Below are 61,805 nucleotides of genomic sequence, written 5' to 3' on the forward strand. Positions count from 1 at the left end.
CTTGGATAAGTTCCACCCCTTTACCTGATCCCCTATTTGGAGAGGATTAAGTGGGATGCATTGCACATGATTTTTGGCTCAATGCCTACACAACTGTTTCTTCCACACACTTGCAGGATCTGATGGACTCATTTCTGGGTTTGGGTCCCTTTAAATCTTCCCCTCCCTCATTTTGCAGATTTGCAGATTACATTGCGGTTTCTTCTCCGCACACATCAGATTTCCTGTCTACTAAACAGCAGAAAATGTCACATCCACTGACTGCACCTTGGCCTGATGCCTACAAGGGCCACACCAGGTCTCATCATGTATTATATCACTATAATGTCCATATGCAAATCAAGTCATGTGACCCACCATAAAGCAGGATCTCTGTATAGAAAGCGTTTTGTGACCCAACATAGGGGAATATTTTGTAGAGGAGTTGTATGAGTTCAGGAGAACATGACTGCTTAGAGTGCCACCCTTGTCCATGGCCATGCCTGGTACTGCAGCTCAGCCTCATTCATGTGAATACCAGACACAGCCCATGACCAGGAAAGATGGAGAGGCTGGACGTACATTGCCATGATTTTCCCATATCATACCGCCCCTTTAAGTGTTGTGGGCCTCTGTTCTCTTGTATAGGCATGGAGAAGTGTGCCAGACCGCCACCCAGCTTCTCCAGAGTCCAGAATGGCAAATCCAGCTAATAATGTGTATGTCCATATTATGTCTCCAAGTCTTCATTCACAATTCCAACCTGTGTTTATCTGTGTGACATCCGTGCGCAATTTTACGTCTGTGCGTTATCTGTTTTTCTCATTTCAAAAATTCCGTGATCGCCGTCCACATGGACGTTCCGTGGTAAACGTAGGGATTGAAAGGCGTGTACTTTAGATTTTCCCTTCACACTCGTGGATATGAATTACGAAAAAAATCACAGCATGCTTTATTTTGCCGCAGAATCCATGCGGATGTTAATGGAGACTATCTGAGCCGCAGCCCATATGCTATTAGCATTACATGTGCGCTGCGGGTACCTGCGTCATTGCGGGAAATGCAAAGAAAAAAACCCACACTACTGCACATGACCGCCTGCAAGCCGCCGCAGACATCCGCAGTGTAACGAGGTATTGCAATCCGTCAAAAAGGTCTGATTCTTTTCATGCGTTTTGACATTTTTCCTGTAAGATTTGCATCTATTTTTGCATCCGCTTTGCCCAAAATTTACAGACTCTCCACTTCCTGGGTCTCTTCGTTTTTTTCATGGTCCCCATGGTTACTTGCATTAAAGACATTGCGCTTGCATCATGGGAGTTCAATACAGTTTTTTTAAAGCACACATTGATTTGAATGGGACAATTTTCATTCGAAAATCAGACCTAAATAGGAACACCACAGATAGCGCCAATGTCAATATCTTCTGTTTCTGGGCGATTTTGGTCCAATTTTTTCTATCTGAATATCGCACGGAAAGATCACCCATGAGAACGCAGCCTTAGGGCTCCTTCAGACGAACGTGGTTTTAGCGCAGAATAGGCGCATGAAAAGATTGCGTCTAATAGAACCAATGGTTTCCTATGGAAACGTTCAGATGAAGGAATTTTAGACATGCAAAATACTCGCACCTAACAAAGATAGGACACGTGTGACTGCAATGTGCGCATCTAAAATCCGTGCTGCGAGAAAAGATCTGACCTGAGCCATCTTTGGCGCGGGCTGCACAGGAGTTTCCATAGACTCCTATGGGAGCTGGATAACACGCACCGCGCACCTCCGATCGTGTCAGCGGGCAGTTTTACTGCTAATTAAGCTCGAGACTTAATAGCTGGAAATTGCCCTTAGGGCTCATTCACATGAGCATGCTTTTCACGCTTTAACCCCTTAATGACATGGCCTATTTTGGCGTTGAGTACCAAGCGATTTTTGGTATTTTTTCATTTCCATTTTTCAAAAGCCATAACTTTTTTATTTTTCCATCGACGCGGCCGTATAAGGGCTCGTTTTTTGCGTGGCAAGCTGTAGTTTTTATCGGTGCCACTTTTGGGTATGTTGACTATATCGTAAAACTTTTATTATTTTTTTTATGATAACAGGGAGAGAAAACGCATCAATTCTGCCATAGATTTTTTTTTTTTTTTTTACAGCGTTAATCATGCAGCATAAATGACACAATACATTTTTTCTGCGGGTCAGTACGGTTACAACGATGCCAAAATTCTTATATTTTTTTAGGTTTTTACACTTTTTTTGCAATAAAACCCTCTTTTTTTTGGAAATCTTTCTTTTTTCTCTATCGCTGCATTCAAAGTCCTGTACCTTTTTTGTTTTTCTACGTACAGAGCTCTATGAGGGCTTATTTTTTGAGAGACGAGCTGTAGTTTTTATTGGTACCATTTTGTGGAATATACGGCTTTTTTATCGCATTTTTTGGGAGGCAAAATGCTAAAAATTAGCATTTTTTTTCCTCTGTTTTTTTTTAGCTTTTTTTTTTTTTTAATGCTTTTTGCCGTACAAAATAAAAAGCATGTTCAACTTTTTGTATACGTCATTACGGACACGTCAATACCAAATATGTGCAATTTTAATTTTTTTTAATGCTAATATCTCCGATTGCCCCCCCCCCCCGCTGTTGCTTCCCGACTCCCGCTGCGGGATAGCGCGAGATCAGTCATGATCTCGCGCTATCCCGATGACGTAAGGGTACGTAATTTTGCGGGAAGTACCACCCTGCCATGACCTACCCTTACGTCATGGGGCGGGAAGGGGTTAATAGCATCGCAAAAATATTGCATCGCGCTCGGGTGCGCAAATACACAGGAAGATAGGACAGAGGATATTCTTTTGCGCATGCACAAAATTGTTAATGAGAACATACCCATTCAATGGGTTCTATTCTCTGCGTATTGCGCAGGCTTATTCCGCACGCACAACGCACAGCACAAATACGATCGTCTGAAGGATGCCTACTGGATAAAGGACTGCTGGAGGTCCAACTACTAGAACCCCCACCCATCCAAAGACCGACGCACCTGAGTGCCCATGTGCATGGAGCAGAGCGCATGAGTGACTGTGACTCTGTTGACTTCTACGGGACAGAGGGAGGGTGCAGAGCACATGGATTACTTCCTCTTCCAAAGAAGTGAATGCAGCAGATGAGCGTGCACACCCCACTCCATTCACATGGGGCATTCAGGTACGCAGGTGAGCGGTCAGACATTTATCCCCCCTCCTGTGACTAGCCCATTCTTAAGGGATTAATGTCTTTAAATCGGAAAACCCCTTTAATATTGATTTTCCCGCATTCAACGTATTATTACCAACAGTTTCACTAAACCCATCAGAGATAATGGCAATAAAGTCGCTTGCAGGTGGGCGGAGCTATTAGTGGCTGATGCGTTGCTAATTGCACTGATTGAAATAGTTTTATCTAGAATGCATTGAGAACAGGAAGTGGCGGAAACATAAGATTCATAAAACATTCAGTATTTTCTGGAGCTTCGCTCGTCGGGATGTATGGCGGTAACAGTATACAAGTTAGGGCTCCATCACATGAGCGCATTCGCTCACGCAATACCCGGAGGAAAGAATCCATTGATATCGATCGGTTGATATATATTTCCTATTTTCGCAAATGCGCGAAAAACTAGGACCTGCTCTATTTACCTGCGCAGCAAAGGTCCCCTTAGAGGTCTGTGGGAGGCGCACAAATGCGCAATACGCTGGTAATAGAACACATCTGGACCTCAGTAGACTAAATAGCCATTTAAATTCGGGTGTGTTCCTCTCTTGCGTGCAGCTAAACAGGCCCTGCATGCGCAAAAAGTACATGAAAATGCCCCGATAAGCGCGCAAATCAGCCTCATTCATAACGCAAATACATTGTGCTGAAGCGTGCGCATTTGTGCAAACACTGCAATACGCAGAGATAGAACCCATTGATGTCACGGGGCTGATTCTCAATAACAAATTTTTCAGTCGTGAAAAATATAAAAAGTACCTGCTTTATCTTTCTGCGTATTTGCGCACCAAAGGGCCCTATTGAAGTCTATGGTAGATGCGCAAATGTGCAATATGCTGACCTCACTAGGCTAAATAGTCTTTTAAATCAGGGTGGGTTGTGTCACACGCACATGTGAACAGCCCTACGTGCGCAAAACAGAACAGTACAATGCGCCAATACGCGCACAAATCACGTTCGCAGCGCAAATATGTTGTGCCTATGCTTGTCTGGAGCCGCCCTGAGCGTTACATTCTGCCATGGATTCGGATTATTGCGGCCACAAATCCGCATGTGGATTAGCCTCATTCAATAGAGATTATCCGCGTGCGGAAAGCCCTGCGCCATTTCATCTGAGACAATGCCGTACGTTTGAGTCAACGGAGTCTTTCCAACGCTTCCGACCTTCACCTTGTTTGGTTCCGATGACAGAGCCGAATAGTGGAGAATGGAAGCACGGATGTGAGAGTGCCGGGTGGAAGGAAACGCTCACAAACACGGGGAGAACACACAAGCTCCATGCAGGTGTTGTCCTTGGTCAGATTTGAACCCAGAACTCCAGTGATGCAAGGTAACAGTGCCACCATGCCCACAGAAGGGTCTGGAGGGGCACCACTCTTCAGGAAGGCAGCGAACGTGCTTTCCAGATTGGAGAGAGGAGGATGCGGTGGCAGAAGCAAGCAGTATAATGTAGGCAATGTATGGCACTGCCGTGTGTTCGCCTTATTGCGATGTGATATCGGCACCGTACGGCGTAGTTGTTGTTTTGGGTGCTTTACAGTACAACTACAGTACTGCACAAAAGTTTAAGGCAGGCGAAAACAAAATGCTGCAAAGTAAGAATGTCTTCAGTAATAGAAGGGTTAACAGTTTATTTTTTGTCAATTAACAAAGTACAAAGTGACTGAACAAAAGAGGGATGTAAATCCCATCGGTATTTGGTGTGACGCCCTTTACCTTCACTGTCAGCATCAGTTCTTCTAGGGACACTTGCACACAGTTTTTGAAGGGACTTGGTATGGAGGTTGTTCAAAACATGTTGGAGCACTAAGCACAGATCTTCTGTGGATGTCGGCTCGCTCCAATCCTTCTGTCTCCTCATGTAATCCCAGACAGACTGGATGATGATGAGATATTTGAGTTGTTGTCGTGCTGCAGAATAAATTTGGAGCCAGTCAGATGCCTCTCTGTTGGTATTACATGATGGTTGAGTATCTGCCTGTATATCTCAGCATTGAGGACACTATTAATCCTGACGAAATCCCCAACTGAAATGCAGCCCCAAACTTGTAAGGAACCTCCACCATGCTTCACTGCAGCCTGCAGACACTCATTATAGTTCAGCTCTCCACCCTGCTTCACTGCTGCCTGCAGACACTCATTATAGTTCAGCTCTCCACCATGCTTCACTGCTGCCCAGGGGCGTACCTAAAGGCTCAGGGGCCCAGGTGCAAAAATTCAGCTCGGGGCCCCCCCTTGGACCTCAACCCTTCACTCCCCCGTACCCATACCTAGATCGTGCTGCATACATGATCTCCCCCTTGGCGTAATCTTTCCAAACATGACACATTTCCTGCACATGAACATTTGTTTGCAGCCCCACAGGCCACTCTCTCACACACACCGCTTTTTACCGCTATTAGCACAGCGCCCCGAGGGCCGTACTAACCGCGGTACAACACCCCCATAGATTTTAATGAGGTTACTCAAATTTGCGCTCGAACATGGTATTTCTAACGCTGTGATTTTCGAGAGCTGTCTGTTCTGTTCCTGCATTTTTGTGGTTTTTAACACACCTCCTCACCCATCACAATGATGGGGTGCATTAAAAAGCGTTGTCAGACGCTGTAACCTGTGTTCGAAAACGCTGCTCGAAATTCCGGTAAAAATGCCATGATTTTGAGCTGCGTTTTCTGAACACGTGTCAGAGCGGCCTCAGGGGGGTCATGTTTATGTTGCACTTTAGAACCACAATTAAGACACATAAAAAACCTGCATGCAGTATTTAAAGATCGTGTACGGTTTTAGGGTGACCGCCCACTACAGTTTTTTTTCACGGCGAAATTCGCAGCATTTTTTTTTTCTGCAGGGGTCTATGGGACTTGTAATGTTAAAATCACGATTTCGCGGTAAATTGCGATTTTACGCGATCGCTATTTTAACATTACAAGTCCCACAGACCCCTGCAGAAAAAAAACCGCTGCGAATTTCGCCGTGAAAAAAAACTGTAGTGGGCGGTCACCCTAAAGGAGCTGCAGACACTATTAATAACCGCACGCGGTTTTGATGCGTTTTTTAATATCGTGTAAAGGGTGCAAATAAATACGGTAAATCCAGGGAGATGTATAACTTATACCAGACAGAGAGAGGGAGATGTGATAGATAGATATGAGATAGATATGAGATAGATATGAGATAGATATGAGATAGATATGAGATAGATATGAGATAGATAGATATGAGATAGATATGAGATAGATAGATATGAGATAGATAGATAGAAGAGGGAGACAGACAGATACACACCCATATATACACTTACCCCAGGGCCCGGTCCACTTCTCCTCCATGTGACAGCAGCAGCAGGAGAGGTAAACTCAGAAGCTTGCCCGTTCAGCAGGGAGCAGGGGGGGCAGCACATGATCACTGTGCCCTGCCGTCCCATGTGACCTCCTCCCCTGCCGTCCCATGTGACCTCCTCCCCTGCCGGCCCATGTGAGTACCTCCCTGCTTTTCCTCTCAGGCTGGCAGTTCTGACTGCCGCATCATGCGGGGGAAAGAATGGCCAGCCACTAATGCACTGAATGTGCATGGGGAGGGCAGCCCCGGGGGCCCCCTGAGCTCACGGTCCGGGTCGCCATGGCGACCCCAGCACCCCCTGACGCTACGCCTATGCTGCTGCCTGCAGACACTCATTATTGTACTGCTCTCCACCATGCTTCACTGCTGCCTGAAGACACTCATTATAGTTCAGCTCTCCACCATGCTTCACTGCTGCCTGCAGACACTCATTATAGTTCAGCAGTCCACCATGCTTCACTGCAGCCTGCAGACACGCATTATTGTCCCGCTCTCCACCATGCTTCACTGCTGCCTGCAGACACTCATTATTGTACCGCTCTCCACCATGCTTCACTGCTGCCTGCAGACACTCATTATTGTACTGCTCTCCACCATGCTTCACTGCTGCCTGAAGACACTCATTATAGTTCAGCTCTCCACCATGCTTCACTGCTGCCTGCAGACACTCATTATAGTTCAGCAGTCCACCATGCTTCACTGCAGCCTGCAGACACGCATTATTGTCCCGCTCTCCACCATGCTTCACTGCTGCCTGCAGACACTCATTATTGTACCGCTCTCCACCATGCTTCACTGCTGCCTGCAGACACTCATTATTATACCACTGTCCACCATGCTTCACTGCTCCCTGATAAAAAAAAAAACTAATGCCCTGTTTTAATTCATATTATGGACTAAAATTGTGTATCAGGCCGTTCTTACAGGGCGACAAAGTGGCGTGATTTTCTCAGAATGCAACAGCGCTACAAATTGCATGTATGTGAAGCCGCTGCTTTCCTATGGGTTCCTTCACAATAGCGATGTTTGAGGGTGCTACATTGCAAGAAAAAAAATCGTGGCATGCTGAAAATTGCCCTGATTTGCGCTGTTTTTTACCTCATGTTTCCCTATGGAGCCTTTCTTTGTGTTGCAACGCATCGGACACAAACGTGATTTTCATGCAGTACAATGCAACTTTTACAGTAGGAAATCCTACTGCGTCCCCCAAAATGAACCTTAGCTACATTTAAAAAAAAACAATACATTACCTGTCTGCTTCGCCGCATGTCTTCTCTGCAGCTCCGACACACTTTTCTGGAGTCTTCAGCCAGTGCTTCCTAGTCAGGAGTTTAAAATCCCCGCCTCCAGGAAGCGCTGGCTCTGATTGGCTGAGCCGTGGCGCTCAAAAACCAATGACTACAGCGCTCGATGAACCAATCACAGCCATTGCAGCGGGCTTCCCTGCATCCCACAGATGAACCTCGTATTCAAAGCTACACTGCAAGTTACTGATAAATACAAGGTATTGGTTAATATTTTGGCCATAATTCACAAGCCAACAGTATTTGCTATTTTTGTGCAGGATTAAGTACTAAGCAGCTGCCCCCTCAGTATAAAGAAGGTGTGTGAGGGGCTGTTCATCAGTTCCTTCCCCTGTGTAGTGGCTCCTCCATATAGCAGCTTGGCTGTCTGCATGTTGATGGATATGGAATCTTCACCTGCCTTATTGTATCAGTAAGTTTATGGATGCTTTTCTGTGACTATTTAGTACTGGGACCACTAACGGAGGTCGCCATTAGCAGTGGTACCTCTAACGAATGTCGCCATTAGCAGTGGTACCGCTAGCGGGGGTCGCCATTAGCAGTGGGACCACTAGCGGGGGTCGCCATTAGCAGTGGGACCGCTAGTGGGGGTCGCCATTTGCAGTGGGACCGCTAGCGGGGGTAGCCATTGGGAGTGGGGCCGCTAGCGGGGGTCGCCATTGGCAGTGGGGCCGCTAGCGGGGGTCGCCATTGGCAGTGGGGCCGCTAGCGGGGGTCGCCATTGGCAGTGGGGCCGCTAGCGGGGGTCGCCATTGGCAGTGGGGCCGCTAGCGGGGGTCGCCATTGGCAGTGGGGCCGCTAGCGGGGGTCGCCATTGGCAGTGCGGCCGCTAGCGGGAGTTACTATTACTCTGTCACTTCAGACAAGTCTCAGTGGTCCAGATACCATGTTTCCCTGAAAATAAGACACTGTCATATAAATTTTTGCCTCAAAAGAGGCATAGTGTCTTATTTTCGGGGAGTGTCTAATGATACTCACCTCTGGCGTTCTGATCCTCTCACTGGACTCGGTCGCTGCTGCTGCAGCCTGCCACATCCTCGTTCAAGCCGACAGCGCAGTTCTTCCTGGAAGCAGGGCTTGACTACCTCGCCTCCAGGAAGCTAATGTTCTGATTGGTTAATCGAGCGCCGCGTCAGCCAATGACATCATTGAATGGCTGTTATCGGTTAAGCCAGCACCTGCTTTTATTGGCTGACGCAGAACTGGATTACCTAATCAGAGTGTCAGTTTGTGGAGGCAGGGTAGTCAAGCCCCGCTTCCAGGAAGAACTGCTCTGTCGGCTTGAAGGAGGATGTGGCAGCCTGCAGCAGAGATGGAGTCCAGCGTGAGGACTGAACACTGGCGATAGGTAAGTGTGTTTTTTTTAACATGCAGTCTAGCTAGGGCTTATTTTCGGGGGAGGGCTTATCTTTCAAGCCTTCCCAAAAAATCGAGTAAGTTCTTACTATCGGGGAAACACGGTATCTGTTGGGTATCTTATGTTTTGGTGCTTTCAGTGCCTGTAGAATGAGTGCGGCTTTTTGCGCAGTGGGGGCATTTCCTACTTCACCGGAGTCAGCGTAAAGGTTTGGGGTCCCCTGTTGCAGATTAATATCACTTTTTATCTTCATTCACTACTTTTCCCATCATCAGTGTTCAGAATACAGTAAGTTCAGTGCAGGCAAAACAGGAATCCCAGTGCCACTAACTGCAAGTTGGAAGGTGCCCAAAACTCAGTGATGGAGGCGTAACTTGAGCTGCTGGCCCCAATACAAAATCCGTAACAGGGCCCCCAACTATAATGTTTCATTCGTAGTACTGGTCTTCCCTCAGGCACTGGGGCCCAGATACAACTTCATCTGCTGCACCCATTCTAGGTATGTCCGTGCTCGGTGATACAACTGATAACGAAGACTTGTACGGACCATTGTGTAATTTAGCATTATTGAGAAATCTCAGCACTACGTGCTCACAGCAACCCTCCAGTTTCAGGACAAAATTCTTTCCAGGGACCGAAAGGGGGGATATATTACCTGCAGATATTCTTCTCTGCCACCCCTCCATACTACTATTACTGCTGGGGACATTAAGGGGTTACTACTACTACTGGGACCACCAACAGGGTCCCTATTACTACTGAGGTCAGTACTACTACTGGGACCACCAACAGAGTCCCTATTACTACTGAGGTCACTACTACTACTGGGACCACCAAAAAGGTCACTATTACTACTGAGGTCACTACTACTACTGGGACCACCAACAGAGTCACTATTACTACTGAGGTCACTACTACTGCTGGGACCACCAACAGGGTCACTACTACTACTGGGACCACCAACAGAGTCCCTATTACTACTGAGGTCACTACTACTACTGGGACCACCAACAGGGTCCCTATTACTACTGATGTCACTACTACTACTTGGACCACCAACAGGGTCCCTATTACTACTGAGGTCACTACTACTACTTGGACCAACCACAGAGTCACTATTACTACTGAGGTCACTACTACTACTGGGACCACCCACAGAGTCACTATTACTACTGAGGTCACTACTACTACTGGGACCACCAACAGGGTCACTATTACTACTGAGGTCACTACTACTACTGGGACCACCAACAGAGTCACTACTACTACTGGTATGGAGGTTGTTCAAACATGTTGGAGCACTAAGCACAGATGTTCTGTGGATGTCGGCTCGCTCCAATCCTTCTGTCTCCTCATGTAATCCCAGACAGACTGGATGATGATGAGATATTTGAGTTGTTGTCCTGCTGCAGAATAAATTTGGAGCCAGTCAGATGCCTCTCTGTTGGTATTACATGATGGTTGAGTATCTGCCTGTATATCTCAGCATTGAGGACACTATTAATCCTGACGAAATCCCCAACTGAAATGCAGCCCCAAACTTGTAAGGAACCTCCACCATGCTTCACTGCTGCCTGCAGACACTCATTATAGTTCAGCTCTCCACCATGCTTCACTGCTGCCTGCAGACACTCATTATAGTTCAGCAGTCCACCATGCTTCACTGCAGCCTGCAGACACTCATTATTGTACCGCCTCCACCATGCATTACTGCAGCCTGGAGACACGCATTATTGTCCCGCTCTCCACCATGCTACACTGCTGCCTGGAGACACTCATTATTGTACCGCTCTCCACCATGCTTCACTGCTGCCTGCAGACACTCATTATTGTACCGCTCTCCACCATGCTTCACTGCTGCCTGCAGACACTCATTATTGTACCGCTCTCCACCATGCTTCACTGCTGCCTGCAGACACTCATTATTGTGCCGCTCTCCACCATGCTTCCCTGCTCCCTGATAAAAAAAACTAATGCCCTGTTTTAATTCATATTATGGACTAAAATTGTGTATCAGGCCGTTCTTACAGGGCGACAAAGTGGCGTGATTTTCTCAGAATGCAACAGCGCTACAAATTGCATGTATGTGAAGCCCCTGCTTTCCTACGGGTTCCTTCACAATAGCGATGTTTGAGGCTGCTACATTGCAAGAAAAAAAATCGTGGCATGCTGAAAATTGCCCTGATTTGCGCTTTTTTTTACCCCATGTTTCCCTATGGAGCCTTTCTTTGTGTTGCAACGCATCGGACACAAACGTGATTTTCATGCAGTGCAATGCAACTTTTACAGTAGGAAATCCTACTGCGTCCCCCAAAATAAACCTCAGCTACATAAAAAAAAAACAATACATTACCTGTCTGCTTCGCCGCTTGTCTTCTCTGCAGCTCCGGCACACTTTTCTGGACTCCTCAGCCAGTGCTTCCTAGTCAGGAGTTTAAAATCCCCGCCTCCAGGAAGCGCTGGCTCTGATTGGCTGAGCCGTGGCGCTCAAAAACCAATGACTACAGCGCTCGATGAACCAATCACAGCCATTGCAGCGGGCTGCCCTGCATCCCACAGATGAACCTTGTATTCAAAGCTACACTGCAAGTTACTGATAAATACAAGGTATTGGTTAATATTTTGGCCATAATTCACAAGCCCACAGTATTTGCTATTTTTGTGCAGGATTAAGTACTAAGCAGCCGCCCCCCTCAGTATAAGGAAGGTGTGTGAGGGGTTGTTCATCAGTACCTTCCCCTGTGTAGTGGCTCCTCCATATAGCAGCTTGGCTGTCTGCATGTTGAGGGATATGGAATCTTCACCTGCCTTATTGTATCAGTAAGTATATGGATGCCTTTCTGTGACTATTTAGTACTGGGACCACTAACGGAGGTCGCCATTAGCAGTGGTACCACTAACGAAGGTCGCCATTAGCACTGGGACCGCTAGCGGGGGTCGCCATTAGCACTGGGACCGCTAGCGGGGGTCGCCATTAGCACTGGGACTGCTAGCAGGGGTCGCCATTAGCACTGGGACCGCTAGCGGGGGTCGCCATTAGCAGTGGGACCGCTAGCGGGGGTCGCCATTGGCAGTGGGACCGCTAGCGGGGGTCGCTATTGACAGTGGGGCCGCTAGCGGGGGTCACTATTGACAGTGGGGCCGCTAGCGGGGGTCGCCATTGGCAGTGGGGCCGCTAGCGGGGGTCGCCATTGGCAGTGGGGCCGCTAGCGGGGGTCGCCATTGGCAGTGGGGCCGCTAGCGGGGGTCGCCATTGGCAGTGGGGCCGCTAGCGGGAGTTACTATTACTCTGTCACTTCAGACAAGTCTCAGTGGTCCAGATACCATGTTTCCCTGAAAATAAGACACTGTCATATAAATTTTTGCCTCAAAAGAGGCATAGTGTCTTATTTTCGGGGAGTGTCTAATGATACTCACCTCAGGCATTCTGATGCTCTCGCTGGAGTCCGTCGCTGCTGCTGCAGGCTGCCACATCCTCGTTCAAGCCGACAGCGCAGTTCTTCCTGGAAGCAGGGCTTGACTACCTCGCCTCCAGGAAGCTAATGTTTTGATTGGTTAATCGAGCGCCGCGTCAGCCAATGACATCATTGAATGGCTGTTATTGGTTAAGCCAGCACTTGCTTTTATTGGCTGACGCAGCACTGGATTACCTAATCAGAGTGTTAGTTTGCTGGAGGCAGGGTAGTCAAGCCCCGCTTCCAGGAAGAACTGCTCTGTCGGCTTGAAGGAGGATGTGGCAGCCTGCAGCAGAGATGGAGTCCAGCGTGAGGACTGAACACTAGCGATAAGTAAGTGTGTTTTTTTTAACATGCAGTCTAGCTAGGGCTTATTTTCGGGGGAGGGCTTATCTTTCAAGCCTTCCCAAAAAATCGAGAAAGTTCTTACTATCGGGGAAACACGGTATCTGTTGGGTATCTTATGTTTTGGTGCTTTCAGTGCCTGTAGAATTAGTGCGGCTTTTTGCGCAGTGGGCGCATTTCCTACTTCACCGGAGTCAGCGTAAAGGTTTGGGGCCCCCTGTTGCAGATTAATATCACTTTTTATCTTCATTCACTACTTTTCCCATCATCAGTGTTCAGAATATAGTAAGTTCAGTGCAGGCAAAACAGGAATCCCAGTGCCACTGTCAGGGAAATTTCTGCGTACAGCACCAATCAGGCCCACCCCAATGCCCCGCTGCCGGCGGTAAAGAAGAGACACCACACACGGAGGTCTGGTATAGTTCCTCACACGGGGACATGACTGCGCACTTTATTACAGATTACATGGGAGCTTATATCCTTTGGTCTCATCACTAGGAATGGGTGATGGGCTCATTGGCTCAAATTCACCGCATAACCATATATGGGAAGTCCGGATTTCCGGCTGAGACAGTGAAAGTTATGTACGTAGTTGAACAGTCGTTACCTAGATATGGCGCTTCTGGGAAAACAGCCAAGTACGCGGCCTTCGTGTTCGGTTCTGTATCATCTCTGAATTTCTGGACACATCTCTCTCAGCCTTGCAAACTTTTGGAATATCTGATGTAAGGCGACATAAGTTTTTCTCATTTTAGCTTTGAGTAGAACTTGCATACAGGTATAAAAGCATAAAAAAACATATGGCAGTATATACATATACCCTCACAACCCCCCTTAAAAACTTATATGGAGATCAAGCACCAGACCTTGCACTCTTCCTCAGTCGCCTCTCCCTTGTGTCAGGGTTTTCCCACTGCCCGTAAGTCCCTATTCCTAGGAGGGGGGATCCCTACCTCACCTCAGAAGGAGGCCATGGATTCCCTGGGCTTATTTCCGGGCATCCATATCCTCTATCTGTACAAGTTAACACCCCGCAAAGTGTGCCCTCGCTCGAACCTAAGGTCTTCTGCACTAACCCTAGGCAAATGGGAATTCCACTGACAGTCCATCTTATGAGACCGGGGCGGCGCAGTATTAGTACATTTCTCCATTCTTCTGGTAACGTACGTAGTTGGCATTATCGGAACTGGCTCTTTATCTTTTTCAAACAAGGGAAACGTTGGTGTCACATTGTCCAGTCCCTTACTCATACTCTTTTTGATCAAAGGGATAATACACATACAGGAAATTACATACCCCACCTCTTTCTGCTAAAACCATATCCACGGCCACTCTATTTTGGAACGCCATGGATGCAGTGGGCCCTAACTGGTCAGCTAACCCTTGTAAAGCATCTCTGGTGTAGTTTACAAACCTCTGCTGATTGTAATAGATATAATTCATCCAATCTACATTATTATTAACAGTGACAATAGCAAATAAGGACTCATAACCTGCTTTAACCTGATCTCTAGAATTAAATTCATCTGGCACCCCCCTTGGCACTCCTATTGCATCTATGTATACATGTGGATCAAAGTTACCACCTGGAGCGTCAACTTCTCTCTTAGCACGATGCGGTGTTGGATTCTCACCCTCAGTGTAGTCTTATTGATTGTATTAATTTGTTCTGATCCCTGAAACACGGGGCTAGTGTACAGTAGTCAAAGGTGTGTGTTAGAGGAATTGTACCACATTATAGCATGTAAAGGATATGCAGGATCATGAGTTTTTTCAGTGCGAAGTGTGGATCCAAGTGGGCTTTCCTTCAAGCTTGACTGCAGTTGGGGTGGTGAGCAACATCTGGTAGGGACATTCAAACAGGGTTTCTCTCTCAAACTTTTTCACATAGACCCTGTCACCTGGTTTCAGATTGTGACACTCATCTGTAGGACCTGGGAGAAAAGCAGAGACTGCAGAATGGATTACTAACAATTCCTTGGAGAGGTCTATGACAAAATTAACAAGAAAATCATTCCCCAAACTCAGCTACTGTGGCATATATCCTCCTGGGAAAGAACTAATGGAAGACACTCAAGACAATTCAAAATTTGCCCATTTTCTTGATTGCCTTTTGTATCTACTTTCCCACTACTCTGTGGATGGTAGTGTGTGTGAAAAGCCTGGAATATACCCAAAGCAGACATGATGTATTGCATTATTTCACCTGTGAAGTGTGTACCTTTGTTTGACTCAATCACTTCCGGTGCCCCGTATCTGCAGATTACCTCATTCATGAGCTTCCGTGCGGTTACCTGCTTATTTACTTTGGTAACAAAGTAGGTCTCTCCAACCTGAAAAGAAATCAACAACAACAAGCACATATTCATGCTTCCCAATAAGTGGGAGCTGAATGTAGCCAATTTGCAATCCCTGAAATGGGTAGAGTGGTCTAGGCAAGTGTTATGTGGCAAATTTTACTTCTGCCCTGTTGCTTACGGCAAAGATCATGCAAAATTGGACAAATAATGCAGCAGCTACAGAAAACCCAGGAGCCACCCGTCCTCTTCAAGCGTCGACATCATTGGTGCTTTGAGAGGTGCATCTTTCCGTGCGTCAGCTGGGCCATCATGGGGCACAGGGACCATGGTAGGCAAGTGCTGTTGACTGTTCGCCTTAAGCCGTCCATTTTTCCTTTTCTTCCTTGCTGGCTTGTAACTGTAAAGTCTTTAGCATATCAAAGTCCAAAGTTTTTAGTCAAAGTCCAAATTTTTTAGTCAAAGTCCAAATTTTTTAGTCAAAGTCCAAAGTTGTTAGTCAAAGTCCAAAGTTGTTAGTCAAAGTCCAAAGTTGTTAGTCAAAGTCCAAAGTTGTTAGTCAAAGTCCAAAGTTATTGTTAAATTCTTCTTTTCTTCTTTTCTTCCACGGCCTGAGGGCCGCTGCCTTTGCTGTGTGGTCTGTGATGGCGTTACCTCTTGTTTCTCCGGTGTAAGAATTGGTGTGAGCTTTCCACTTTGTTAGGTAGAAGTAGAGCCTCCGTGAGACTCTGCACCGCTGCACCATTTTTAATTGGCTGTCCTGCTGAGGTAAAAAACTGTCTGGCCTTCCATGTTGGGCCGTAATCATGAGCTATGCCAAATGCATACCGGGAATCAGTGTAAATGTTTGCCGTCTTACCTTCCTCCACTCTACACGCCTCAGTGAGGGCCTTTTAGTTCCGCTTCTTGTACTGCGACATGCGGAGGCATTCTGCTTTTAGGACATCTTGTTGTGTGACCACTGCATATCCGGTGTGGAGTCGTCAATCACCCTGGGACCATCTATAAAAAACAACTCAAAATATGCATTGTTAACAAGGGCTTTCAGTAACTTTTTAAAACTTAAATTTTCTTGTTGCATCAAAAAAAATTTAAAAATGGCTGATTTGCAATACCTAGATCACCTATGCCTTCTCCTCCCCCCCTTTGAACCAGGGTACTCAATTGTAAGAAGAGTAACCGAGTTCAAGGTAGTATAACATTGTAAAAGGATTTAATGGATGCAGATAAGGCCTGTAAGATGTTAGCACTAGAGATGAGCGAGCACCAAAATGCTCGGGTGCTCGTTACTCGGGACGAAATTATCGCGATGCTCGAGGGTTCGTTTCGAATAACGAACCCCATTGAAGTCAATGGGCGACCTGAGCATTTTTGTATTTCGCCGATGCTCGCTAAGGTTTTCATTTGTGAAAATCTGGGCAATTCAAGAAAGTGATGGTAACGACACAGCAACGGATAGGGCAGGCGAGGGGCTACATGTTGGGCTGCATCTCAAGTTCACAGGTCCCACTATTAAGCCACAATACCGGCAAGAGTGGGCCCCCCCCCTCCCAACAACTTTTACTTCTGAAAAGCCCTCATTAGCAATGGATACCTTAGCTAAGCACCACACTACCTCCAACAAAGCACAATCACTGCCTGCATGACACTCCGCTGCCACTTCTCCTGGGTTACATGCTGCCCAACCCCCCCTGCACGACCCTGTGTCCACAGCGCACACCAAATTGTCCCTGCGCTGCCTTCAGCTGCCCTCATGCCACGCCACACTCATGTCTATTTATAAGTGCGTCTGCCACAGGAAAAGCAGGCACATACTGCAGATGGTTGGCACGGCTAGGCAGCGACCCTCTTTAAAAGGGGCGGGGCGGTTACCCACAATGCTGTACAGAAGCAATGAGAAATATAATCCTGTGCCACCGCCATCAGGAGCTGCACACGTAGGCATAGCAATGGGGAACCTATGTGCCACACACTATTCATTCTGTCAAGGTGTCTGCATGCCCCAGTCAGACCGCGGTTTTTAATTCATAGACACAGGCAGGTACAACTCCCTATTGTGAAGTCCCTGTGGACCGACAGCATGGGTGGCTCCCTGGAACCCAGCGGCGGTACATAAAAATATCCCATTGCATTGCCCAACACAGCTGAGGTAGTAATGTGGTGCTTAATACAGGTGGGCTTCGGCCCACACTGCATGCCCCAGTCAGACTGGGGTTCTTTAGAAGTGGAAACAGATGCATTTATAATTCCCTGTGGACCCACAGCATGGGTGGCTCCCTGGAACCCACCGGCGGTACATAAAAATATCCCATTGCATTGCCCAACACAGCTGAGGTAGTAATGTCGTGCTTAATGCAGGTGGGCTTCAGCCCACACTGCATGCCCCAGTCTGACTGGAGTTCTTTAGAAGTGGAAACAGATGCATTTATAATTCTCTGTGGACCCACAGCATGGGTGGGTGCCAGGAAGCCACCGGCGGTACATAAAAATATCCCATTGCATTGCCCAACACAGCGGATGTAACGTCAGCTGTAATGCAGGTGGGCTAAAAATTCATTTGATTACACTGTAGGCGAGGGCCCACAAAAATTGCTGTATCAACAGTACTAATGTACATCCAAAAAATTGGCCATGGCCAACCAAGAGGGCAGGTGAAACCCATTAATCGCTTTGGTTAATGTGGCTTAAGTGGTAACTAGGCCTGGAGGCAGCCCAGTTGAACAAAAAATTGGTTCAAGTTAAAGTTTCAACGCTTTTAAGAGCATTCAAACGTATAAAAATTGTTTAGAAAAATTATATGACTGAGCCTTGTGGCCCTAAGAAAAATTGCCCGTTCGGCGTGATTACGTGAGGTTTCAGGAGGAGGAGCAGGAGGAGGAATATTATACACAGATTGATGAAGCAGAAATGTCCCCGTTTTGGATGGTGAGAGAGAACGATGCTTCCATCCGCGGGTGCAGCCTACGTATTGCTTACGTATCGCTGCTGTCCGCTGGTGGAGAAGAGAAGTCTGGGGAAATCCAGGCTTTGTTCATCTTGATGAGTGTAAGCCTGTCGGCACTGTCGGTTGACAGGTGGGTACGCTTATCCGTGATGATTCCCCCAGCCACACTAAACACACTCTCTGACAAGACGCTAGCCGCAGGACAAGCAAGCACCTCCAGGGCATACAGCGCGAGTTCAGGCCACGTGTCCAGCTTCGACACCCAGTAGTTGTAGGGGGCAGAGGCGTCACCGGGGACGGTGCTGCAATCGGCTACGTACTCCCTCACCATCCTTTTACAGTGCTCCCGCCAACTCAGCCTTGACTGGGGACCGGTGACACAGTCTTGATGGGGAGCCATAAAGCTGGCAAAGGCCTTGGAGAATGTTCCCCTGCCTGCGCTGTACATGCTGCCTGATCTCTGCGCCTCCCCTGCTACCTGGCCCTCGGAACTGCGCCTTCTGCCACTAGCGCTGTCGGATGGGAAGTTTACCATCAGTTTGTCCACCAGCGCCCTGTGGTATAGCATCATTCTCGAACCCCTTTCCTCTTCGGGAATGAGAGTGCAAAGGCTCTCCTTATACCGTGGATCGAGCAGTGTGTACACCCAGTAATCCGTAGTGGCCAGAATGCGTGTAACGCGAGGGTCACGAGAAAGGCATCCTAACATGAAGTCAGCCATGTGTGCCAGGGTACCTGTACGCAACACATGGCTGTCTTCACTAGGAAGATCACTTTCAGGATCCTCCTCCTCTTCCTCCTCCTCAGGCCATACACGCTGAAAGGATGACAGGCAAGCAGCATGGGTACCGTCAGCAGTGGGCCAAGCTGTCTCTTCCCCCTCCTCCTCATCCTCCTCATGCTCCTCCTCCTCCTCCTGAACGCGCTGAGATATAGACAGGAGGGTGCTCTGACTATCCAGCGACATACTGTCTTCCCCCGGCTCTGTTTCCGAGCGCAAAGCGTCTGCCTTTATGCTTTGCAGGGAACTTCTCAAGATGCATAGCAGAGGAATGGTGACGCTAATGATTGCAGCATCGCCGCTCACCATCTGGGTAGACTCCTCAAACTTTCCAAGGACCTGGCAGATGGCTGCCAACCAGGCCCACTCTTCTGTAAATAATTGAGGAGGCTGACTCCCACTGAGCCGCGCAAGTTGGAGTTGGTATTCCACTATAGCTCTACGCTGCTCATAGAGTCTGGCCAACATGTGGAGCGTAGAGTTCCACGTCGCACAGCAGTCGGTGCACTGGCAGATTAAACCGATGTTGCAGGGTCCGCAGGGTGGCAGCGTGCGTGTGTGATTTGCGGAAATGTGCGCAGAGCTGGCGCACCTTTCCGAGCAGGTATGACAAGTGGGGGTAGCTTTTCAGAAAGCGCTGAACCACCAAATTAAACACATGGGCCAGGCATGGCACGTGCGTGAGGCTGCCGAGCTGCAGAGCCGCCACCAGCTTACGGCCGTTGTCACACATGACCATGCCCGGTTGGAGGCTCAGCGGCGCAAGCCAGCGGTCGGTCTGCTCTGTCAGACCCTGCAGCAGTTCGTGGGCCGTGTGCCTCTTCTCTCCTAAGCTGAGTAGTTTCAGCACGGCTTGCTGACGCTTGCCCACCGCTGTGCTGCCACGCCGCGTGACACTGACTGCTGGCGACGTGCTGCTGCTGACACATCTTGATTGCGAGACAGAGGTTGCGTAGGAGGAGGAGGAGGAGGAGGAGGAGGGTGGTTTAGTGGAGGAAGCATACACCCCCACAGATACCACCACCGAGCTGGGGCACGCAATTCGGGGGGTGGGTAGGATGTGAGCGGTCCCAGGCTCTGACTCTGTCCCAGCCTGCACTAAATTCACCCAATGTGCCGTCAGGGAGATATAGTGGCCCTGCCCGCCTGTGCTTGTCCATGTGTCTGTTGTTAAGTGGACCTTGGCAGTAACCGCTTTGGTGAGGGCGCGTACAATGTTGCGGGAGACGTGGTCGTGCAGGCCTGGGACGGCACATCGGGAAAAGTAGTGGCGACTGGGAACCGAGTAGCGCGGGGCCGCCGCCGCCATCATGCTTTTGAAAGCCTCCGTTTCCACAAGCCTATACGGCAGCATCTCTAGGCTGATCAATTTTGCAATGTGCACGTTTAACGCTTGAGCGTGCGTGGCGTCGTACTTGCGCTTGCGCTCAAACTGTGGCGCTAGCGACGTCTGGACGCTACGCTGAGAGACATTGCTGGATGGGGCTGAGGACAGCGGAGGTGAGGGTGTGGGTGCAGGCCAGGAGACGGTAGTGCCTTTGTCCTCAGAGGGGGTTTGGATCTCAGTGGCAGGTTGGGGCACAGGGGGAGAGGCAGTGGTGCAAACCGGAGGCGGTGAACGGGCATCGTCCCACCTTGTGGGGTGCTTAGCCATCATATGCCTGCGCATGCTGTTGGTGGTGCCTCCCCAGCTGATCTTGGCGCGACAAAGGTTGCACACCACTGTTCGTCGGTCGTCAGGCGTCTCTGTGAAAAACTGCCACACCGTAGAGCACCTTGACCTCTGCAGGGTGGCATGGCGCGAGGGGGCGCTTTGGGAAACAGTTGGTGGATTATTCGGTCTGGCCCTGCCTCTACCCCTGGCTACCGCACTGGCTCGGCCTGTGCCCACACCCTGACTTGGGCCTCCGCGTCCTCGCCCGCGTCCACATCCTATAGGCCTACCCCTACCCCTCAGCATGGTGTATTACCAGTGATTTGATTTCCCAGGCAGGAAAGAAATTGGCGCAAGCCTGCTGTTAAACGTAGCTGGCTGCGTATGTTTTTTGTTAACGTTCTGCACCCACCACACACGTACCCAGAACGCTGAGGACTGTCAGAGGCAGGCCAAATAGAATGTTTCCCTTTTTTTTGGTAAAGAAAAGGCCCACTGCGTATATTCAATCAATAATATATGTCTTCTGGCCTTGCAAATGTGTCACAGAACTGCAGGGTTGCAGAGTTATTAACTACAGCAGAGCGGTGATTTTTCCCAGGCAGGAAAGAAATTGGCGCAAGCCTGCTGTTAAACGTAGCTGGCTGCGTATGATTTGTTTACTATCTCCACCCACCACACACGTACACAGAACGCTGAGGACTGACAGAGGCAGGGCACATAGAATTTTTCCCTTTTTTAAAAAAGAAAAGGCCCACTGACTATATTCAATCAGATAAGAAATCTATTCCACAGAAATGCAGTTATATGAAGTGCAGCAGAGCGGTGATTTTCCCAGGAAGGCAGGAAATAAATTGGCGCAAGCCTGCTGTTAAATGTAGCTGGCTGCGTATGAATTTTTTACTATCTCCACCCACCACACACGTACACAGAACGCTGAGGACTGACAGAGGCAGGGCACATAGAATTTTTCCCTTTTTTTTTAAAAGAAAAGGCCCACTGCGTATATTCAATCAATAATATATGTCTTCTGGCCCTGCCTACACAATTCTGTCCCTGTAGTATTACTGCAGGGCGCAATGCTCTGCAGACAGCCGATTTTGAAAAAAAATAAATTGTGCAACACTGCTAACAGCACCCTCCACAGTACTGCACACGGATAGATGTGGCCCTGAGAAGGACCGTTGGGGTTCTTGAAGCCTACACTCACTCCTAACACTCTCCCTACAGCAGCACCAGCAGCAGCACTTTCCCTCAGCTAACTCAGTCACAAGGCATCTGAGGCGAGCCGCGGTAGGGGCCGACTTTTATACTCGGGTGACATCTGATCTCCCCAGCCACTCACTGCAGGGGGGTGGTATAGGGCTTGAACGTCACAGGGGGAAGTTGTAATGCCTTCCCTGTCTTTCAATTGGCCAGAAAAGCGAGCTAACGTCTCAGAGAGGAAACTGAAAGTAACCCGAACATCGCGTTGTACTCGTTAAGAGTAACGAGCATCCCGAACACCCTAATATTCACCCGAGCATCAAGCTCGGACGAGTACGTTCGCTCATCTCTAGTTAGCACCAATAACAGAGACATGAGTTACATTGGAGCAGAATAATCTACAAACATCTATTAATATTGGAAATGTGATATCCTTTAAGCAAATTCATTATTAATCTGATCCTGCCTGCAATGTCTTATCAAATTTGAGAGAGGAAAAAAAAAACAAAAAAACTTTTACTAGCTGCTCAAGATCCTCACCCCCTCCCTTGTGGACAAGAGGGATGAAACATTACGTCCTTTACATCATCTAGCTCCACCCCCTCGATACTGGCTGCTTGCGTCTTTTTTCACAACTTCATTTACGCTTTACAGTCCGCACGTCCACATCACAACCAAGTAAAGTCTTATGCATTGGGGGGGAACTTTTATCCCCAGTCAATAACTGCATCACACATTTTACATTCACCACAGCCTGAACACTGGGCATTAACTCTCATCCATCCATGCGCTCAAGTCTGCCCCGTCACCCCCCATTGAAGGTGTACGAGTACATACAGATGCACAGACAAAAAGTGTGACAAACATACATACATCAGTTGAAAAACATTGAGGTGAGTGCTATAATGTTATAAAGTATATGATTCTATTGAGATGAGATTGTGAATGAGCGCTATTTTTGACAAATTATGTGAAAAAATTTGCTGAGTGACTGAGACATTCTATCTTATTTACTGAAGCTATTATATGCTATATTAAACGCTGAAGTATTTTAGAATGCGTGGGTATCTTTCAGCCCCCCTTGTGACCCTGAGCTTAGAGTGAAGTCTGGAAGCCCCCACCTTTGCAAAATAACTGTTATCTCTGCCTTGAGAAGCTAGACTAAGACACTGCAGCTTCCAGTAAACAATCCTTCTCTCACTAAAAGCAAGCTCAGTTAACCCTTTGCACACATATATACATATATATATATATATACACACATATACATCTATATCTATTATCTATCTAGTATTATACACCTTTTCCTCTCTCTCTCTGCCAACAAATCACATGCATTGTAACCTTCTTCTCGACTTGCTTGTTTCCCATACTTCTCTCCCTACCTAACTGCCAATGTAACCTTCAATAGACACTCTCCCGACACCCTCTTGATCACTTACTGTACTTTCCAACATTTCACTTACGGATACTTTCTTAAACAAATAATGTGTACATACTTAACTTTCTCTGACAGTCTCTCTGCTTCTCACTTCAGCACTTTCTAGCAACCCTTGGTCTTTCAAGGCGTCCTTCTTGGTCCTAAGGACCTCCTCCCAGTCACCATACTGTAATCTACCGTGCGGGTCCTTGTTACACATTTTCATAAGTTTTCTTACATTTTACAGATTGGAACTCTTGTCTCTCCTCCACCAATTGATCCGCACGGCGGCAGCCCATAATGGGATCCGTCTTCTTTAATAAGGTCTTATGCATATTAGAACAACAACAACAATAATAATAATAATAACACGCTCCATAGAGTGCATCCTTCTGACCCGAATTGTCAGCCCCTTATATATGGCAAAACAACCAAAGGCATCTTCTTCTATGGAACCAGTCCCATAGAGTGCATCCCTCTCCTCAGCTAAACCATCAACAACTAACTAAACTAAAACCGAGGGTCTCTTCTTCTATGGGACCTGTCTCACAAAATGCATCCCTCTTAAATCAAATTGTTAGCCCCTTATATACTGGAAAAACAACCGAGGGTCCCTTCTCTTATGAGACTAAATGAAAAGAAAGAGAAAAAAAATTCTGCAGATACAACAAACAACCTTCACTATCGTTAAAACGCTACGGACTTCAAAGTACAAATAGACTACAGACTAGTTCCTGGGTGAGCGATTGGTGCGCTTATCACGGTCAGTTGTCCGTGACGGCAAACCCGAAGCCCACACGAGCTACCGTGTAGAACTCTTAACCCAACCCGTCCGGTCACAAACCACAGATAGTCCCTCCCGCTGCAAGACTCTCAGCGTAAAACACAACATAAATATATGCCGGTCTTACCTGGAGTTCTGTGAGTTGATCAGGCTTGGTTTGCAGCAGGACGGCTTCTCCGTGGCATGGATCCGGGTGGACTGCGCTGCACGGCTCCGGTTTTACCGCCCCACTTTCGTTGGGCGCCATTGTCAGGGAAATTTCTGCGTACAGCACCAATCAGGCCCACCCCAATGCCCCGCTGCCGGCGGTAAAGAAGAGACACCACACACGGAGGTCTGGTATAGTTCCTCACACGGGGACATGACTGCGCACTTTATTACAGATTACATGGGATCTTATACCCTTTGGTCTCATCACTAGGAATGGGTGATGGGCTCATTGGCTCAAATTCACCGCATAACCATATATGGGAAGTCCAGATTTCCGGCTGAGACAGTGAAAGTTATGTACGTAGTTGAACAGTCGTTATCTAGATATGGCACTTCTGGGAAAACAGCCAAGTACGCGGCCTTCGTGTTCAGTTCTGTATCATCTCTGAATTTCTGGACACATCTCTCTCAGCCTTGCAAACTTTTGGAATATCTGATGTAAGGCTACATATAAGTTTTTCTCATTTTAGCTTTGAATAGAACTTGCATACAGGTATAAAAGCATAAAAAACATATGGCAGTATATACATATACCCTCACACCACTAACTGCAAGTTGGAAGGTGCCCAAAACTCAGTGATGGAGGCGTAACTTGAGCTGCTGGCCCCAATACAAAATTCGTAACAGGGCCCCCAACTATAATGTTTCATTCGTAGTACTGGTCTTCCCTCAGGCACTGGGGCCCAGATACAACTTCATCTGCTGCACCCATTCTAGGTATGTCCGTGCTCGGTGATACAACTGATAACGAAGACTTGTACGGACCATTGCGTAATTTAGCATTATTGAGAAATCTCAGCACTACGTGCTCACAGCAACCCTCCAGTTTCATGACAAAATTCTTTCCAGCGACTGAAAGGGGGGATGTATTACCTGCAGATATTCTTCTCTGCCACCCCTCCATACTACTATTACTGCTGGGGACATTAAGGGGTTACTACTACTACTGGGACCACCAACAGGGTCCCTATTACTACTGAGGTCACTACTACTACTGGGACCACCAAAAGGGTCACTATTACTACTGAGGTCACTACTACTACTGGGACCACCAACAGAGTCACTATTACTACTAAGGTCACTACTACTACTGGGACCACCAACAGTGTCACTACTACTACTGGGACCACCAACAGAGTCCCTATTACTACTGAGGTCACTACTACTACTGGGACCACCAACAGGGTCCCTATTACTACTGATGTCACTACTACTACTGGGACCACCAACAGGGTCCCTATTACTACTGAGGTCACTACTACTACTTGGACCACCCACAGAGTCACTATTACTACTGAGGTCACTACTACTACTTGGACCACCAACAGGGTCCCTATTACTACTGAGGTCACTACTACTACTTGGACCACCAACAGGGTCACTATTACTACTGAGGTCTCTACTACTACTGGGACCACCAACAGAGTCACTACTACTACTGAGGTCACTACTACTACTGGGACCACCAACAGAGTCACTATTACTACTGAGGTCACTACTACTACTGGGACCACCAACAGAGTCACTATTACTACTGAGGTCACTACTACTACTGGGACCACCAACAGAGTCACTATTACTACTGAGGTCACTACTACTACTGGGACCACCAACAGGGTCCCTATTACTACTGTGGTCACTACTACTACTTGGACCACCAACAGAGTCACTATTACTACTGAGGTCACTACTACTACTGGGACCACCAACAGGGTCCCTATTACTACTGAGGTCACTACTACTACTTGGACCACCAACAGAGTCACTATTACACTATTACTACTGAGGTCACTACTACTACTACTGGGACCACCAACAGAGTCACTATTACTACTGAGGTCACTACTACTACTGGGACCACCAACAGGGTCACTATTACTACTGAGGTCACTACTACTACTGGGACCACCAACAGAGTCACTATTACTACTGAGGTCACTACTACTACTGGGACCACCAACAGGGTCCCTATTACTACTGAGGTCACTACTACTATTTGGACCACCAACAGAGTCACTATTACTACTGAGGTCACTACTACTACTGGGACCACCAACAGGATCCCTATTACTACTAAGGTCACTACTACTACTGGGACCACCAACAGGGTCCCTATTACTACTGAGGTCACTACTACTACTTGGACCACCAACAGAGTCCCTATTACTACTGCGGTCACTACTACTACTGACACCACCAACACGGTCCCTATAACTACTGAGGTCACTACTCCTACTACTACTGGGACCACCAACACGGTCCCTATAACTACTGAGGTCACTATTGCTACTGGGACCACCAACAGGGTCACTATTACTACTGGGACCGATTCTGTATCGTATTTTCGTCCATTCAAGAAGCCTGACACAATCTTTAGACTGCCTAATTAAGGCCGCCTGCACACTGCTGAGCCGGATTCCGCATGCAAGAGCCCGCAGCGGAATCTGACCCTGACCTCAGCCGGCGTCCGCGCGTACCTGTAATTTCGCTTCTTTATCTGTACTGCGGATGGACCCGTGGCTCATTGTCGGATATGTGCAGTACAGATTTTTTTCAAATGTTTATTTATTAAAATTCCAGTCAGGTTGCGGATTTCGGATCCTTGTCTAGCAATGGCGCGGAATTCGCAACCTGACCGCCATGTTAATAGCGGACAGGATGCAGATCAGACGGCTTCTATTGACTTCAATAGAAGCTGTACGTGCAGAGCCCGCGCAAAAATGAAGCATGCTGTGATTTTTTTTTTCTTTGCTCGCGGAAACCGCAATTGGTTTCCGCCCGCAGGTGTGCAGGAAAAAGCTATTCGCTGTGGACCCTGGAGGCGGACGCCCACCGCGGATTCCTCAGCAAAAATCTGCCCATGTGCAGGCCGCGTTTCACAGTGCATTTGTAGCGTTGAACTAGCTCATGTGACCAACACCGGCCAATCAAAGAGCAGTGTACATGCTCTGCCATTGTTGCATTCAATCTGATATGACTGCAAATCTTTTTATTATAAAAGTAAGAAACATAATAAAGGATAACAAAATAACAGAAACATTGCCAAAATAAAACATAATTTACCAACCCAAGTCATAAAATATACAATAATCAAAACCAAGAGATGAGAACCGCTGCGGCCGCAGAACCAGTCACACCCATTTATATACAAACAAATGAAAAAAACATAACTCATATCTCCGCAGATTCCGTGTGCTAAAGAGAAAACACAAACACATATTAGTTATCATATTTAAACATGTACCCAATACCATACGCCCCATACTGCTATATCCCATACCCATATACCCCATACAGATATTACCCATATACCCCATACCCACACCCTGGTCCACTGCCAACACCTACCAATATGTGAAATACAATACACACATATATAACTCGCTCCGGATTTCACAATGAGAATCCGCCCGTGTGCTGGAGGCCTTATTTATATAGCGCCAACTTATTCCGCAGCGCTTTCAGGTAATTGATATATTCTTGGATTTGGTGGGGGTCTCAGCGGTGAGCCCCCACCGCTTAGACTTTTATAGCTTATCCCATGGATAGATGATACAAGTGTTTTCTGGTACAACCCTTTTAATCCCACCAGTTGGGATCTGGGATCACTGCAGGGGTACCAGGCCATCACTCAGCAAGGGGTCTCAGGGAATGTTCATTTGTGGCAAACAGAGACACAACTATTGAAATGTTGAATTAGTCTAATGAGTTCTAGATGTCTTCTTTTTCCAGCAGAGTGACGCAGCGTATTACGCATCTCCTAGCATATTGCGCATCTCCTAGCGTATTATGCATCACCTAGCGTATTATGCATACATTTGTGCACACCCTCCCGTCCCGTTGACTTCCATGTGAACTTTTGGTTCGCCAATGCCCAGGAAGGTTAAACCTGCCGCGGTTTATTATGTGTAACTGAAATGCGCAGGAAAAATACAGACATGTGAAGGAACCCATTTTATTCTCTGCGTATTGCGCCCGCAAATTTTGAAAGCGCAAATAAACCTGTGTGATGCCGGTCTTATAAAGAAAAGAGAAGTTTTGAGCTTTCTATTCGTGCACATTTGCACCGTGCGCCTTTTTTTTTTTCTTCCCTCGTTCCCTTTAAAAATAGTGAGCTGCTCTCACACCTGCGTTACGGTCAGTTCAGGGTTTCCGTCTCTTTGCTCCCTTTTTAGAGGAGAGAAACTGAAATAAAATGGGGAAAAAGAGGATCCGTTTTTTACCCGTTGATGTCAATGGGGTTTAAAAAAACAGAAAGGAAATGGAAATCCTTCCACTCCGTGCGGTGTCCGGGGGCAGGAAAATAACGCTGCAGACTGCGCTATTGTCCTATGTAAAAAAAAATGGAAACCTAATGCAGGAGAAGAGGCGGAGCTGACACATCTCTCTCTTCAGTCTTACATACGATGTTATTATGTTAGAAGCAAACTTAAGTCTGTCTGTTTTTTGGTTTGTTTTTTTTAAACCCCATTGAAATCAATGAGAAAAAAACCCGGATCCGTTTCATTTCAGTTGCTTTCCTCCAAAAACAGAGCAGAGATATGGAAAACCATAACTGACTCCAACGCAGGCGTGAAAGCAGCCGAAGGGTGGACACCCACTGGCGTTTTTTTCTCCACTGCGCTGCGAGAATAAAGGTAAAGTCTCGCAGCGCAGTGTGGGAAAAAAACGGCATCACGCCGGGATATCGCCAGTCTATTCAATGGGGCCAGCGGCAGCAGCGCCAACCCCATTGAAAACATAGAGAGAATGCTGCGGACTTCTGCTACAGCTGTGGAAGGAGTTTCCTTCATCCCCGCGGGAGAGGCGGGATAAGGCGGAGCAAATTCCCGGAACTTAGCCCTACCCCCGTTCCGCCTCCTCTCATTGCAAATAGTGCAGATGGGCGGAGAGGGGGCGGGAGTTCAGAGCACTGATCCCGACTCTTCCAGCCTCCTCCCCCTGCAGAGAGAGACGCCGTATATTGGCTGGGCGTGAAAACCCGGTGAAAATACGGTCGTCTGAATGCACCCTTAGGGTAGTTGCACAGGGGCGATTGCGATATCACTGCAAAAAAAAAAAAAAACGCCGCAAAATCGCGTCTTTGTTTTTTTTAGTGTCAGCACTGCTTTTTCCCGTAAAGACGTCGCTGCCGCTTGCAATTTTATTGCGAGAAAGACAATAGGTCTTTTCAATGTTAAAAACGCATCGCATGAAAATCACAAGTTCGTGCGCTGTAATGCGATAAAACGAAGGCTCCATAGGGAGACATGGGCGATTTACAAAAAAAAAGGAGCAAAATGCAAAACGATAGGACATGCCATGATTTTTTTTCACGCAATTCTGAGTGAAAACATTGCAAATCTGAAGGAAACCGTTGAAAAGCATGGGCTTCCTAATTCTGCGTCATCACGTGCGCTCGCATCTCGCAAAAATCGCACGATTTTATCGTCCGTGTGGTATTAGCCTTTTTTTGTTAATTTGAACGATTTTTTTAAAAAGATAATCGTTGGGTGTGAAAGGGGCTTTCGACTATCCCAGTGTTTCCATTATTTGCGTGCCCCCTCCCACCTATAGCTACTTTATGTCACACTGTTTCCTGCCATTGTCACACACTACAGGTGATCACGTGCAGCTGAGTCACACTATAACCCAGGAGGAATTGTTCTAGTAAGGACCCAGCTCAGGGCAGGTCAGCACCAAGATAACAGGACTGGCAGCACCCAGGCAATGACAGCTCACAGCCTTGTGTAAAGGAGTGGTTTTCTTAAGGACGTACAAGATCAGAGTCTCCTTTTTCTTTTTGCAGGTGCCCAGAACCCAAAATCCTACATCTATCCCCTACAACCTTAATTAACAATTATTTTTATACCCCAAAATCTGCTCTTCACATCTTAGGGAATCTTGTAGTCCTTCCCAAGTTCCAGGCCACCTTAACAGCAACGTTCTGAGGGCATAGCTTGTGGGCGAGTCCATTGTGTCCAGGAGGGGGGTGAGCCTGCTGCAGTTTCATATTTTATAGTGTAAATCTGTTCTCCAAGTTGGTAAAAATCTTGAAAAACGATAAAAACGGAACTTTGTGATGTTTCAGAGCAGATAGAGGACAGGTGAAGGCCGACATTTATGGTGAGGTGGAAGGGGTGTCAGTGACTCCCCCCGGCGGATACTATTTATAGCATCAGCTGGTGCAATATAAAGAATGGTTGGAGTGGAGAATGTGAGCAGTGCCCGCAGGAGCTGCTGCCGGAGGAGGGTGGTCGTGGGGGGCACTGAGCCCTGGCACAGTATGAAGTGAGGGCTGCCAGTCTGGGGCACACGCGGGTGAGTACACTAACATTCCAGGCTTGTACCCACTGGGGGTGGCACATACATGATGGGGGGGAGAAAGGAATCTGCAGTGATCTCATCAGGGTTTAACCCCCTCACTGCCATCCTCCCTACTTCAGGGGGCTGCGACCACCAGCAGGCCATACGTGCAGTGGAAGAAGATCTGAGATTGCCCTGTGTGATGCTGATTTGCAGGCATGCAAGGGTTAACAACTCCTGCTACTTACAGGAGCCTCTAGAATCTTCCTAGAACCTGGGGGGTGATGAAGGGGTTATTGGTGATTTTTATAATTCTTTGTACTCAATTCTGGTCTGAGAATTAGACTTTTTTTTTATTTTTATTTTTTTCTTTACCCCGTACGTTTTTGCCTTTAGAGTGCTGGCGACAACTTGTTAGAGGAATCTGCCGCAAGAAACGGACGGGAACGCGGCTTACAAGGAGGAATTTACATAGGACTGCTGTGTTTTGTAAGACTTGCATACGTGCTTTGGGCTCGTTCTTGTGCCGGAGGATTGTTCTAGTTGCAGGCAGGCTGGGACTTGTAGTGCGCTGACAGGTTCTAGCATGCGGCTGGTGCCGGTTGATGCCAAGTCCAGTGCCAGGTCCAGGCTGTCATGTGCTCGCTCACTGCCGGGTACAGGAATGACGTGACAATTACCGTAACTCTCAGGTCTCGCTTACGTGTTGACATGGCGCGATAATAGAATATCCGCATTTCTGGTGTAATGAAAACTAACTTTTGTGGAGTGTTTGTTAGGTGGTTCTGCTGCAGCCGTTCTTGTGCCGCTACAGGGCGGGCGCTTCTGCCTTCACTTTCAGTTTGGCCACACTTGCAGAGTCCTGGAGTATTAGGGCTCATTCACATGGCGCTTTACCTCCGTTCAGGGCTGCCACGCAATTGTTTGATTTATTTATTTTTTGTCAATGGGGCTTTCTAATGTTAAAAACGTATCGCACAAAAAATCGCAAAGCACAAGCTTGCGATGTGTTTTTAACATTAGAAAGTCCCCAAAATGCAAGTATGCGGGAGCCCTCCGGCTTTCCGTCACTGGAGGAATGGATAACCCCCAGTCCGGGAACAGAAGGGTCACTTTAATTAAAAGGGTTTTCCAGGAATATACATTGATGGCTGATCCTTTAGTATCAGCCATCGCTGCAAATCCAGCAAGCAGTGAAGCCCCTCCAGTATTAACCCCCACACAGCGGCTAATCCACTCCGGTGCCCCAAGGAGCTGATGCTCTAAGGAGCGATCATCAACGTGCACTCATTGTCCAAACCAAACATGGATTCATCACTGAACACAACCCAGTTCCCCTCCGCAGCGTCCTGAGCCCGGTCGCCTAGTGTGCCCTCACACATCCACTGGTCCCATCACCTCCCAACAGCCTGGTCAGACACTCCTCTCTACTGGTGGTCTGCAGGGGGCGTCCTGAGCCCGGTCGCCTAGTGTGCCCTCACACATCCACTGGTCCCAACACCTCCTAACAGTCTGGTCAGACGCTCCTCTCTACTGGTGGTCTGTAGGGGGCGTCCTGAGCCCGGTCGCCTAGTGTGCCCTCACACATCCACTGGTCCCAACACCTCCTAACAGTCTGGTCAGACGCCCCTCTCTACTGGTGGTCTGTAGGGGGCGTCCTGAGCCCGGTCACCTTGTGTGCTCTCACACATTCAGTGGTCCCAACACCCCCTAACAGTCTGGTCAGAATGGCCGGTGGGGGACAATTCATCGATATGACCCTCCAGCTTCTCACATCCCAATAATGCGCCCCTCTCAGACTCTGGTAACGGGGTGAAATCTCTTCTCTGCGTCGTAGAGGCGTCTAGTGGTCAACAAGCTCTACACAAGGGAAAGAAGAGGTTACTGCACACAAGGAGCCTCCGAGAGCTTTTTATAGGGTCACGTTGACTTCAATGAGAGCCGTGCCAGCCACTACACAGAGGTCGGCACGGAGACTTCTGCTGTTTCTGCTCTGACCTCCTGTATTTGTGGCATTGACAGCATGCGCCCGCTCAGCTGACTGGTTGGGGTCCCAATTGGGCTGATGGGAGGAAAGACTGCTGGGCAGAATGCTGGGCTTCACATCCCCAGAACTCAAAATCAGAACTTGCAGATCTGAAACGCGGCGCAAACAGCAGTAAATGAGGGGAATGATGTAGTTTAGAAAACTTGTTCATAAACTGCTGTACGGGATCACCTGTCCGCCACCTAGCTGTGGGGCTGCAGAGTCTGTACGTATTCTACACCAAATCCTCAATGAAATCTGCTTTGTGGACATGGCGGTCGACTGGCTTCACACAATGGTTTTGTGAAAAATATCACTCTTTACATCGTGCCTTCACTGTGTTGTGTTTTTGTTTTTTTTCTGGCTGCGCATTGCTGTAAAGGCTTCAGCGACCTGTAAAGCGCTACATGCGACGCGTCCTGGTTTGTTTTGCTTTTGTGACATGTTTGGCGTTGGTGACGTCCCGTTCTAAACACGGCGCGCTCCGGTACGGCTTCCCCTCCTTATTGGCTTTATAGGAGTTCCAAAAAAGATGTAATGAAATCCTTAAATACCAGTAAAGCTGCATATTACGTAGAAGAAACGCCGGACTGTAAGACTGTGGGGGTCATTAAAACGAAAACGTGGCGACAGAAACTAGGAATACAGGACAACTCTGAAGGAAGAGCCGGACTTGTGTTAATATCCATCATGGAACAACTATAAAGTGTAAAAGCAGTTCCTGCTTAATTTTGGTGTCTGTCCCTTTAAGGCAATAATCCGTGAAAAATCTCTTCCAGAATCTAGAACTTCACTTGTCTGAAGTGTATAAACAGAAATCCTGTAACGAGGCTCTCGGATTACAGAACGCGGTACAAGAAAATATTTATCATGTGACCTTGAAGGTGCTGGATGTGGGGCCACAGAGCTGTAGGGGGGCGTCCGGACCCTCCTATACATTGACTCTCTTCGCATGCCCTGCTTGTTCAGTGTCTGCATGGTGCTCATATCTCTTTAAATTCGATCTCTGCTTCTAGCTGCCGTCTGACACTTGTACTTTCTGGGCAATTACATTGGGGAGCGCGATGGGTGCAAATGTTGGAGATGGCGCTCGCAGCATATTCGCATTATGAGGAATATTAAAGTGTCGTTCTAGTTCATAACTCTGTCCCGGTGGAGTATATTATCTGCCATCCCTCCGACCCACCGGTTCTGGGTGTTTTTCAGCGGTCAGAGATGGCCTCTGCAAACTACCTAATCCCCTGGGAACCGGGTCCAGAAACTGGTATGTCCCTTTAAGGCCCTTGCACACACTGCATCGGTAAGACGCCGTAATTGTGATGTTGCATTGTTCCCCCCCCCACCCACCCCATCCTGTTCCCCATAATCCCAGTTTGTCATAGTACGTCTTGATTTCACAGAACATTCAGGAGCGTCGCTCAGCGTCTCCATGGCGATACCACACAAGAGGGGATTCCTGGTCTTCTCCTTCCTCAGAGAGGATGTAATTGTGAAGTGGACGATTGTCCCGCGGACATCCATCACCAGAGGCGGGGGACCAGGAATAATCCATATATTGTAGAAGTTACCCTGGGAAACTCACTGGGCAGCAATACAGCATTAAAGGGCCAGTCGTGGCGTAATAAGAGGCTGATATCTATCACACACGACGTAGAAGCCTGAGGATATATTGCTACTAGCGCGTTATGTGACTGATATCAGCCGCTCCTCCGTATAATGCTCCAGTACTGATATAACCTCCAGACACTTACCTCATATCTGTACTGGAGCCGCAGATATCGGTCACATATTTGATGTAAATGTTTCTGGACTTCATGTGATGGATATCAGCCGCTGCGCTTAAAATGCTGCAGTACTGATATGATGTAAATGTCTAGGGGTAATATATCCATACTGGCGTGTTATGTGACAGATATCAGCCGCTCCTCCATGTAACGCTCCAGTACTGATATAACATCCAGACATTTTACTTCAAAATATCCATACTAGAGCGGCTGATATCCGTCACATGAAGTCCAGAAACCTTTACATCAAATATGTGACTGATATCAGATGCTCTTATAACACTCCAGTACTAGTATAACCTCCAGACATTTACTTCATATCTGTATTGGAGTGTTATAAGAGGGCAAGCAGATATCAGTCATATAACGCACAAGTATTGATATTCCTGACCCCTTCCTCGCAGTACATGCATTGTTTTACCTCTCACTATTCTTCACGTTCCCCCGGAACGCATGGACAATTGATTTTAATGGGACACTCAAACACATTGCATGCCGCAAGTGCGATGTGATGTTTCCCATTGAAATCAATGAGTAACACTTGCCGATCCTCCAGCGTGCGTGAAACAAGTGCTGGAGGATCGCACTTTCATTTTTGCATGAAATGGGGGTCAGTGTCCCTTTAAGACCACTGCACTTGTTTTCACCTTCTAGAACTGTCCCATGACATCACTACACCAATTGCTAAAGCCAATATACATGATGACATCACTGCACACTGTGGGAAGGATACAGCGCTTGTCTTGTGCTTAAGGAGTAACTTTTATTGCGCCCCCCCACCGGCGCCATATGTTCATAGTTTTCTTTCAGCCACTTGTTGCTATGCCAGTCTGTCCCGTGTGAGGACTGCAGTGGCGGCGGTGATCTGAGGGTGGCCGCTTGCGATTCCAACACTTGTGGTCGGTGTCGGATAACCTGTATCTAACACCCCTCCCCCGCTGCATCCCAACTACAGTCGGTCCTTGTGTTCCGCAGATACCATTATTATTTTAGTGTCTTCCACCTTTGTATCCCTTCTAATGGCGAGGAGCGGCTGCGGTTAGTTGGCTATAATTAGTCCCTTTAAGGCCTGAGACAAGTGTTGGGTGCGGACCTTGCAGTTGGCGCTGCCAGGCGGTCTCCTCATTCCTTCAGTGCACACTCCTACAGCTGTGTGGCATAAAGCTGGCGGCGCCGGCATCCACGTTACTGTGTAGATAGATCTTATTCCATAGTTCCTGGCTCTGCAGCGCTCCTATCTGCGAGGGAGCTATAGCATTGTTCATCTGCAGGTTCCTGAATAGAATGCTAGGACAGCAGTAAAGACTGACGCACAGGCAGGTAACTATAGGAAAGGAGAGATGTAACAGCGTGGGTTTAGGATGTATAGAAAGCTGGGTGTCAACCCCTACGGATAATGGGAATGGTGACCTTTTGTGGTGGTCATCCTCTGATGACCTAGTAACTCTATGATTGAACAGGTGATCAGAAGTGTCCAGATTATACACCTTATTCAGGAGGTTGGAGCATGCTGGGAGTTGTAGTTGGATATTAACAAATGCTCTAAGTTGGCAGAAGTATTGGGACACATAGAAGGCGACTAAATTTTGGTTTTATTCCCATTTCTCAGTCCAATGTTCAGCCTCCGTGACTGCAGTCCCCCTCCGCGGCCGCTTTCCACCAAGTTCCCCTAGCTGTGTGGAGGGATTTGCCTCCGTTCCTCGAGAAGCTTTAGATAGTGATGGGGGAAGATGACGGGCGTGTTGGGCGCACGGATACAACATTCAAGTTCACCCCAAAGACTCTCGATGGGATTGAGATCCAGACTTTGGGCGGCAATGAAGTTTGCTCCCCACAAGCCTGAACCCTGCGTTCCGTATGACACGGCGCTCGGTCATGTTGTAGAGACATGGTGCTGTACCCAAGTATTGCCTCAGGGTAAGGGATGCCATATTGTCCAGACGCCTCTGTACGTGGTGCTGAGGGTGGTCTTCACTATAACCAATGGTCCTTCCCAGCAGAACCCCCCCCCCCCCCCCCCCCCCCCCCCCCCCCAACACCATAACAGAACCTTCTCCAAACCTCACTATTGGGATGATGCAGCCGTGTAGAAACCGCTCTCCAGGTAACCACCACACCCAAGTGCCGCCATCCGATCGGAAGACGGTGTACCGTGATTCAGCTTCCACTCACTTACAGTCCGACGCTCCGAGCCCCATCGCAGGCGCCGCTGTGCAGTCACTGCTGTGATGTATGCTGCCGCTGGTCCATGCCATTCCCTACGGAGTGTTCTGGTGCTAATGCATGCCCCAATGGCCTGTGAGACCTGAGCGAGGGCAGCCGATCTGTGTGATGTCTTCACAACTCCTACAAGGCTTCGTTATCCACGTTCTGTCAGTTTATGAGGTCTCCCTGAACGTGGCGGAACCGCACACACCGGATGGTCTCCATCCCCCAATAACATGGCCAACAGCCATGGAAGATCCAGAAGCTGCAGTGTCCTCTAGTGATTGGTTGGTGACATCCCTCCCGCCAGACCCTGTTGTCGGCTTTGCACCTGGTGACATTCGCACACACGCTCTGCACCTGGTGACATTCCCCTGCCAGACCCCGTTGTCGGCTCTACACCTGGTGACATCTGATGGCTTCTGAGATATAATGTGTGATCCTCTCTTTTATGCGTAGTACTCACACATCACCTGAAGGCCCCAGGACTGGGGGGAGAGCAAATACTGTTGTCTGCTTAGTGTATTAACACTTCGCTGTCCACAGCTCTCTTCGGTGGTCCACTCATGAAACTTACAACAAAGCCTGTGTTATTGCCGGTCACTTCGTTGAAAGCACAACTTTTGGACTACTTTAACGATAAGCTCTGCCCCCTCGCCTGCCGTGCCATCCACTTAAACAATTGCAGATGTGATGTGGCTCAGGCTGACTTGGATAAATCCGCTGGGTTGCGCTTGGAGGGCATGGCTCTGGACGTGTCTTCTACTGAGCGACTTCTCTTCTCTGCGCTTGTGATTCATTACTGGAGACGCGGCGCCTTCAGACGGCAGATTTTCTTAATTATCAGCTGCTGTGGTGAGTGGCGCTGCTCGTCACCCTGGTAGTATGAGGCTGGCATCTGCCACTTAGTGTCTGTGCGTGGTGTGAGCTGAGATCAGATAAGCTCTAGTTGTGGCATTGGGCTTCTAAAATCCACTGACTTCTCATCAGTACTTTACAGGTTAAATCAATGCATTTGCCAGATCTAGTACAATTGTAGCAATCTGCCATATTCTGGACCATCAGAAGGATTTGTATCGGAGTAGATATTCCACCACTGAAACTCCTGTTCTCCAGTTGGTCTGATAATCCGGCACAGGATATGGAGAACCAGTTAAGAGACTTTCAGACTCTCGCATAGGAGTTCAGTGAACTTTTCTACAACCAGCCAACCCCCTTGATGCCGAGGCCACCGTGAGACTGCGAAAAATCCTGAGGCCCGATTCACATGGCGGATGGAACTGCAGAATGGACATGGAATCCATGGTGATTGCTCGTTATTTCTGTGACATCTGCGTGTCTGCCGTAGTTTACACTGACGAGCCATAGCCTGCGGTATGTCAATGGGTTATGAAGTGGCGGTAGCATCGGGGACACTTGGGAAGCTCGCACCGGTATAGGTTATGACTGCAGTTAGACACGGGGCAGCACGCTCATGGCAAGGCAACTTGAGTTATCGGAGTTGGAACGAGGCAAGATGGTGGGTGCCCGACAGATGGGGGCGTTCGATTTTCAAAGTTGTGTGGACATTTAACATTTCTTGCTCTGCAGTGTCGGGTTTGTACTGGGAATACATCGTAGAAGGCATTGCCACTCACAGTAGCCACCTGGGTGCTTAATGATTGCGAACGATGGCGCTTGGCTAGACTTGTCACTGCGAACAGACAAGCGACTCTGGCAGAAATCACATCCACACATCTATATCCCGCAGGTCCGTGCAGCGTTCTTTACCCTCCATGGGATATGGGCGTATCAGACCCACCAAAGCACCGCTATGATCACCACGATTCCAGACACAGCGCCAAACCTGGTCTCATGAGGACTGGCAACATGTAGCGTGGTTCGATGACTTTCGGTACCAATTGTGTCATGCAGCTGATAGGGTTTGCGTGTGGTGCAGACCTCATGAAGCCATGGACCCCTGTTGTCTACAAGGCACTGTGCAGGCTGGAGGTTCCATACTGGTGTGGGGTGTTATGTCATGGGTTGGCTCCAGTAGTCCTTAATGTCATTGACCAGTGCCCGCTATGGATCACTGCTTGGTGACCATTTGCAGTCCTTTATGGACTTTGTCCCCCACAATGATGGATATTCCAGCAGGATAACTCATCGTGCCATCAGGCTCAAGTTGACCAGAATTGGTTGGAGGAACATTCTGGAGAGTTCCTATGAATGGTGCGGCCAACACGTTCACCCGACATGATCCCAATCCAGCATTCATGGGATGTGGAGGAGGGGTCGCTTCACTGGAGATCCTTCTCCCTACAAATACCCCGGAGCTGTGGGGGGCTATCCAGACGACTCTACATCTCCCCCAGATGCCTTCTGTCCACTTGCGGAATTGATACCCTGTTGAATTGCTTCACTTCAGGCTAGAGGGGCCTGCACGATATTAGTTCCTGTCCCATGACTTCTGGCATGGCGCAGATTGTACACCAAGCTTGGCAGTGAAGTATATACCTATATCCCAATCGTGTGGTTTTTCACAAGTGACAGCTTACACAAATATTCCCCAAAGTGGATGGTTTTGTGGATGTTCGTGACGGGGTTGATTTAAAACTCCTTCTAAATGGAGGTTCGTATGTTGAGAGGCAAGTATACAATTCCATGTGACCGTAGTATATAAGACCGTCTATATTATACTCTACTCCCCCGGTTACACTGAAGCTCCATGCAGAAGATCATTGGGGAAGTTGCTCTTCCTCTGTCCAGGTACTGAAGCAGCAGGAGCTGCAGCTGTGCAATATGAAGCCAGAGTGCAAATTTTTGATGCAGCTCTGAGTGTGACTGGAGTAGAAAACCTGATATAGCCCCAGAGAAGTATAAGCAATGTATAAAACGTTTTACCTAAGATGTAAAGTGATCTTCTGCGCTGGCGTTCAGTCAGTTATACCGTGCGGGAGTACATGGCGGCACACCGCTATAATGGATCACATGGAGACTATTGTGGGGGTAATGTGTGTGTCACCAGCTGGCAGCGAGGCGGCACCGCCATGTGGCCGCCTCTACATCTCCATACGTGGAGTGCAGGAGAGGGTTAACGTTCTGCATCTCGGCTAACAGACAGCAATTAGCGCCATTCTCTTCCATCATCCATCAGAACATCCAGCGCTCGGAGAGCTAATTAACATTCGTGCCAGTAGATTGTTGAAAAGATCTGAGAAGGCTTGAAGGAAACGTTCAGATCTCTGCCACGTTGCTGAGAACTAGAATATCTGGATGCAGAGCGTATTGGGGCCTCGTGCAAAGCAGCCAGGATTTATGGGAGGGGGAGAAGGCTTAAAGGGGACCTCCAGAAACTGGCGCTATTAACCCCTTAGTGACCAGACAGCTTTTTCAAGCAGTCGTTAAGGGGTTAATATCATGACACCCAATGGATTCCCATGACAGCCAAAGGCCTCCGGATCTACCAGGCATGCCAGCGATTGCTGAAAAGCACACTATACCTCGCTACATCAGTAGACCATAAGGTGTAACCGTGATCCATCGAACGATCACCTCTTCAAGTCCCTGGGAGGGACAAAAAAATTAGTTATGAAGTCATCCAACACAGTATAGTGCGAATTATTACAAGTGTAGCGATATGTAATAAAATGCAGAAAATTGATTAATTTATCCGCCCCCAAAGAGGGGGGAGAAGTCGTCAGAAGTACCCCAAAATGGTACGAAAGTAATCTACAGCCCATGTCACAATGTAGGCTCGGCTCAGCTTGTTTGGGGGAAGAAAAGGCTATGGGTCGTGGAAGATGGCAATTAAAATCCATATTATATATAATTACTAGATACACTTCTATGTGCTTGTGGCATAAAAAATATCTATATGGTAGTTCCATAATTGTATTGGCCCAAAGCATAAAGTTGACATTCCCCACAATTAAAAAAAAAAAAAAGCTATTGTCTGTCTTCAAAATGTCCATTGCCCTAAAATGGTATAAAAGTGTCCGCACAATCCTGAAGCCCACCTCCGATCCATTGATGAAAAGGACGTCCTTATCTGTAGACCTGGATCGGTGCGGCCGCCCAACCATTGGCTCTACAATGGGTAAATGCATTTCTCACATTGAATAACTTGAGCAGTATAAATGGGGAAACGCGTCCTGACTTGTATGGGCCACCAAGATATTGGAAGTATTAATAGGGCATCGTTAGACAGACTTCAAGATTGCAGGGCACTCTTCAAGGCGACCACTGATGGAGGAATATAGGGCAGCACTACCTCTATGCCCATTTTAGCCAGTCTTCGGAAGAGGTGTGTGGTGTTTTTTTTTTTTTTTGGGGGGGGGGGGGGGGTGTTGCTCCGTCTTGAACATGAGTTGTGAAGTCCATTGGATACTTACCTGGTGAACTTGTGCCAGAGATCTGTCCTCTGAAGCTTGGTGTTGGCGAGCACCGCTGGTGTACTGTAGTGTTCATCGCCTCTTGTTTGCTTTCCCTTCACTGCTACATTACTTAGGGGAGTTATTCTGGTGGTCTGCTTTGATATAAGCTAACCTTATGGGTTGAAGGTAGGTGAGCTGCTGAGTCTGGAGATGTTTTATACTCTTACTCTAGTATCGGCGCTGAAAGCTACTGCTGCAGTGCATTGAGCTAAGTAGTCCGCCCATTATAAAATTAGAACGGGCGGACTACTTGGCAGCGCTGCTCAATGCACTAAGTGGCGGCTTTCACCGCTCCCACCGGGCAAACTATGGGGGAGGCAAGTATAACACTTACATCCCTGGACTCGGTGGATCAGCTGGTTGCCTTAGACTTGGGATGTTATGAGTCGTATGCCAGATTCTGCACCTAGCAAATGAGTGGTTGCTCCTCATTGCACTCAGTGATGGTACAGCTTCACTGCTGTCACTCACTGATCCCTTGAAGCTATAGCAGGTCCCACCAACAGCACAAAATACACCCTTTTCTGAGGTCAGGCAACTAAGATGCACAAGCCAGTTTAGAACCAAAAAACCAGTCAATGGGCCATTTTATTACAGAATACCTGGGACACAAAGCTACCTAGGAAAATGCATTAATTTATATTATACTACTTAAAATTGAACGTTCCTTCTACCAGACACTGTATTTCTGAGACTTTCTATGCTACTGCCCCTATGATATAACTACTATAATACTGCTCCTATGTACAAGAATATAACTACTATAATACTGCCCCCTAAACAAGAATATAACTACTATAATACTGCCTCCGATGTACAAGGACATAACTACTATAATACTGCTCCTATGTACAACAATATAACTACTGTAATACTGCCCCCTATGTACAAGAATATAACTACTATACTACTGTCCCCTATATACAAGAATATAACTACTATAATACTGCCTCCTATGTACAACAATGTAACTACTATAATACTGCCCCCTATGTACAAGAATATAACTACTATAATACTGCCCCCTATGTACAAGAATATAACTACTATAATACTGCCCCCCATGTACAAGAATATAACTACTATAATACTGCCCCCCATGTACAAGAATATAACTACTATAATACTGCCCCCCATGTACAAGAATATAACTACTATAATACTGCCCCCCATGTACAAGAATATAACTACTATAATACTGCCCCCCCATGTACAAGAATATAACTACTATAATACTGCCCCCCCATGTACAAGAATATAACTACTATAATACTGCCCCCCATGTACAAGAATATAACTACTATAATACTGCCCCCCATGTACAAGAATATAACTACTATAATACTGCCCCCCATGTACAAGAATATAACTACTATAATACTGCCCCCCATGTACAAGAATATAACTACTATAATACTGCCCCCCCATGTACAAGAATATAACTACTATAATACTGCCCCCCCATGTACAAGAATATAACTACTATAATACTGCCCCCCCATGTACAAGAATATAACTACTATAATACTGCCCCCCCATGTACAAGAATATAACTACTATAATACTGCCCCCCCATGTACAAGAATATAACTACTATAATACTGCCCCCCCATGTACAAGAATATAACTACTATAATACTGCCCCCCATGTACAAGAATATAACTACTATAATACTGCCCCCCCATGTACAAGAATATAACTACTATAATACTGCCCCCTATGTACAAGAATATAACTACTATAATACTGCCTCCTCTGTAAAAGAATATAACTACTATAATGCTGCCCCCTATGAACAAGAATATAACTACTATAATACTGCTCTGATGTTCTATATTGGTGTATAATTGGGTAATAAGGTTCGGTGGACACCATTGTTCCATTCAGAGTTTCACTCAAGTACAGGATGAAGGCTCTGTGGAGTAATTGTCACCATACAAATACTTATTAAATGGCGATGTATGCAGTGCTATTTTGTCCTGTAAAATGACATATGGAAACCAAATGCACCATTATAGTCAGTGGGGTTAATTCAGATCGGTTCGCATGGGAGCGCAAGAAAACTGCCCCCACTCATCCTAATGGAGCAGGAAAACTGAATCCCCTAGAGCTGATGGCAACGAGCTGTAAGTAATGTAGTTAGTTGGTCTCCATATACAGGTTTGGGACCCAAGAGCCGTGCACTGATATGGCCACCCACCTCTGCGGGGTGTTGCCCTCCTTACTCATTGGTCAGACTGGTGCAGTAAGGCACCCAGACGCAGGGATGAGACCTGGTTGGGGTCCTGTGACATAAATATGGATTACTTCACCATTGGCCGTGTCAGTAGCTGATGGGTGGGCAAGGAGGTTCCAGCGGTCCATTAACAATTCATAGCTTTTACTTTCCTCCCTGAGCTGCTCAATCTTTGGGCTTTTCAGCCTATTACAATCTTAAGTCATGAATCGGAAATGAATTAATCCGTTTCACACAGGCAGCTGCAGAGAATGGAACCTGGTACCATAGAAAGTGATGGGAAGGAGAAGTGGGACTGTAATCTAAGAAACTGCAGGACTGTTCCAAACACTTCCTGGATGGGACCGCCCAGGGTGGGGAGAATTCCTCGTTTCACCCCAGAGCAGATGCTGCGGACTGGAGCACATGTAGAAACTGAAAATACTTGATCATGGGTGGATAAGACTATAGCTACCATAATACTGCCCCCTATGTACAGGAATGTGCTGTCCTACCAAAAGTAATTGGAAAGCTGAGCAAGAATCAAAGTAGCATGTATTTCCATATGTTATTACTTAGTGGGGCTCCTTATCACCCTAATGACATCGGATACTTTCTAACATCTGTTACTTTGGCTGGTATTCCCCTCCATTCACCCTTCAAAGGTCTGGCAAGTTCTCTCAAGATGCATTGGCCCATCTACAACAGTGCACAGTGTCATTGGACCATTGAGCAATGGAAGAATGTTCTATGGAGTGACTAATTGTGCTACTCCATCTTCACATCAGATGGACATAACAGGGGAAGCCTTCTGCTTGCGTTGTGCTAACCTTCATGTACGGCAGAGGTTCCATCATGGTCTGGGAATGCTTTGTGGCATGGTCTCAGTCCGTTGGTTGTAGTGACAAGAACCATAAACACTGAGGTGTACCTGAACATTTAGACAATATGCTGCTGACAATGCAGTAATAATACTCTGGGAATGGTCAGCCATACTTCCAACAAGACAACGCGCCTTGTCGCAGATACATTGTGCAGGCCAATTGTGGAACATCCATGTACTCGCACCAGAGTCTGACCTGAACCCTACTGAACATCTTTGGGACGAACTGGAATGTCGGGTCAGGAAATATGAAGAGCGTACATCTTTGAGAGAACTCTTCAGGCATTTGCAGGATGAATGAAGGGAAATATCAGCTGAAGTGTAACTGAGACACCCTTTCTACTAATGAGTATTTGGTGTCTTTAGTCTTTAAAGGGGTTGTCCCGAGGCAGCAAGTGGGTCTATACACTTCTGCATGGCCATAATAATGCACTTTGTAATGTACATTGTGCATTAATTATGAGCCATACAGAAGTTATAAAAAGTTTTATACTTACCTGCTCCGTTGCTGGCGTCCTCGTCTCCATGGTGCCGACTAATTTTCGCCCTCCGATGGCCAAATTAGCCGCGCTTGCGCAGTCCGGGTCTTCTCCTCTTCTCTATGGGGCTCCGTGTAGCTCCGCCCCGTCACGTGCCGATTCCAGCCAATCAGGAGGCTGGAATCGGCAATGGACCGCACAGAAGCCCTGCGGTCCATGGAGACAGAGGATCCCGGCGGCCATCTTCAGCAGGTGAGTATGAAGACGCCGGACCGCCGGGATTCAGGTAAGCGCTGTGGGGGTTGTTTTTTTAACCCCTGCATCGGGGTTGTCTCGCGCCGAACGGGGGGGGGGGGTTTAAAAAAAAAAAAAAACCCGTTTCGGCGCGGGACAACCCCTTTAAGTATTAACATATAGAAATAAAACTTATGATTCTTGCTCGGGCGTCCAATTACTTTGGTATGGCTGTAACTTTTATACTGCTGCTCTGATGAAGTTGGAGTCCTGTGTACATCCATGTTGTACTGTAATAACCCGTCTGGTGGTGCTTGAGGGATTCTGGTTGTGTGTGTATAACCTCTCCCCAAGGACGCGAGTACTAATGTGGAGATGCTCTCTGGGTGACTTGGAGATGCCGCCGCTTCCTTTTGAAGGATCGGGTGTTATTTAGTTATTTTTTTTTATGTCGTGTTTAATTTTGTAGCAATAAGCGCAAATTTCTGTAACCTTTTAAGATATTTTTTGCTATCGGTGTTTCACCCACAGAGGAGGTGGCATCTGCGCCCTTCACGCGATTCCTTCTGACGGCTTCTACCGTTCTCAGCATATCAGGAAGACGTTCAGATGTTTGAGTGGAGAAGGGTTAAAAATTCCGCAGCTGCAATTCTTGGGGGGGCGATAATGGGATTAGGCAATTTAGACATCACACGTTGCCACAGATACAAGAATTGCTTCTCAGGAAATGTGCATATGAAGAATTTCTGATGGTCTCTGTGGGATTCTGCTCCTTGATGTGCATTAACCCTTCTGGTTGCTCAGCAGATGGTTGGCTGTGCTGTCCCGGACTGCACAACTATGTCCCACGGATTTCATGGCCAGTCTCATCGGACTTCACTTATTATATGCCGGTGATATAACGCTTAGCAGCCGGGGGTCAAACCTCTCTGTGGCTGCATATCCACTACGGATGACTATATGGACCACCCTCGTGGCGTCACTCGTGGTTAGAACTCTCGGTATCGGCGCTTCAGTGTGACTTTGGCTTTAGGAATATAAAGATATCCGTAGATGGGGATGCGAATTCATCTCTGCATGACTGTTCGTAATGGCTGGGGGCCAGGGGGCTCTGCTGCAAGTGACGATTGAAGCCATATTTTCAAACTATTATTTTTTTAATTTATTTTTAAAGGGTTTGCCATTTGATTTAACCCTCTCCAATCCACTGTCAGACCTCTGAAGACATTATGATTTAAGGCTGTGCCGCTCCGATGTTGGAAGACGTCCGTCGGGGTTCTCTTACTGTATATTGTCGGCCTCTCTGCTGTCGGAGCCTATCCAACGTGTCACCTCATGCAGTACTGGCTTTAGCCAGCAGACAGTGCCATTGTATAATGGCAGAAAAAGAGTAAGCCCCCTAGGAAAACCAAGATCCAAATTGGATTGGAAAGGGTTAAGGCCAGATTCACACAAGTGTATGTGTCTTTGCGCCACAGTTTTGTACATCGGTTGCTGCATATTTGCACGCACAACTACATTCTTGCTGTACCTTCTGCATGCGTAAATCATGCATGCACACGCAAAAATGAAAAGCGCAACGATGCTCTCAGCTGTTGAAATGGCCAATTAGTTAATGAGTTGAAGACGCGTTCTCTTCCTGCGTGGGAGCATTTTGCGCAACAGGATTGTGCATGCGAGTACGGTTTGTGAATCCGACCTAAGGCCGTACACGAGGGTATTGAAGCAAAACTGCGCAAAATGCGCTGCAGTCGTCCTGCAGATTGATCTGAGTTTTTAGTTCGCGTAAATGCTGCGTATGTGTTCTGCGTATCTTGTGCACGCAGGAAATTCACGTTTACATGTGGCGTTTTTTTTTACACCTCTCCTAGTCTTGAATGGGCAGCTTGGGGTCCCTTTTTTTTGACCAGCCGAATCTTGAGCGAGCCTGTTTACACCGAACAACGACTGAACGAGCCGACGATGGGGTTTATGCCTGCAGAAAATGAACAACAAATGAAGTCATTCTCACTTGTCGCTCATTTGAATTTCTTTTTTTTTTTTTTTTAATTCCCACCCCCATCCCTCACGGTGATGCTGATATTGCGCTCGCCCGTATGAATGGAGCCTAAGGCTAGGTCGGTGCGCCGACGACACGGATCAGTGCAGCCCTACAATGGCCTCATCTAATGGAAGTCAACGCCGGTTGCATTGTGACTCGCACGTTACCACGACTTGCTGCACCACGTGAATATGTTACAACTCCATAAGCCTGGGTCCACACGGGGCAGATTCGCCATGGAATTCCTGTTCGGACACCCTGCGTGGAAATTCCGCAGCGTTTACAGAAGCCGCACAGTAGATAAGATTTTGCAGACCTCGTCCTCCACGAACTGCGGATTCACCTCTACACTGAAGGGATACATGTTGCACAGGAATTTGCGATAAAACCTGAACCAAATGGTGCCAGTTTGGGGGCAGGCTTTCTGCCCGCTGCGACTGTTACGGCCCCCGTGTGGACGCCGCCTTAAGGGTCTGTTTACATATCGTGATGTCAGAGCGCGACCGGTTTATACAGCAGATGCATTGTTTGGCTAGCTCGTACAAGAATCGTTAAGTTGTTCTCATTCGCTGTATGAGGGCTGCTTCACACGGGCGCTGTGTTTTGGTTTTGTTATGTTTTTTTGTTTGTTTTTGGCCGAAAATCGCAGAAACAAGAGGCAGCCACGACTAAGTCGCGGCTGCATCTCCCCTCTTAATGCCCATTCAGATGAGCGGGCTACAGTGAGTCTATGCCGCAGCCCAGAACACCACGGGACGGGGGGAGGGTTTACTCTGCTACACTCCCTCCCCCTTGCCGGCCGACGGCAAAGGAAGGGGGTGGGACAGGAGCTTGGGCTCCTATGGGATCAGCCGGCGTATTCTGGATGGAAGATGGGTCTAGACCTATCTCTTCCAGTCAGGGGAGATGTTCTGTATGCGAGTGTCTGCAGTCCGCGGGGTCTGACTCTCATTGATGCGTTAACACTGAAAGGATTCCTGTCCGCAGTGACTGATCAGAATGGCGCTGGTTGTGTAGCCTGATTGGCTATTATGGGTCCGGCTGAAGTTCTTTAGACGCACAGATGGCACAAGGCCATGAATGGCGCCCATCTGACTAAACCTTAATAAAGGTCTTTTTTTACGTGCAACGCTTACTATTCAAACAAGTGAAAATGAGCAGTAAACACCGAAAACGAACGGGCGATAAATCATCTTCTCAATTCATTCTCTGCAGCATAAAAATCCCCGTTGGCTCGCTGACTTATACGGCAAATAGAAAAGACGGAACGATTTCTCGTTTGAATGAGATGTATCTGTCTGTATAAACGGCTGACCGCGCAAACAAGCCATCTGACATCGATCGCCCAATCACCTGATGTATAAGTTGGTGTAAACGGACTCTGAGATGAGGGGGGCTGCCTAATCCGATTCCCGTAATGTAAAGGGGCTACGCAATCGCTCAGCATAGATGACGGCGCAATCTGAACGACCAGCGATAATTCATTCACTTATCGTTTGGATCACTGAAGCATAAAAACGGTTTGTCCCGTGTGAACAGCAGGCCTCTATCTATGAACAACCGCCTGTTTCCTGCGAATGGCGTCCGTACCGCTCGCTGTCCCGCTCCGCCGCCATACTCACTGGTGTTCGAAAGCCCAGGAACGACCATCGGGCGCTTCTGCACCTGACTATTGTGCCATGTAAGAGCCCAGCCTTCCAGTCTTGTAACTTTGTGATATTCCGGATTATTAGATGCCAGACTAGAGGAGGCTCAGTCTGTTGTAGGCCCCCCTGGGTCATGGCTTACATCACGAGCTCCTGAGGATGACTGTTCTGTTCGCTGTCGCTGACTTCTCGTTGCGCAGCCGAGTTGTGCAACGCTCCTTAACCCTTTCCGCCGCCTGCATCCGGCTTGTCACGCTGTAACTAATTTATTCTTTCTCTGCAGGAACTGCATTGAAGACAAGATGGCTACCAGCGCCGTCCTGAGCGATAACCTGCCCACGTACAAGCTGGTGGTGGTGGGCGACGGTGGCGTGGGGAAGAGCGCACTCACCATCCAGTTCTTCCAGAAGATATTTGTACCGGATTATGACCCAACCATTGAGGACTCCTACCTGAAGCACACAGAGATCGACGGCCAGTGGGCCATTCTGGACGGTGAGCTGACCAGGGCGCTCCCGCGGGGCGGTCACCCAGCTTTCTCAAGGTCCTGAGTGGTAAATCTCCTATGGAATGCACTGATGTGGGGGAGGACTTGGGGCAGATTTGCCATTAAGATGAAGTGGATGGGCCTGGAGGAGTTGTCATAGGGATTCTCTGCCAGCTACAGAGGGGATGCGGGGACATAGCCTGCGGCAACCGGATCTGATCCACCTTGAGCTATATTAACCGCAGCACAAAAGCTGATATATCCGATGGAAACGCATGGATTTGTTATGAAATCTGTCAGTAAATCCGTACACTAATGCGCCCGCTGAAGTGGATCAAATTGACGTCCGGATCTGCTTAAACGCAAATCTACGGCAGAAATCTGGATTTCACCCAGGGGTTGCATTTAAACTCGCGACACATTTTTCTGACCTAGATGTCCACCTTGTAAACGTGGCGCACGGAACGTGTGGATGTAGATGCAGATTTCGCCTCTTCATGTGTAGGTCTGGTCCGCACTCCCTGGAGCAGATCCTCTCCTCCTCTCCAGCGTGGCGCTGCTGTAAGATTATCGCGAGTCATGCCTCTTGTGATTAATCTGCCCCACAGCGTATATGATTACCGCGGAGTCTTGGGTGCGTTGTGGCAGGCGCAGTGATCGACAAACTGTCAGTGAGGCCGACCCGTCCTGTTATTGCGCTGCCGCTGGTCACCACAGTATAACGCAGCCTGACGACACCACTCACTTGTTGCCACTTACACTACTGTACTTCAGTGATGGTATTAGGAGAATGGGGGGGAAAAGCTACAGATATTAAGATTCCCCCTAGAGGGGGGTGGGGGGGGGGCAAAAAAAGTTGTGGTCCTTTCATACATGAACACGGCACTTTGCTGCGATTTTTATTTTCGGATGCAGCTCCCTGCGACAGTCAGCATGCTTTAGTGCACCCCCATCATTGTGATGGGTGAAAAAGTGTGCTAAACAGTCAAATATAAAGCAGGCAGCGCTGGAACGCCGCGATTGAATGTATGTCTGAAAGGCCCTATAGATTTCAATGGGAGCGTTATACCGTGATTAACACGGCGTTAAAAGCGCTGCATTTACTGCAGGGAAAAGCGCCTGTGTGAGCGAGGCCTTAAAATATAGATTTGTTTTTTTTGTTTGTTTTATCGACCTCTATACATATTTTACTATGTAAAGAAAAAAGGTGGTGCATTATTCAACCCGCGCAGCGCACGCCATTAAGGAAAAAAAAATACTGAAGACATGGCGAAAATGGTTAATTTTGCCTATCTTGCCTTACAATAAGCAGAATAGACAAAGCTCAAAATGTCGCCTGGATCAATAAATGTTACCATTAAAGATTGTTACTGCGGAATCTGTAATCGTCACCCATGCGGATGATCCGCGGTATTCCGGGCACATTGAAGGAATGGAATATTAACGTATCCGCTCAGATTGCGATTTCTGCGAGCCTGTTCTATTTTTCTTCGGGATCTGCACAGACTGCTTCCATTGAAGTCAATGGAAGCCATTCGACCCGCGGCCCATTCGTAACTGACATTGCGGATAGGCTGTGGGTAACCCGTGTCATTGCCTTGCGATGGTGCAAGAAAAGCAAATATTGGAAAAAAAACTTGTACTGTGCATGACTGATGGCGAGCGTCCACAGTACAAGAAATCCAAGGTACGCGGGGCCGCCGGCCGCGGTCAGAGACCCATTCCGCTTGCAGTCTCCCGCATGCGGAATCCGACCTGCTTGTGAGACCGGCCTATGTCGACAAAAAACTAAAGTTTTTGGCAAAAAGACGTGTTAAAAAGCATTTTCCGGCAAAAACCTACGGATGACCTAAACTTGGGATACATCGATAGTTAATTACTAGAACCCCGCACAACAGATTCCCGGATCGCTGGCCAGATCTGCGTCACAGGAGACGGGAGCGGAAGTGTCCTCACTGGCTTCACGCCCAATGGAATCAATGGCAGCTGAATCTGGCTATTCTGAAGTGTAATGGCCGCCTCGGCTCTTGTCTCCTGTAACGCTCATCCAGCCCGCTTCACTGATGGAGCAGTTGATTGATGGGGACCCCTTGCAGCGGGTCTCTGGTGACGATCTGTCCTGATAGGGTTTGCCTGGGAAACCCCCTTACAGGGTCGGAGCTCTCTCTCATGTGAAGTATAATGGTTGTAGAGGTGGGTCTGCAAATTTGTAGCAAACTTTTGTGCTTCAACTTCATTCTCTTCAAGACATCTGCTTGCTGTCAGTGAATGGGAACATTTTTGTTTACATCTAGAGGCTGATAAATCTGTCCTGATGCTACTTCCAGCTGAGCTTGTTACTATTGTATCCAGTGTAGTCCATAGAAGCTCAACTCTCTGATGTCCTGATAGATTGTTACAATGTATGCCAGTACGCATGCGCTCACACTGGATGCAAGAATTGTAACAAACCCTCAGCTCTGATTGAAAACGGTTTCAAATGCACATAATATATGTAGTTGAAACTTCCGGTAAAGTCAACGGGGTCCGTTCGGTTCTATCATAAAACGAACCCATTTGGCAAGAAGATTCCCCTTTCCATGAGGTGATTTTTGCCCCTGATTTCATTCAATGCAGCGCTCTAAGTGAAATCCGTAAGGAAATCCTCCACTTATTTTGCTGCCATTCCCAATAATAATTGATCGCCCCCTAAACAAGATGTTCCCATTCGCTGCCATCAATCAGAGATGCTGAAACACAAGTGGGTTAGAAACTTGCAAAACTTTTTATCGGCCCCCGCCTTTTCTTGTGGGTTCCAGAATGTTGGCGTACGATGTAATCTCTCCCGTCAGTCCTGTGGGTTTTAAAAAAAATGCACCAAAACCGCCACCACGCTGCGTCCTCCGGCGCAGGAGGAACCGGAGAGGGTTCTCTGCGATTGACCCGCCTGCAGCTTATTGCGGCCTCGGGATCCTCGTCTGACTCTGGGTGAGATACGGGTTCCCTAAGCTGCAATGTGATGCCGTCTCCTGCAGTGAAGGGGTTAGCTCAGCTGTTCATTATAAGCTGGCCGTGCCAAGATCCCAGCGGTTTCACATTCGTAAGTTCTCCTTTTTATCACTGCCACTCCTTATTACATCATCACAAGTCCGGCCGCACCCGTCAGCGGTGACCTGGGCAGACGAGGAGAGCCGCCAGCGCTGCCCTGCGGTGCAGATTGTGGAGTATCCAGAGCCCACTGGGGGATATGATTCATAGGCAGAACTAAAAACCATGACTCTTCCCCCCCGTTCCACTTTTTAATCAAGCACAGTCTTGTATTTGTGCTTATTAAATCCCCCCTTATGGAGCTGCTGCCCCCGACTACTTTCAGCAGTTTTCTGATAATCTTAATTGCTTGTAGATTATAATCTGCTCCCTGAGTACGGACTCTACTCGCTGCTGTTCCTGTGTGTATACAGAGCGGCCAGCCTGAGTAAGCAGAGCTGCAGTGTAAAGCACAGGGAAGAGACAGGATGGCAGTGGAATTCTGGCTACAAGCTGTTTGCTGAATGGGAACCTGAGCAGTGAAAGAACGATCAGCGATAAATCATCGCATCGTTCCTGCAGATCTAACAGCCATCGCAGGTCTCCGCTGCAGCGCCCTCCGTAGACAGGCAGTCGCTCATCCATGAATGACTGCCTGTTAACTGTGAATGGAGGCGATCCGGTAGGTAGTCTGAAGAATGTCGGCAAGGAAGGACCTGGAATCGGCAGATCAGAAGGCTGGCAGAGAAGAACTGCAGGTGATCTCCCCCTCCAGGACACATTTATCCAGAAGCCGGAGGGTCGCTTAAAGTGGTAAAACTGAGAAAACTCAGCTCCTGCCACAAAAAGCAGTCCCTCATACAGCGAGGTCGGTGGGAAAATTAAGTTTTTCGAAAAACTGTGGTGGGGGGTGATTTGCATTGGCCTAAAAAAAAATGCAATGCAGGAAATGAGCGCAAAAAAAAAAAAATGCATTTGCACCGAATACACTGCAAAGCTGCAATAAACGGGCAGTAAACGTGTAATCCAGCGACTGCATACGCCTGTGTGAATGAGCCGTAACTTGCATAGCTACCGGGCCACACCACACTGCTTGCCCCGCTGCCACCCCTGTGGGGTCACATCACCGGGTGACTTCTGGCATCCTGCTGGTGGCGGAGTTGGGGATGGAGGCTCTGGATTGGGAAGAGCCACGTTTCTCCGGAGTGACCATTACTGACTGTATCTAGTGTTCTTCCATCTTTCTTTGGCTCCTAACAGAAACTTTCTAAGCGCCATCGCACTCGCCGCACAAATATCTGTCGGTTAAACGCAACCTGATATCAGTCGTAAATGTGGTGTGGTGGTCTTTTTTTTTTGTTTTGTTTTTTTTTTTTTTATGTCCCAGTTTTTCCATCTCGCACTGTATAAGTGCGTAAAATCACTCCTGTAAATTAACCCATTAAAATCCGTGGATTATCTTCCTGTGCGACTCGCCGGAGCTCGTATGGGGAAAATCGCTTGTGTGAATGTAGTGTAATTGTGTATCCTTTGCAAAGGTGATATCTGCAGCATTAGTATTGTGGATTCTGCAATCGCTGCCCGCGGGCATTGAAAGGCACGATTTTTCACTTTGTTCATACTCACGGATATGAATTGCGTATTCCATGAGCGGAAGAAAAATCGCAGCATACTCTATTTTGCCGCGGATAACCACCAATGATAAGGGGGGCTGTCTGACCCGCAGCATATTGCATATGGGCTGCAGATACCCGTGTCATCGCTAAGCGACGGCGCAGGAAATCCGAATAAATGGGGGAAGGGTGGTGGTGGGGAACTGGACTACACATGACTGATGGCGAGCCTCCATTATGCAGTTATAGGAGGTAGGCAGGGTAACCGGCCGGGTTCACATCAGGGAGTGGTACAGCGCTCCAAGACCAGTGGTGTCCGCTGCGAGGATTCCTAAGTGACTCATAATGGTGGCTAAAAAAAATCACTAAATTTGGGAAAATAAAAGGAAACTATCTTCTAATTCCTCCAATTAGCGATGTTGTGTTTTCTCCGCTCAGTGCTGGACACCGCCGGGCAGGAGGAGTTCAGCGCCATGCGGGAGCAGTACATGCGAACCGGCGACGGCTTCCTCATCGTCTACTCGGTGACGGACAAGGCGAGCTTCGAACATGTGGATCGGTTTCATCAACTCATCCTCAGGGTCAAAGACAGGTGAGAGCGGGGGGCAGGAGCCGGACGTTGGGGGTCCGCAGGAGTGGTTGGTGTGGCACAGATGTATACATTATATATTCTTTTAATGCTCCACACCCTGAAATGTCTGATAACAGGGAGCAGTAACATTCTCCAGAATGTGTGCCGCCTCTTTAAGGGGATTGTACCGGAATAGACTCATCACGTATCCATAGGGTGGGATCAGGAATAAGGAAATAGTGACTGGCAGCATTCAGCAATGTAGAAAAATACAAGATTTATTTCCCCATTACAAAAATTACGGCAACGTTTCGGTCGTAGTAGACCTTCCTCAAGCCAAGGCTTGAGGAAGGTCTACTACGACCGAAACGTTGCCGTAATTTTTGTAATGGGGAAATAAATCTTGTATTTTTCTACATTGCTGAATGCTGCCAGTCACTATTTCCTTATTCCTGATTGCACCCCTGGAGCCTTTCTGGTTTAGGCTTCCTGACTGGCTTTTGCATACTGTTTTGCCTGGCTCTATGTGAGGATATATGCTGTGCTGCTGAGAACCTCTTTCTTCTACTCAGTGGTATCCATAGGGTGGGGTGATAAGTCTGATGAGCGGGGGTCTCTCAGCTGAGACCCCCCACTGATTCAGAGAATGGGGGTTTAAGTCCCCTCTCCTCACTGGGGCTTGTTGCACTCTTCCGTAGTGATGGCGGGCTGAGAGTGCAGTAGCCAAGCTTGTGCGGCGCCACTCCGTGCATTTCAATGGGGCTGATGGAAATGGCTGAGTACGAGCTGTGATCTCTGGCAGTCCCATTGGGAATGAATGGCGCGGCACCACACGTATATGACCGCCGCTCCGTTTTATCTTTTCACTATTGGATGTGCTGTGATCCTGCAGTGGGGGGGACATGGGACCCCATTCTCAGGATGGGTGCGGGTATCGGGTGAGACCCCCACTGATCAGGCTCTGGCACAACCACTTTAAGTGCCGGCTGTACGTGCCGATGTGATTGGGGATTTTGATTGAACATTTCTTCTCCTTTCAGAGAATCTTTCCCGATGATTTTGGTCGCGAACAAAGTTGATTTGATGCACTTACGAAAAATATCAAGCGAGCAAGGAAAAGAAATGGCGGTGAAACACAACGTGAGTGCGAGAGGGCTGGTGGGTCCGAAGGGTCTGAAAGACGGTGATACAGTAACAACGGGCTGGGGTGCGACTTGTGTGAGGGAATTCATGTCTCGTAGCCACAAGTGCTTTTTTTTCCACCATTAACGCCCCGCGCTAATCTAGATATGACACTCCCATTGTAGTCAATAGAGCCTCTCAGACAGCCGCTCAATCGTGGAGTGTTCCAGCGCAGCGATCGTCGAGCGGAGTCTGTACTATTTTCTGGCATTTAGCGCTCCTCACCAATGACTAGGTATGCTAAACCCAGCTGTCGGCCACAGGTTGCTGCCGCCAACAGCGAAGGTAAAATCACATCGCTTTGCCGAACGCCTGTGTGAGGGAGGCCTTAGACTGCAGACGTCATGCTGATGGCGAATGTGGTCGCGCGTTGGCTTTTTGCCGTCTGTTGGGTCACGGCTTTTTGCTGCTTATCTTACTTGCCTGCATACACATTTAGGCCCCCTGTCCAAGGGCATTGCGAAGTCCCACAGCAGATCTCTGCCGCGGGAGCCGCCACCGAATCTCTGCCGGTCAGCCTTATCTGATAGGCGTGTCCGGAGAATCGGGGCAATTTGCAGCATGCTGCGCATTGCCCGCCGCAAGCGGAGAATCGCAATAATTCTCCGCTTGTGGACAGGGGACGGCACTTTCCATAGCAAAGCTATGGAAAGCGTTGGCCAGCGTGATTTGCCGGCGGTTTACCGCCGGCGAATACACGTCAGTGGACAGGGGGCCTTAGAAGGCTAGTAAGAAGTAGAGAATGCAGGATCAGACACGGCGCTCTAAGTAGGAGCTGTATGCAAAAAAAACAAACTTAAGCCAGGTTATTAGTAAAGTTGCTTTATGTTTGTACTTAAAGGAAAAGGCTGGAAATATGGATGTGACCTTAACTGGCCAAAATAGTCTATTTTATGACAAAATCCCCCAACTACTTTAAAGGGGTTGTGACAAGTTGTTATCCCATATCCACGGGATAGGTGATAACTTTATGATCAGTCGGGGTCTGACTGATGGGACCGCTACTAAATTTGAGAATGAGGGTCCCTAGGTGAATGGACGGAGGTCATATCCTGCTTCCCTGCCCTGATTTTTCAAAAAGACTTGAAATATAAGCCATACCCCCAAAATAAGCCCTAGCTGCGTTGTGATAAAAGAAGAAGAAGAAAAACATTACCTAGTAGGCTCGGGCTGCGTTCCGCCCACTGCTTTGGCAGGCTTCTTGCAGTCCTTGGCTGCCCACAGAAGATTGCTTCCTGGTTACAGGATTTATAAATCCCGCCTCCAGGAAGCGAAGGCTCTGATTGGCTGAGCAGGGCTCAAGAACCATGCAATGCAGCACTGGATGAACCACCACGATGACTGATTGGTGGCCGAGCGCTGCGCGGCCAATCATAGTCATCGTTTTGAGGAGGCGGGATTTATGAATTGGCCAATCAATGCCACAGCTCAGCCAATTTATAAATCCCACCTCCAACTCGATGGCTGTGATTTGTTCTCAAGCGCTGCTCAGCATTGGTTCTTGAGCACTGCTCAGCCAATCAGAGCTATCGCATCCTGGAGGCGGATTTATGAATCCCGTAACTAGGAAGTGATCTTTTGTGGGCAGCCGAGGCCTGCAAGAAGCCTTAATTAAAGGGCAAAAATTAAAAGTGTCTTATTTTTGGGGAAACACAGTAGATGCGGTCTGCTGCCCTATCAAGTACAAGGCTTGGGAATCTAATACTCCCTTTGACATGAACAGGGCGGGCAGCATGCATGAACTCTGCCACATTTATGGCACTCTTGTTCTTGGGTGCAGTGGGGGTCCAAGCATTCATACCCTGATCATAAAGTTGTCCCCAACCCTGTGGATACAACTTGATGACTTGTCACATCCCTTTTTAAGATATCTCTGGCTAAGAAACTTGTTCTGCTTGGATTTCAGATTCCTTATATTGAAACCAGCGCCAAGGATCCACCGCAGAACGTGGACCGAGCCTTCCACGACCTCGTCAGGGTGATCAGGTGAGCGGCTCTCTTCCTACACCTCCCTAGCCCTATCACATCTTCCCATGTCTGGTTTATATTAGCTGGTGTTGTAACCCAAACTTTTTTTTCCCCCGTATTTCCCCATGATTTACACTGCAGCGCTTCACATGGAGTCAATATTGTAACTATATAATGCTAGCAACTTGACCGCTGTGCAAAAAAACCTAACAAATTCTGCATCAAAAACTGCTGTAGAATGAGCCAGAATATTCTGGCTCAATGTTCCGTCCCGGTAAGGGCGCCTTTAGACTCAATTGGAGACTAAAATGGAGCGGATTCCAACACAGATTTTAGTGCGGATCTCCTATATTTGAGTTTTTAGACAAATTCTGCAGCAAAATCCCTGTCGTTGTTCACATGTTACAATTTGCCTCCATCTACATATTTGTGCAGGATTTAATGCACGTTTTCTTAAAGGTGTTATAAGAACACGATTGCTTTCTTCCAAAGACCGCGCCACCCATGTCGTCTGCATCTCGGCTCCATTCAAGTATCTGGGAGCTGAGCTGCACCACCCACTGACAATGGCCGTGCTGTTTGGAAGAAAGCAGCCATGTTTTTATAACCCAGCCGAACTCCCTAAGATCCATCTAAAAAAAAGGCAAGGTTTAATGCTGATGACTCACTTCTTACGGCCGCTTTTCCATTTGCGTCGGCGCCTCTGGGTGGAGCTTCCGTTACAAATCCGGCTCAAATTACTGTAGGAGAGCGCAGCACTCGGCGCTTTTTCTTCTGTCCAAAAGCTGGGCAACTGGATGGAAAGCAGACGAGCTCCATTCTAGTCATTGGGGTCTGTCTGGCGCTGTTCAGTTCTGTCCATCTGCAGGGATTCCCCTTTCCTGCTCTCCAAATGGAGCAGGAAAGTGGAACCCCCAATAGAGATGTGAACTCACCCCTTCTCCCCCTTCCCCGAAAAAATAAAACCCTTTAATAGATTATGCTGTATATATGTTCACTACATTGGTCTGGCTTTAGCACCAGTGATACCACAAAGTAATGGGGATGACCACTATCCCTAACAGACAAGTGACAATGTAACGATACTAACTCTTCCTTTTTTATTACAATGTATCACAGGCAGCAGGTTCCAGAGAAGAATCAGAAGCGGAAGAGAAACACAAAGTGGCGAGGCGACCGCGGGACGGGGACTCACAGGCCATTCTGCGTGGTCTTGTGACATCTGGGCACTGCCAAAGCTGCTGCTCATGGAACACTGCCTGTCCTGTAGCTGCAGCTACCCAAACCTGGGGATTGCCTCCTCCAATACTTGATGCTGGGCCGGACCCACCACATTTGTGCCCGCTCCTGGGGGTAGAGATGGTTGGCTATGTTGCTAATGCCCACCGACACGTTGGCACATACTGAAAGGAATCCCCCCTCGCCCACTGGTTGGCCTGTGGATGTGTTTATTTCTGTATAATGTGGTGCAATTTTATTTTTTATGGCAGGAATGCAAAGTTTTGTTCTGGAAGGACGGGATCAGAGCCCTCAGGCTGGAAGCTATTTGGCCCCAGAGCATGAAGCAGACCTGTGAGCCTGGTGTTAACCACTGCAGTGCCAGGGAGCACACCACTGTTGGTCTTAAAGTGGCAGAATGCAAAAAAAATGGACGTATATTGCACTTTTTTCAAGTATTAGTATTTAGTACTTATCACGAACACCCATCCCCCATGGGACAAGCATGGATAAGGCATTGGATGCGGTACGTGACCAATGCAAGGATCATAAGGCTTAAGTATCGTAAGGTCAAGGCAAACAGTGGTGGAAGATACAGAACTGCCGCCCTCAGCCAATGACCCTGCCTTCCCTTTGGAGCACCAGGACATCTGCTCCCCTCATACAAGCCACAGACCCCCACCCCGGTGCTATGTTACAAGATCTCAGCCACGAATCTGAACTCTTCTCTATGAGGGAGTCGGACCACTCGAGGACTTGTTTTTTGTATTTTCTTTCATTTTTTTTTTTTTTAATGACTCGGCCAAGTAGCACTTTCTGCAAGAAACTTCATATCCTCAGCCTCCCTTGGTGCTTCCCCGATCTCCTGCAAGCCATAGGCCGATGCGTCAAGGGTTAACCAGCCCATCTGAAATGAATAAGAATTTGGGGAGGGAGAATACATTCCAGTTGGCGGGGAACCCCAGACAATGTGTCAAACCCTGGAAGGAGGCCAAACCGAGGCCAAAGAAATGAGAAAGGCCCCTTTCTTCCTGGAGTATTTTAATTTGTGTGAGGACTTGTCAAATAGTGTTATAGTGAGACGTGAAATCCGAGGGGAGTTACCAGACGGTGGGAAAAACGGCCACAAATGTAATTCCACCGAGTCGTGTTGTCGTTTTTTTTTTTGTTTTTTTTCTTGTTTGTTTTTTTTTTTTTCCTTGTGAATGTATTAAGTTATTTCTAGCCGAATAAAACAGTAGGAACATCTGCAGCGCGGGACGTGTCGCTGGTTATTCCGTAGCCAAGAGGGCAGAGGGGAGCCGGTATTTTTAGAAAGAATTTGATGATAAATCCGGGAGGAGCCAAAGGAATCTGGAGAGAAGGATGAGAATCTGTGCAAAGAACAACTGCAGCTACTGGCCTGGCTGGGAAACACGGAGCAACATTACATACCAGTGGCAAACACGTGATATACAGTATGAGTATGTTCTTGTACATAATAACACGAGAACTATAAGAATACTGTCCCCCTACATCCAAGAATATAACTGCTATAATACTGCCCCCCTACATCCAAGAATATAACTACTATAATACTGCCCCCTATGTACAAGAATATAACTACTATAATACTGCCTCCTATGTACAAGAATATAACTACTATAATAGTTCCCCCCTATGTACAAGAATATAACTACTATAATAGTTCCCCCCTATGTACAAGAATATAACTACTATAATACTGCCTCCTATGTACAAGAATATAACTACTGTAATACTGCCCCCCTACATCCAAGAATATAACTACTATAATGCTGCCTCCTATGTACAAGAATATAACTACTATAATGCTGCCTCCTATGTACAAGAATATAACTACTATAATGCTGCCTCCTATGTACAAGAATATAACTACTATAATGCTGCCTCCTATGTACAAGAATATAACTACTATAATGCTGCCTCCTATGTACAAGAATATAACTACTGTAATACTGCCCCCCTACATCCAAGAATATAACTACTATAATGCTGCCTCCTATGTACAAGAATATAACTACTATAATGCTGCCTCCTATGTACAAGAATATAACTACTATAATACTGCCCCCTATGTACAAGAATATAACTACTATAATACTGCCCCCTATGTACAAGAATATAACTACTATAATACTGCTCCCATTGTACAAGAATATAACTACTATAATACTGCTCCCATTGTACAAGAATATAACTACTATAATACTGCTCCCATTGTACAAGAATATAACTACTATAATACTGCTCCGCTATGTGCAAGAATATAACTACTATAATACTGCCCCCCATGTGCAAGAATACAACTCCTATAATACTGCCCCCTATGTACAAGGACATAACTACTATAATACTGCCCTTATGTACAAGAATATAACTACTATAATACTGCCCTTATGTACAAGAATATAACTATAATACTGCCCTTAGGGGCAGTATTATAGTTATATTCTTGTACATAAGGGCAGTATTATAGTTATATTCTTGTACATAAGGGCAGTATTATAGTAGTTATGTCCTTGTACATAGGGGGCAGTATTATAGGAGTTGTATTCTTGCACATGGGGGGGCAGTATTATAGTAGTTATATTCTTGCACATAGCGGAGCAGTATTATAGTAGTTATATTCTTGCACATAGCGGAGCAGTATTATAGTAGTTATATTCTTGTACATAGGGGGCAGTATTATAGTAGTTATATTCTTGTACATAGGGGCAGTATTATAGTAGTTATATTCTTGTACATAGGAGGCAGTATTATAGTTATATTCTTGTACATAGGAGGCAGTATTATAGTAGTTATATTCTTGTACATATGTACAAGAATATAACTACTATAAAACTGCCCCCTATGTACAAGAATATAACTACTATAATACTGCCCCCTCTGTACAAGAATATAACTACTATAATACTGCCCCCTCTGTACAAGAATATAACTACTATAATACTGCCCCCTCTGTACAAGAATATAACTACTATAATACTGCCCCCTCTGTACAAGAATATAACTACTATAATACTGCCCCCTCTGTACAAGAATATAACTACTATAATACTGCCCCCTCTGTACAAGAATATAACTACTATAATACTGCCCCCTCTGTACAAGAATATAACTACTATAATACTGCCCCCTCTGTACAAGAATATAAACTCCTATAATACTGCCCCCTCTGTACAAGAATATAAACTCCTATAATA

The 61,805-nt window shown here is 47.4% G+C and overlaps 1 protein-coding gene across 1 annotated transcript; it reads left to right on the forward strand.

The window, feature by feature from the left end:
• Window positions 1–30,490: 30,490 nt before the first annotated feature.
• On the forward strand, window positions 30,491–59,836 carry MRAS (muscle RAS oncogene homolog). Its single transcript, XM_066575576.1, has 6 exons — window positions 30,491–30,619; window positions 48,820–49,031; window positions 54,081–54,234; window positions 55,254–55,353; window positions 57,302–57,381; window positions 58,483–59,836. The coding sequence occupies exons 2-6, from the start codon at window positions 48,839–48,841 to the stop codon at window positions 58,580–58,582; spliced, it is 627 nt and encodes a 208-aa protein (XP_066431673.1). The 5' UTR covers window positions 30,491–30,619; window positions 48,820–48,838; the 3' UTR covers window positions 58,583–59,836.
• Window positions 59,837–61,805: the final 1,969 nt, after the last annotated feature.

Source organism: Eleutherodactylus coqui, chromosome 8, assembly GCF_035609145.1.
Source record: "Eleutherodactylus coqui strain aEleCoq1 chromosome 8, aEleCoq1.hap1, whole genome shotgun sequence".
In the NCBI taxonomy this organism is placed as follows: domain Eukaryota; kingdom Metazoa; phylum Chordata; class Amphibia; order Anura; family Eleutherodactylidae; genus Eleutherodactylus; species Eleutherodactylus coqui.

Bases quoted from the DNA above. Each gene is read 5' to 3' on its own strand.
- MRAS (XM_066575576.1), top strand. From the start codon at position 48,839: ATGGCTACCAGCGCCGTCCTGAGCGATAACCTGCCCACGTACAAGCTG. The intron at 54,235-55,253 runs GTGAGAGCGGGG...TTCTCCTTTCAG, and splicing joins ATCCTCAGGGTCAAAGACAG to AGAATCTTTCCCGATGATTT. The intron at 57,382-58,482 runs GTGAGCGGCTCT...AATGTATCACAG, and splicing joins GACCTCGTCAGGGTGATCAG to GCAGCAGGTTCCAGAGAAGA.